Below are 72,089 nucleotides of genomic sequence, written 5' to 3' on the forward strand. Positions count from 1 at the left end.
TCTTCCAGTGGTGGGGGGGGGGGGGGGGGGTGGGGGGTGGCGGTGAGTGATATTGGTTTCAGGGGTATGGCCAACAGTGGAATTATTGGCATGTAAGTGACTCTGATTCCTCTGTTCTTGGGTTCCTGACTTTATATTTTGGCTGAACACAATAAGTTGGTCTTTTCTGGCCTCACTTTTGTCCTTGGTTTAACAAGCTGGTTTGTTTCACTGCTGGGGAACTCCCTGGCTTAACAGCTGAAGCCAGTTCAGCTCTAAGGAGACCCCACTTACCTCTTCCCCCAGGAGGATAGTCTCTGGTTAGTCATTTGACATCGGACCAGCGTGGGTTTGAGCCCTAGGTGGATGGCAGTCATCAGGAACTCCCTGCAAGCTTCCTGGTAGGCAACATAGCTCAGCATGAAATGCATTAGAGCATTGACACCATCTCTGATCTTATAACAATTATAACAACAAATTATACTTGTATAGCACCCTTCATGTCAGAAAGACATCCCAGGGCCCTGGACAATCAGGGGTTTTGGACCTGAGCTGGGAGTTGGGATCAGGAGGGATAGAAGTAGGAGGGTAGCTGAAGGCACAGTTGAAGAGGAAGGTCTTTGGACGGGACATAAAGGAGGCAAGAGGGGGGGGTGAGGCTCTCTTTATTTATATATTTCAAAACATCTCGAAGCACTTCCAATTAGTTGTCAGGTGTTATGAGTGATGTTTGCTGAAAAACGTACTTTTTACACAAAGCAAAGTCTTACAAACAGCCACAAGGTGAATGATTCATTCATCAAGAGCAGTGGCGGTCAACCTGTGTCCCGCTGGTGGGGTGACAATATTTTGTAAACCAAATCTGGGGACACACATGGGAAATTTGAACTCACCACAATTCCTGATGATGGCAGTACTGGAGAGCCTTGTTGGATTAATGGCTGTCTTTCTCTGATGAGTTTATCTGTTTTAGAATTCTATTGTTCTTTTGATGAACTCAAGACAAGGCAAATTTAGCCGGGGACACAATACCTCACTTGGGGACTGCCCCCAGAAATCAATGACATATGGTCACCCTACAAGAAGCGACCCTCCCCCCAAAAAAACTTTTGCACAAGTCTAGGTGAGTCCGTATTCGACGGTAGTGTTTTCAGTTTTTCTTGATTGAATATTTCTTGATTTTTTTGTCATAATCATGAAATATTCAATTATATAAATGTATTTTGTTGGCTGACCATAAAGGTTGGCCACCACTGATCTATGATTGTTGGCTTCTCTTGTGGTCTTGAACCCATTATCATCTGACACAAAGGCAAGAGAACTGCTGGCTGAAGCAGAATGTAGCAAACAAGTTGGGGAATTGCATACTAAAATGCAACAGCATATGCCAGCTGTTTTCTTTATGTTGCAATGCATGACACTGTTAAGATTGAACATGGGTTGTACTACAATTCAGCAGTGCTCCAGGTGTCAGCGTGGCTCAGTTGGTAAGCACTCTCACCTCTGAGTCAGAATTTTATGGGTTCAAGTTCCACGTTAGGACTTTGAAATTGGGCTGCCTCTCTGGTAAGTCTGTTGGCTTTTGTGTTTGTTGAAATTTAAATGAGGATCAGATTAGTTAGTGTAGAGGAACGGACAAAGCTCATGTTAAAACAAATCTTACATTTGATATATTCCCTTTCACATTGGGAGGGCATCTGAAAACATTTCAAAGGATTTCCTGTAAAGTGTAGTGACTCTGGATTTTGCAGGTGAATATGTTGCATACAATACAGGCTGTGGAGGTTCCTCGAAACCACATATTCTGGTTATCACCATAGCAGTGCACAAAGTTTCTCTAACTGCTTGGGTTCAAGATTAACTTCTCTGAAAATTCAAAGTAGCTGGAGATACTACATCACATATGGGTGGCTGAAATGTTTCTGGAAGGTATGTTCCAGGACGGCAGGTGAGTGCGTAAGGATTTCTTTTGATAATCTAATTGTCTGATACATGCAGAAACCTACCACCATGTTGAGTATCCAAATGAGACTCACAAAGCTTTCCATTATAGCACTTACACATGGAAATTCCCATGTTTGGAATGGAATGCGCACTCTCTCCTCAGAGTGACGCACCCTGTTAACCTAAATCAGGAGAACATTAGGCACAGGTTGGCAAGAACGACTACAACAACATCAAGATTATATTGTATAGCGCTTTTCACGTCGGGAGGACGTCCCAAGGTGCTGGACAGAGTACAGCATTTCAAACCCAAGCTGGCGTTGGGGGGGGTAAGGGAGGGGAGGGAAAGGGGGGTGGCCGATGGCATGGTCGAAGAAGAGGGTCTTGAAGCGGGACTTGAAGGAGGCTAAGGAGGGGGCAAGGCGAAGTGTCTGAGGGATGGAATTCCAGAGGTTGGGGGCATAATGGCTGAAGGCTCTCCGCCAATAGTGGGGCGCATGGGTCGAGGGACGTGGAGTAGGCCAGAGCCGGCTGAGTGGAGGGAATGGGCGGGTGAGCAACCATGGAGGTTGATGTTGCCAGAGCCTGAGGTGCTGAAGCGCTGGGGTGAGCCAATCAGTGGGGCCTCAGTCTTATTCACATTCAACTGTAGGAAATTTGCCCTCATCCAGGACTTGATATCCGACAGGCAGTCTGTCAGGACAGCAGTGGTCCTGGAGTTGAGGGTGGAGGCAGAAAGATAGAGTTGGGTGTCATCCGCACACATGTGGAAGTTGACCCCATGTCTGCGGATGATGTCACCAAGGGGGAGCATGTAATTAAAGAGGAGAGGGCCAAGGACAGAGCCCTGGGGGATGCCAGATGTGACAGTGCAGGGGCTGGAGGAGAAACCATTAGAGGCAACAAAGTGGAGACGGTGAGAGAGATAGGAATCGAACCAGGCAAGGGCAGGTCCGTGAAGATTGAGTAAAGCGGAGAGGCGCTGTATGCGGATGGAATGGTTGACAGTGTCGAAGGCGGCAGAGAGGTCAAGGAGGATAAGGAGGCAGAGGGAACCCTGATCACAGATGTTCAGAATGTCATTAGTGACTTTGACCAGGCTGTTTCCGTGCTGTGGGCAGCATGGAAGCCGGATTGGAGGGGTTCAAAGAGGGAATGGCGAGAGAGAAAGGAGCGGAGCTGGGACGTGACAACTCATTCCAGGACCTTGGAGAGGAATGGGAGGTTAGAGATGGGGCAGTAGCTGGAGAGGAAGGATGGATCCAGGGAAGGTTTTTTCAGGATGGGGATGATGACGCCTGTTTTTAGGGGGGTGGGAACTGAACCGGTGGACAGGGAGAGGTTGATGATATCGGACAGTGGGGTGGGGGGCAGAAGGTGGTTGGGAGATGAGGAGAGAGGTGGGGATGGGATCAAGGGAGCAAGTGGTGGGTTTGAGTTTGCAGACAGTCATGGTAAGGGAGGAGGGAGAGATAGGGTCGAAGGAGTATAGTGGGGGATGAGTGGGGGGTGGGTCATGAGGGAGAGGTGATGGGGTGGCTGTGGTCGGGGCTGAGGTGGCTGAACGTATCCCCTCAATTTTAGATTCGAGGAAGTCCAGCATCTCCTCGCAGTTGGAGTTTGAGGAGAGGATGGGCGAGGTATGGGAAGGTGGACGGAGGAGACGGTTAGTGGTGGAAAAGAGAAGCCGGGGGTTATCCTTTGCCTCCAAGATAACCTTGGAGTAGAAGGAGGATTTGGCGGAGGCAAGAGCGCAGCGATAGGTTTTGGTGTGGTGAAGTCAAACCTGCTGATGGACTGTTAGTTTGGATTTGGTCCAGGCGCGTTCGGTAGCTCGCACTTGTGCCATGAGGGAACGGAGATGGCTGGTGTACCAGGGGGATTTACAGGAGTATGAGGCAGTTCGAGAGGTGAGGGGGGCAAGGGAGTCCAGAATGGAGGAGAGGAAGTTGTGGAGAAAGGAGAGTGAGGAGGGGAGATCGGTCAGTGAGGGCCAGAGGCGTAGGAGTTCAGATGACTCCAGGGCTGTGGAGAGGGAGAATTTTTTTTTCTATGGACGGTATGTAATGGTGGAGGTTTGGGAAGGGGGACTGAGGTGTTGAGGGAGATGAAGTGGTGGTCCGAGATGGCTTTATCGACGATGGTGATGTCCGAGACGGTGAGGCCCCGGGTGATCACCAGGTCAAGGGGGTGGCTACGGACGTGGGTGGGGGAGTGAATGAGGAAGGAGAGGTTGAGGGAAGAGAGGAGGGAGGAGAAGTCGGCAGAGGTAGAGCAGGAGGGGGTGAAGTGGAGGTTGAAGTCGCCTAAGATAAGGAGGCATTCAAAGCAGGAGAGGGAAGATAGGTGGGTGGAGATGTCGAAGAGAAGGTGGGGGAAGGCTTAGGGGGACGGTAAACAAGGAGGATTTTGACGGAAAGCCCTGAGGGGTGGTAGAGGATAAGGTGTTCAAAGGAGGGGAAGGTTCCGGAGGAGTAAGGGGAAAGGCTGAGGGGGGACCGAGAGATGAAAGCCACAACACCGCCATAACGATTAGGCCGTGGGGTTTGGGGAAAGGTGTAACCTGGAGGTGTGTTCTCAACTAGTGGGAAGGTGTCGCCTGGGATGACCCAGGTTTCAGTGAGGGCGAGGATGTCGATATTCGTGAGTTGAGTGGGAAGAATCCCTATCCCCAATGCTGTTTCCAAGAGATCGTTAGCACATAAAGGGCCAAATTGCCTCGTTCTGGCTTGTAAATTTAAACATACATTACCCTCTGGAATTCCATCCTGAAGCCCCTCTGCCTCTCTCCCTCCCTTGCCTCCAAAAAGGCCCATCTCAAGATTTTCCTCTTCGACTATGCCTTTGGTCATCTTCCCACCCCTTTGATCTCCACCCCTATTGATTCAACTCCCAGTTTGGGTGCACACAGCCTTGTCCAGCATACTGTATGCTGACACATCCTCCAGACGTGAAAGGCGCTATATAAATGCAATTTGTTGTTATTGTTTTTGTAAATTTCTGTGGTTCTTCTTTGAAATATTGGTGCTATTTTACATTGGTCTGCATGGCTGACAGCTATTGGTGTGCAAACAATGGTTAATGAAGCAACCCATAACAGGATCGAAACCCATCCCATTATATAATGTCTTTATCTAAACTCATATCTTAATTTGCTCTAACTTATGGATAAATGCAGTAATAATTACTGGCTTTCTTAATAATTTTGCATTTGATATAGCGTCTTATCACATCGAAATGTCTCAAAATGCTTCAAAGATTTTTTGTTAAGTGTATTGACTGTATTTGTAGGTGAATGCGTCAGCCAATTTTCACACAGCAATGTCTCACATACAGGCGTAAACTGAATGAACAATTACTTCTTTACTTCTCTGGTCAGGACATTCTTCTCTTTTTGGAAAGCTTTTCAACACGTATTTATCAGTTGAGGGTTTTCGCGGTGTGTACAGGGTATGATTAGTGTATAAGAGTACAAGTAGGTGTACAAGGTATGATTTTCAACTGACCCTTTCATGAGGTAATGTTACTTAGACATTCTATGAGTTGCCTAGTTATCTATGTAAATATTTCCCACCCTCTCTCACCCCTTTGGAGAACCCATTCTTTATGCTATACACTGAGTATTGGTGAGTATTATTATTATTATCACCTATAACATTGAGACATCTGAAACCCTCCAAATAAAATCAATCATTAATTTCATAGCTGCTTGTTAAATTTTGCTGTGTGTAATTGGGTTATCGTGTTTTCCTACAAATAGCATCACCCTATTTCATAGTAAATTTTGTGTAGCACTTTTTAAGATTTTCCCCTTATGTGAAAAGTCCTATATACCAAATGTAAGTATTATCATTTTATGTTATGACAACTTCTGTCAAAGCAACTTTATAAATTGATTGAGGATTTCACAAAAGCGGCTTCAAAAATCAAAGCTGAAATTTCCAAAATTCTTCACATATATTTTAAGGCAATAGTTCAGCCTGTGATTCCCCTGATTCGGGTTGCAGGATTTCCATGATATTCTGATGCTTTGCAAAGCTTACTGCTAACCTCTGTACTCAACATCTGTGGTGAGGAAGTTAAAACAACACCGTCTGTGATCTTTCGTACTATTTTGACGCAAAAGGAAGAGGAAGTGACAACAGCAGGGAGGAAAAGGGGTCTATTTCCAGGCACGAGGCCAGCAAATAATAAACTGCTGCACTCCTGGGACAGATGAGGAAAGGGTTAGCGATCCTTGTCAGTTTTACTCACTTGGTAGCACTCTCGCCTCTCGAATAGTAAATTGTGGTCAAACCCCATGATGAACTTTGAGTTCACCATCTTGGCCGACTATTCTACTATAGTAATCCTTACATTTGATACAGCGCCTTCTCACCAGGACAATGTCTGAAAGTGATTCACAGGGCTTTACTGCAACGTATAATGATATTTTATAGGTAACACGGCAGCCAATTTGCACACATCAATGTCCCACAAACAGAAGTGAATGACCCAGTCCTCTCACTTGCTAGGTAAGTGCTCCAACCAATATGCTACAGGACTCCACAACACTATTTAACAATTACATGTGAAGTGCTTTCAGATGTCTCAATGTTATAGATGATAATAATAATAATGCTTGCATTTAATATATCAAATGCATACCATTTGATATGTCAAATGCAAGGATTAATTTAATTTTGCAGTTATTATACTAAAATTGCTTTTTAAAATCATAAAACACCGGTTTGTTGCTTATAACTGTGTGGTAAAATAATTTGACTTAAAATTTGTGTTCCTAATCAAATCTCTAATTTTCAGTGGTTGTTAGAGCACTCGCCTCGCAAACGAGAGGACCTAGGTTCGATTCCCGGCAGGGCGAAACATTGGGCAAGTTTTCTTATTCCACACGCCTCTGTTTACATAGCAGTAAGTAGGAATCCAGTTGTTAGTCGATTGGCGGATCGCTTTTCCTGGGGTAATAATTCCTTCAAAATACATAAAAATAATTTGGTCACTCAATCCACGACTGTTTGTGGGACACTGCTGTGGGCAATTGGCTGCCGCATTTCACTCACAAAATTATAGTCAATTCACTTTACAATATATTCTGTGAAGCGCTTTAAGACATCTTGAAAACGTGATAAGGCGCTGTATCAAATGTAAAGATTATTATTATTATTCAGTATCTCATCCAATTCTTTATTTGTGAGCTTACCCAGGCCAGAGTTGCCAGACTCTTGAACCATGGAGGATATTATGGCCAACTCCTCGTAGTAACTAGGACACAACCAGCATTTCAATTTCTTTTCTCCTTTTTCTCAATTAATCTCTGTAATGTACTGATGCACCTATATATTACCTCCATTTCTAAATGCATATCACTTACAGTTCAGCTGAAGTTCAACATAACCAATTTAACTTCAATGCAACTGTGAATTTTGAAGCTTTTGTTAATGTAACTAAGCAGTCCTGTATTGCAGGAAATGTGTGTTGCAATAAAGAACAATGACATAGAGTTGTTTAATAATTCACTTGTCATCAACAATAACAAGCACTTGTATAGCACCTTTCGTATAGGATGAATGACTCAAAGCCCTCACAATGATAATGGCAATCACTGAGCAGGAGTCCAGATGCAAAAATAAAATACACCAATTTAGATGAGATAACAGTAGTAGCTGGTGCCTGATAAAAGACAGGTAATATTATTTCTCCTGGTAAAAAGAAACATCTGCATTCAGTACTGATCCCAATCCCCGTAAAAATAATTGAAGAGTCGTATTCATCTGAAATAATATAATGTATTATGTTTGCATCTCACACACAACACAAGTGAAATCCTAATCCCTGCAGACATGGAAATTTATTTTTGAGGTTTCCATGGAACTCTGAGTCTGGTTTGGATACTCTAAAGCAAGTTGATGGGCTTCCACATGTGTCAGATACCCGGATTATTAAAAATCTTTTTTTTTTGCTTAATATTTAATTTGTTAAGGAGAAGTGAAATCTACACAGTTCCACTCAAAATATTACTGTTGTAACTGATTGTATGGCAAATAATATTCCCTCCACTCACAACATTTCTTTATGACCTGTCAGTGATTTGGTCAGTGAGTCAATGGCTGGAGGTTGATACATTTTTGGTAAGTCAGGGTATTGAGGGATATGGGGAGAAAGCCGGAAATTGGAATTGAAAGGATTAGTTGAGGTGCAGATCAGCCATGATCTAATTAAATGACAGAACAGGCTCGAAGGGCTGAAGGGCCTCCTCCTGTTCCTGTGTTCCGAGAGGGTTTATCAATTTAAGATAGCTAGCAAATGAGCAAATGGGAATATTAGAATGTTTTCACGCAGAGTAGTTATGGAATGCCCTGCAAGAAGCGGTGGCTGAGTTCAGACTCCAGCAGTACCCCAAAACACACTCTGGGCTCCCCCACAAGCCTTAGCTCTTGTTAATCTGCGCCTAATATACTTTCCAGAATTAGGTAAGCAGGAAGCATCCTTCCAGGGAGAGAGTGCACATTCCATTCCAACAATCTATCTCTGGGATTTCCATGTGTAGGTGGGATGCATAGAAATCTCAGCTTGGTTTGGATACTTTTAAACATAGTGATGGGTTTCCGCATGTGTCAGACATCCGGCTGACAAAAAAAGACAGAATGCAGATTAGTTTTCAAACAGGAACTGGACAAAAAATATCTAAAAAGGAATAAATTACATTGGTTTGAGGAAAAGACATGTAAATGGGAAAAGGTAAAGGATGCCAACACAGACACTTCTGTGCTGTAAATGTTTCATAGTTCTATCCTGACAAGAAGGAAAATTTAAGTTTATTTTTGACTCATTTATATCCCTTTTTCCTGGCACAGAATGCAACATACCAAGCATACGGGAAGCCACATAAACAGATGAACGTAGGTTGCCCAGAATTACATTTTGTTCTCTTCATGTCCATGAGATGGAGCACGGTGCAGTCCTGAGGATGCCTTGAGGTTCTGAACCACTTGATGGCAGCAAAGCTCAAACTTAAGTGTCAACCCGGCAGAGATGGCAGCACTTAGCACCGAGTCAAAAAGTTGTTGCTTCAAACTGTACCTTTGAATTCTGGGTTAGATTTAGAATTCACAGCCCAGGCTGACAGTTTAGTGCTGCGTTGCACGACTAAGGAGGTGCCATCCTTCCGATGAGGCTTGAACACTGAGGTCCCTGATGCTTGTTCAGGTGGATGTTAAAGATCCCACGCACTATTCAAAAAAGGATTAACTCCTGGTATCCTGGCCAACAATCCCGCAAATAAAATTGGTTGTTACTTCATGGCTGTTTGTAAGACGTTGCTGTTCACAAATAGGCTGCCACTTTCCCCCAGCAAATACAGTCACTGAACTTCACTGTAAAAATCATGTGAAGTGCATTGAGATATCCTCCTGACATAAAAGGCATTAAGTCGAATGAAAGACCATTAAATAATGGACCTGGAAGGAAAATGCAGCCCCTTTTGCGGGAGTTTAATTCGGGTTGGCGATCTATTTTCATTTTTAATTTCTGTTTTGAAATTGCATTCGTATATTCTCATTAACCCTCATTACTAAAGAAATTTGTTTTGCTGCGGCAGAAAATAGTTTCCATCCTCGTCATTATCTGTAGTGAATGTTTTCAATCCCTGGAGGTGATTAGGGTCGACATTAAGCCTAAAACATTTTTTTTAACTTTTAACTTATTTATGAGAAGCAGTAAATTTGAAGGGATCCTGGTTGCTTCTGCAGCTTTACAAGTGAAAAGTAAAGATCAGATCAGAAGGAAGAACCATAGAAATTTATAGCACAGAAAATGGGCATTTGGCCCATTATGTCACCGAGATCCCATCTGCTTATTTTGGTTGACATTAAAGATCTCATGGCATTACTTATACGAGTTGCTGTAGGCATTAGGTATTGCTAAAAAGATCTTTAACGGGTGTCTTATACTAGATTTCTGGGAGGATATGTTAAATGAAGACATCATGGAGGATTATTATATCACCTTTATCCATCTCTATTTTTTTTCTGGGCTGTTGAGATCTTCATCCAAACCTTCATTATTCTAATGTCCAGCTCCTCCCTACACAAGCTACAGACCATCCAGAACTCATTTCTTTTACAGTGTAATATGCCCTCGCACCATATTGACATCCCTCCACAAAATTAGTTTCATCTAATCCTTCATGCATCCTAGTCTTTTAATCTTCCCCCGAGTGTAGTCTCATCTGATCTCACCTAGCAGCAAGTAGGAATCCATTTTTTTGAGTCGATTGGCAGATCCCTTTTCCGGGGGTAATATTCCCTTCAAATTTTTTAAAAATATATATATTTGGTCACTCAATCCATGGGTGTTTGTGGGACACTGCTGTACGCAATTCAGCCTGACTCACTCTGTAGCACTCTCGCCTCAGGTTATGGATTCAACCAGCATTGGGTCTTTAAACTCATAGCAAGCGGTGGGGTGGGGGGGGGAGCGCGGAGGTTGCTGCATTGTTGGAGGTGTTGTACTTCAAATGAGACAACTGAGATCCCATCTTCCCGTTAAGGTGGACATCAAAGAACCCACGGCACTATTCAAAAAGAGATGGAAATTTCTCCCAGTATCCTGGCCCAAACCACTCCAAATAAAATTGATTACTCACCTTGTAAGACATTGTTGTGTGCAAACTGGTTGCCGCATTTGCCTACGAAATAGTCATTACAACAATTTGTATTCATATGGCATCCTTCACGTAGGTCTTGGATCATTTAATAGTGGCGGAGCCCAATTCTGAGCCAGGGGAAGGTGATCATAGTCACGGTCGAAGAGGAGGGTCTTCAGTCATGATCTGAAAACAGGGTAGGAGGCAAGGCACAGGAATTGAGGTAGAAAAGTTTCTGGGGGTAGTGGCTAAAAGCACAGCCACCGATGGTGGGGCAGAGGAGACGAGGGACAAGCAGGAGGCCACAGCCTGCCAGCAGATAGTGGGTTGAGGAGTAAGCAGGTTGGAAAGGTAGGGGATGCCAGGGCAGGAAGGGATTTGAAGGCGAGTGCGAGAATCTTGAAGTCAATCCTTTCTGTGATTATGGAGTCAGTGGAGCCTGGCAGGGACTGGTGTGATGGGTATATGGGGTTTAGTGTAGGTGAGTATATGGGCAGCAGAGTATTGAATTAATTGGATTTTGTGGATAGTGGAGCTGAGGAGACCGGCGAGGAGGACATTGAAATAATCGAGGTGGGAGGTGACGAAAGCATGGATAAGGGTTGGCTGCATCAATTAGGAGGTACAATGCTTTACAGTACACATTACAATACACCACTTACAGTGAATCCTGTGCAGTGCTTTGAGATATCCTCCCAACCAAATGGTGCTATATTGAATGCAGAGTTAATACAGTATTTCAAGCTCGGGGAAATTCCTCGATTAATAATGAAACCTAGTATTCTCATGTTTACAAAAGGGATGTTCTTGAGAAGCTAATAAGCATAACCGTGACTCACCTAAGTAAGTTTATCAGTTCTTGAAGATCAGAATATATTTGGAGAAAGAAAATATTCCAATAAACAGGCTTAAGTTTGAAGAGTTGATTATCCGAGCAACAGAATTTTGTTTTATGCTATAGGCATGCAAACATTCGACAGTAATTACTTTTGAGATATTACAACTTGATAACGCACTAAAATTCAAGTTCTTTCCTAATTGACCAAGGAAATAATAGATACTTTTCAGGAAGTAGAAATAGGGCTGCACAAGCTTTTTCTTCTGAATAGAGACATGACACATCTTGAAATACTGAGCTGCATTTTATTATGATGAATACCTTACACAGACTCAATATTAAGCTACTGTTAAAAAGGGTTCACCTCTCAGCAGTCACCAACTGGTGTTGGAGGGAAAATATGTCACTGTAATCGCCTGGGAGAATGTGCTCGAGGATCACATCAAGCTGGAAAGAAAATTGCAGAAAGCCAATACATGTTTAACAGAAGAATTTGATAGAATAGGGAGGGAGGACACAACACGACCCAGAAGTCCTCTACAGTCTAGGCTTAAATATATTTGAGTAACCCAGGGTGTTTGGGGAGTGGTCGAGTATGCTTGAGGGTGCAAATTTTAACTTCAAACTTAACAGTGATGTTAGGAAGCGTTCCTTCCCTATTTAACCCACAAAGTGCCACTTCAGAAACCCTTCTTCTGGATGGAACAATTGCTAATGTGTTTACTTGTTCGCTTCTACTTCCTGGTTCTGACATGATTTTTGCATCAGGCTGGCACCTCAGCTCAATCAATCTTAAGACTCTTATTTTGATATTTTAGCTGCAAAACTGGCCTGAGAAGCTAGTTTTTAGCCAATGGAGTTGCTTAACTCTTTAAAAACTTCTCCCATGTTATGAAATGCCTAGCGTGATCTGAAGAAAATACAAGTAAAAGCTAAGAATAAAATACAACAAGGCAGAAGAGAGAAGAGAGGAAAAGATAAGGGAATAAGTTTAAAAGGTTTAGTTCTATTTTTGTTTTATATATTTGTTTTGAATTCAATGTGTCATCTGAAAATAAAGATGGGAATTTCTATATACCTGCTGCCGTTTTAGGGATTAGAGTTAAATTGCATTGGAAATATCAGTGATTACATACATTTATTTGCTAAACATTAAGAAAATAATGCGATGATGATGGATGGTTTACCTTCTCATCTGGTCATCTTAAATAATTGATCCAAAATAGTCAGTAGAGTTTGCAGGCATCTGGAACCAAAACAATAACCTAATAGGAGTCTCATAAATGAACTGCAATATTCTTTTATTTAGTTTACAGAAGGAATCTATCAGTACAGGTTGCAGAAAGAAAATGTTTAGTGATATTTACAATCAATTGCAAAACTCAGCTCTATACAAATTTGATCCTGATCAATATGAACAATTTTTCTTCATAAGAACTACAGCATGGCATTTAAAAGCAATAAACACAGGTTAAAGAAAAACAATTAGATTATATCATGTCCTACTATTTGAAAAACTGACACAACATTAAGTTCAATCTGGGCAGCAGATGTTTTTTTTATTAGATATAGAACACAATGTCAACCTGTGACTGTTTTAAATTGCTAATGTTACTTACATGGATTATTATTCTATTATACTACAAGCCAATCTATACTCAATAAGTTCTATACTCATGAACTGTATAAGATTCTTATTAAATATATTCTACACATATCTGTAGTTCAGCTGGGAAGAAATCCCTGGCTGAAAAATATAAAAACTTTAATTTTTTTTACAGATTCGGATGAAAGTAGCTCATGCTTCAGTGCGGTGCAAAATTCTGGGTTTTAATTAGCATATTATTTGTAAGTTATACAAAAGGAAAGGGAATGCTATCTTTCATGCCAAATTCGGTCCTTCGAATAATTTAGCCTCCCTATCTTCTGTATAATCGCAAGCACTAAATACAGAAATACAAATTATTACAAGTACTAAAAGTTAAGTCATGAAAGAAAATGCAGAATAATGTACTGTGCTTGATGATGACTCCCCCTTTCCCCCCCTTACTTAGATTTTAAATTTATAATGTTAGAAATATGTTGGACAGTCAACAGCAAGATTATAAGTTAAGATAACAAAAACATTAATGAATACAGACTGGATGATTAATGGAGCATTTTCGCACAAATATGGTAAATGGTTTGCAGCAGGAAGAAAGGCTGAGAAGCTATACTAAAGCTTCCCCTTCCCACATTAAGGCTACAAAATGCACTCAATGCACTGTTTTATGCTGCAAAATAAGCTGATGCAGGTAATGCCATGTTACCAGAGTGCATAAAGAAACAGACAATATTATTAAACAACTACAAACCGTCATCAAAAAATACAGGCACATCAACTTTGTACTTGATTTTTTTTAAAACAGAAGACATACTAGCATTTCAATGACTAATGCAAATAGCAAAATATACTGGACATAACAAAATAATTTCAAAATCAACTAGTTTGTCTGTTTTATTAAAATCGGCTTCAACTTCTCTGCTTAAAAGACAATGTCAGCACTTCAATCAGCAATGCTAGCTTCCTCTTGGAGAGTGGCTGGGTTTAAAAAACCTAATTTTTAAAAAAGCACTGATACGCACCTTCAATTATACTTTAACTCTAAAAAGCAAGGTGATAAAAGAATGATTTCAGTGGCATAAAGTCTTTAATTTGTCTGTCTTTAGGTAATAGAATTAAATACAGAAACTGCAGAAAGAATACATACCATAGAAAATAATGGGAAAGAAAATCACAATTAAAGTAAACAGTACAATGGAGAATAGCTTTAAAACAAACAGTAATGCTCCAGTTTTTATTTTGATTGATAATCATTTTTTTTAAAAGGATCCTTGAAGCAACGTTACTTCTCTTCTATACCAGCAGCATGAAAGACAAGGACTATATTACATCACGGTTAGCAGAAATAAGTGGAAGTATTTACAGAATCACACAACAATTACTTTCTCCAGTCTTTTCACGGTTCCTTTGACCTACAGACATTAAACAAAAACTTAGGTGAGAAACACTGAGATGTGAAAATGACTCATCTTTCCTTCAAAATATTCTCCAATGACTTTCAACTTCACATCAGTCACATAGAGGATGGGAGTGGGATAAAGCAGGGTAAAGCAGCTGCTGCTTGGAGACACTAAGGAGCAGGTCAGATTTCCTGCATTTCTCCCCTTTGAAAGGTAATGTGCGCAGGTTTTAGTTGGCACCCACCTGCACCCTCCCACCCAAAAACAGCACCAATTAATATTAAAAATAAACTCATTTTGTGGGAAACAGAATCTGAATCGGTAGCACATCACTGACAGAGAAATGCAGCAGTACTCCAATATACAGTCAACCACCACACAGCTTTTTCCATTGCTTTAACATTCATAACCAAATAATGTCCGGTTAACTTTCCCATTAACATTTGATGCTTTTGATTGACTGATCAGCTAACTCACACATTCCACTTCTAAAGGAATCCATGTACTGTAGTTACTTAGATGAAAAAGCACAACATGCAACTTTACAATGCTCAATTCTAACCTGCTGTGATGATATGCAGCAAGTTTGTAAACGATTATAACTACCAAACTGCTTCTATAGAACCTTGGTTAGACCCCACTTAGAATACTGTGTGCAGTTCTGGTCCCCACACTATAGAAGGGATGTAGAGGCACTGGAGAGGGTGCAACAGAGATTCACGAGGATGATCCCAGAACTGAGAGGTTATACCCATCAGGAAAGGCTGAACATACTTGGACTCTTTTCTCTTGAAAAGAGGGCAAGAAGTGACCTGATAGAGGTCTTTAAAATGATGAAAGGTATTGTAGGGTAGACATAGGGAAGATGTTTCCACTTGTGGGGGAAACCAAAACCAGGGGCCATCAATATAAAATAGTCACAAATAGATCAAATAGGGAAGGAGGCTCATGTGGAGCACAAACACCGACATAGACCAGTTAGGTTGAATGTCCTGTTTCTGTGCTGTATATTCTAATGCATTCTAATGTACTTAAACTGAAAATATGCTTTTGATTCCATATCAAAATTTAGATCATTCTACTCACCAATTATTAATTTATGACAAATATATTAAATGTTTGCATACTGGTGCACTGCAAACTCACTTTCAGTTGGAAGAAGGAAAACAAGAATTGTATTAGTTACTTACCTTGGGAGTTTGGTTCTGGCAATGTCTCTCTTGCAACCAAATGCATCACAGTAGTTTTACCAAGAGGAAGCTTTAGCGCTGAAAGAAAGTGTGATTAAATGTTAAATTACATATCTTCAAGCTACTATTACAATCAAAAAATATTTAATTCTGACACTTATGAAAGAAAGCAAATTCAAAGCCATAAAAAGTACAAGCTCAAATTTCTATTAACATTTGATTATTTCATATAATGTTTTCGAAATGTCTCACAACCTCACATACGCAACTGACGTCAAGTGCAGTGACTATTTGTAGGCAAACGCAATAGTCAATTTGCACAAAGCAATGCCCTAAATGTCCCTCAAAAAGCCATGAAGTGAATGAGCAATAATCTGGAGGAATGGTGGCTAGGATACCAGGAAACACTCTTCTTTTATTGAATTGTGTCATGGGATCCACCTGAATGGGCAGGCAGGATCTAGGTTTAATGTCTCATCCGAAGGACGATAATTTTGGCAATGCATCTCTTCCCCAACACTGCAATGGAGTGGCTGCCATTGCCTACAATGTGTGAGCTCAATGTCCCAATGTGGGGCTCAAACCTGCAACCTTTTGATCCAGAGGCTAGAATGCCACCAACTGAGCCAAGCTGACACCAAACTGACATGTAATGAGCCAAAGTGGAGGGTGATCCAAACCTAGAGAATTTTAGTGGTTGTTATTCTATGCTCCCTACAGTCGGTTTCCCAAAATACAATGTTAGGAGATACGAAAAACAATTTGCATTCCACTGAATTCCCCATCGACACAGGGAACAAAAATAGGCTTATGCAAGAAAATAGATAAAGAAAGTTCAAAATGCAAAGATGCTTTTTTTAAAAAAAGGAAGGATGTGATCAAAACAAAAGTTAATAACAAAAGATAGTACACCATGCTTCTCATCATGTTTATTCTCAACTGAGATCAGAATTTTGCTGCGTTTGCAAGGTGGTGCCAATTTTCTACTTGGTTGCTCTTTTTGAAAGCAGTCAATATCAGAAGGAAGTCTCCAAGTGGGGAATCGCAGATGTTAATCTACCTCTTCATTGTGCAATTGGCATCATGCCACTGGTTTCTAATCAGGCACATAAAAAAATACACAAACCACATAAGAGTTTTCAGTAAGATTCAACTTTACTGCAAAGAATTGTCCTGGCCAACAATCCCCCAAATAGACATTGGGCATTCGTTTCATGGCTGTTTATGGGACATTGATGCGCACAATTGTGCTACCGTGTTTGCCTACAAATAACAACAACAACTTGGATTTATATAGCCCACTCCACGCCGGACAGTGTCTCAGAGCACTTTACAGTAACAGAGCCCGGGACCAAGCCAGGGGGAGGGGGAGGAAGGTGACCAAAGGCGCGGTCGAAAAGAAAGGTCTTCAGCAGAGGCCTGAAAATGGGAAGGGAGGGAGTGAGAGAAGGGAGTGAGAAAGGCAGTTCCAGAGCTTCGGGGCATAATGGCTGAAGGCACGGCCGCCGAGGTTGAAGCGGAGGATTCGGGGGACGAGGAGGAGGCCAGACCCGGAGGAATGGAAGGCAACGGGTACTGTTTTGAGGAGAGAGGAGTTCAAAGAGGTAGGGAGGTGCAGAGGAGTGCAGGAACTTGAATACAAGAGTGAGGATCTTGAAATTGATCTTCTCTGGGATAGGCAGCCAATGCAGTCTGGCAAGGACTGGGGTGATCGGGGAGCGGAGTTTTGTGCGTGTGAGAATGCGGGCGGCAGTTTTGAATGATTTGGATTTTATGGATGGGAGACGGCGAGGAGGGCAATGGAGTAGTCCAGCCGAGAGGTGACAAAGGCATGGACCAGGGTTTCAGCGGCTTTTGGGGAGAGGTATTGGCGGAGACAGGCGATGCATCGGAGGTGGTAGAAGGCGGTGCTGGTGAGGGACTGGTTGTGGGGGAGGAAGGATAATTGGGGGTCGAACCTGATGCCTAGGTTATGTACGGATTCGGAGAGTTTTAGGGGGAGGTCGGGTAGGTGGAGGAGGTGAGAGCCGTGAGATTTTAAACGTTGACGAGAACCAAAGAGTATGGCTTCCGTCTTGTCAACGTTCAGCTGAAGGAAGTTTGTGCCCATCCAACCCCTGAGATCTGACAGGCAGGCTGACAGAACATCAGGGAACTGGGGGGGTCGCAAAGAGAGGTGGCAAAATAAAGTTGGGTGTCGTCCCATACATGTGGAAATGTACATGGTGGTTTCAATACAGTCACTCGGTTTCACAGTAAATCCTGCAAAGCAAATGTGAATGCAAGGAATTACAAAATCCAAACAAGAAGTTGGCTTTAAGGGTTTAGACATAAACTCCCAAGTAGAGGAAAAAATGAAAGCAAAACAAACATTGTAAATAAAAATCGTCTATGTACTATTTTCTCCCTCCCCTTACAGAGAGCGCGAGAATGAGAGAGAGAGAGACACACACACACTATAAAGGTCTCCAACTAGCAATACAAATCAGAACGGTGGCTGCATACTTTTGAATGTTAGATAACTGAACAGAGAGGAGGAAGAAACAGCATGAGAACAAAAATCATACAAATTAAGTAAGAGCACCAAAACAGAAACAACAAATAGTCAAAAGATTTCAGTCAAAACTATCCAAAAATATTCACAAAGAAATCCCATGGAATACCACAGAAACAAATATTATGCACAGATGAGGCCATTCGTGTCTGTGCATTTTTCTCTCTTTAAATTCATCCAATTTAAAAAAAACATTAATATCCTCCATGAATTTCAGTCGCATCCATGTTCAATATGCTGAAGAACTTCCACTGATGTTTGGATCATGCCGATGTGGATTTCAATAAAGACTAAATAATATACAATGGAAGTAAGCAACTTTTTTTACATTTTAAAAATAAAAATAGGCAAAAAATATAAAAACACAGAATTGGAAAACTGTTGAACAACAACAAAAACGGCAGTCACAAGAAAGGACAAAAGTAAATATTGATGCAAGAAAGCAAACAGATTATAAAATTCACAGGGGTAAAATTCAGAGTTCACAATCTCTTCGAGTAATGATTACTGGAGCCCAAGTTGGAAACCCAGCTTCTGATTTTTTTTTTGCTCTGATCAGTTAGATTTTCACTACCTCCAGTTAATTTGATAATAACTGAATCTTGCCAAATGTCATAAAGTACTTAATGAAAATAAATTAACAAATTAGTTACCTCCTAGTGTCACGTTTCCATGGAGAAATCGCCCTTGGTAGATAAGTCTAAGAATACTTGGACTGCTGACCAACTCATCCTCCCAATCTGAAACAAGACAAAATTTTGCTTTTACAAAAGGCATACACATGCACTCGAATGCGCAAAAAAAACCATCTAGTTAATTTTCCCAGCACGAAAGTGAATATATTACATAAATAATGCACAGCCATAGTGCAATAACAATCCTTTGTTGAAGAAAAAGATTCCTGTAGTGAGTGTAGTGCAGTCCCATTATAAAAAACAAGGTGATTGGGATCTAGAAAATCAAGGTGCAATAGCTGCTTTCACTGTACATCTGTCCTGCCGACTGGTTCCAGCACGAAAAAAGGGGCCGATTCCAGGCAATTGCACCCTGCTTAATAGTGACATCAAACTTCAGTGTAGACTTGTTATATTGCACTTCCTTATATAACACTGTTGCAGTGCAGGTCCCATTCACTGCACATGCATGCAGCTCTATTCCTGTTTAGATTCCCCAAAAAATTAGATCACTCAATCCACGACTGTTTGTGGGACACTGCTGTGTGCAATTGGCTGCCGCTTTTCGCCAACAAAATATATAGTCAATTCACTTTACAGTATACCCTGTGAAGCGCTTTGAGGTGTAATAAGGAGCTATATCAAATACAAGTATTACCATTATTGCTGCCATGCTCTTGAGCTAAAGTCATAAAAATCACTTAATCAGTGATGACATGATCATTAGTGTTCTTTTAAGTACGGGAACTGGCTGGAGGAAGGGATCAAGCTGGCCAGTTGCACACCTGTAGATGGGGTCTAATACTTGTAACAAGGAAGAAAGGTGGTGTCAGATTTTTTGATGGTCTGCAGCTTGTGTCCTGTAGCTCAGTGGTTAGAGCACTCACTTTGCAAGTGAGAGACCTGAGTTCAGTTCCAGGCACAGGGCGAAACCTTGGGCAAGTTTTCTTACTCCACACACCTAATAATAATCCCTCCAAAAAACAAACGTAAATTGGTCATTTTCAATCCACGACTGTTTGTGGGACATTGCTATGTGCAATTGGCTGCCGGGTTCGCCCACAAATATACAGTCAATTCACTTAACAGTATATTCTGTGAAGCGCTTTGGGACGTCTAGAAGACGTGAAAAGCGCTATATCAAATGCAAGGATTATTATTATTTTGTGTTGGGAGAAGCCAACAGTGAGCACGACTGTGGACTAATCAAGTCTGGGTATGATGAAGGATGGACGAGGGTCTTGGAGCCCAGTTCTGGCACAAATGCGAGAATTTTATTCCTAGAATCCCTCCACCTTATCCACTTCTTGCCTTTAAAATCCACCTGCAGACTTTTTCCCTTTGCTTTCCCTTTTTGCCCGTTCAAGATCAGACTTTGCCAAAACTTAGAATGCAGCTATTGCATTTTGCATAGCAACTGGTATCAAACCAGCAAACTTTGAAAACAAGCTGAGCACAACATGTTCCTACCTTCTCAGTAGTGTCATTAGAAAGCCAGACGCAAACACAAGAATTTGAGAACTACATGGATATGTCTGCCAATATTATGGCATCATAATAAGTTTGAGAAGTCTCTTTTCATGGCTTCCCAATAGCGAGAATGAATCAGATTGCACCTAAAGGTGGAAAGATTTCATTTTTTTTTTAAAACAAGAAATCAAATTTGTTAAAACATTTTTTAAAACCTGATTTTTGCACCTTTGAGTTTACTAGAGAATAAACTGAATTAAATAACAGTGCGAAACAAAAATAAAATCATAGAACCGTAGAATTGGACAGCACAGGAGGAGGCCACTTGGCCCATCGTGTCTGTGCCGGCTCTTTGAAAAGAGTTATCCAAATCAATCCCACTCCCCCGCACTCTCCATATAGCCCTGCAAACTTGCAAACCTGTCCTCCCCAAATAATTATCTACTTCTCTCTTAAAAGCTGTTATCGAATTGGCTTCCACCGAAATACAGCTTACTTATTTGGGAAAAGTTTAATGATCAGAGAAGATGAGATTAAAATCTATTCCTAAATTAAGCCTATGGAGAGGGTGGTCTGTTTCTTAGTACAAGAGAGCCAGCCAAAACAGATGTATTTTGCCAAGCACATCTAGAGTCCGACCTCTGCTGTGCCTCTTCACCCGACAGTATGGCAAAACTGCAATGCATGAAATCCAAAATATGAACCCATGACCTGTCAACCCATGTCTTTGAACTGGAGCACCAAAACAGTAATGAATAATGTATTGATGCAGGTCTCACTACATATTGTTAATAGATGCCAAAAGATCACATTTCAGCTGCATTGCACATAAAAATTACAAGAAAAGTTCAGAGCTAAAATGGGGGTGGTGGGTGAAGACTGTAATTCATTTGGTTATGTAAGAGAAATAAATGTTCTACATTTCTGGTTTTGTATTTCCCACAACATGTACATTACAATCACAATTCTGGAATCATTTTATAGATACAATCATGCCCATAATGTAACAGCACTTTGGTGTTTTCAAAGCCCTCCACTGTCTTCCTCCTCTTTACCTCTGCAACCCACTAACACATTACCAACTCTCCTGTTCCTTCCACTCGGCTGGCACTGACCTGCTCCATGCCCCCCACCATGCTCACTTCACCATTGGCAGTCGGACCTTCAGCCTTTTTGCCCCCATCCTCTGGAATTCCTTCCCTTGCCCTCTCCTTCGCCTCCTTCAAGGCCTGTCTCAAGAGTCCTGTAGTCCTGTAGCTCAGTGGTTAGAGCACTCGCTTTGCAAGCAAGAGACCCGGGTTCAATTCCAGGCACAGGGCGAAACCTTGGGCAAGTTTCCTTACTCCACACAGAGCCTAATAATAATCCCTCCAAAACCAAAAACAATAATAAATTGGTCATTTTCAATCTAAGATTGTTTGTGGGACATTGCTGTGCGCAATTGGCTGCCGCGTTCGCCCACAAATATACAGTCAATTCACTTTACAGTGTCTTCTGTGAAGCGCTTTGGGACGTCCTCCCGACGTGAAAAGCGCTATATCAAATGCAAGGATTATTATTATTATTATTAATAAGACCTTCCTCTTTAACCGTGCCTTCAGTCATTTTCCCACCCCATCCCCCTTGGACCCATCCTTCTTGATTCCAACCCCCAGCTCGGGTGCAAACCCGTAATTGTCCAGCACCTTGATAAGTCATCCCGATGTGAAAGATGCTATATACATACAATTTATTGTTGTTTTTAAAGTTCAAATCAAAATTTGTTGAAATGACAAATTGCAAATCTCTAACACTTGAAAACACATGCTAAACATGAAAGACAAAAACTATGGATACTGCAGAGGTGACAGGAATAAAAATATCCGTCAGTTCTGCAAGAAAAAAATATTGGTCAGGCTGGATTTGTTAAGACCAAAATATAATCTGACAGCAGAGCCAAAGAAAAATGTGGTGAAAGAAATAAATAGAATCTGAAGACGGTCGAACAATCAGTCTTTTCCCTGACTCCACTGTCAAAAGCAATATTAGGTGTTTTTTTTTAAAAACAACTTCCCTATCAAGACCCCTTTCTTGTAACTGCTGTGACAGACAGTGCTGATATTTTCCATTTGCACCATTTCAGCAAGACGTTCGCAATTTCTTCAGTCTGGACGCTTTGCAGACATTTGATTTCAGATAATTATATTGTCTCAAACTGTGAATGTCCTTGTGTTTATTGAGATAGTTTGGCTAAGACAAAGAAATCTATTACAAATGTACTTCCAGTTCAGGAATTCCCCTTACAATTGTAAATGCCACATTCCTTTTCTGGGCTATCCAAAGTGTTTATCCCAGTGGGTCTTGTGAATGAAGTCCATTGGTTTTGAAAACACTGCCAAATGTGGAAGACTAAAAATGTAAGTTGTTTCCACTTGGGGGGGCGGGGGAATAAAGTAGTGGTGTCTCTTTGGAGCTGAGCTGGCTTCAGGTGACATGCTTGGTAATAAAATGTCAGAAGAGAGTCAATCCTCTGTGGAAGTCTTGGTTGTCTGCAGTATTCCAGGGCACTGCTGATGACACCACAGCAGGCCGGGTTAATCAGCAAGACATTGAGGGGCAGACCAGTGATAAGTAATTCTTCCCACTCAGCTCCTGTTAACCTTGAAAATCAAAGCCCTAAAGAGTAGGGTGGACCTAGCTAGGTACAGTGGAAAAGCTCACCAGAAAGCTATGGCAAGCTACGTAGTTTTAGTTGCTTAAACTCTAGGTAGGACTCCAAACACTCTGGGTCCCCAAGCCTTGACTACTTGCAAATCTGCACATATTACTCTTTCCAGCATTAGGTATGCAGGGTGCATCCCTTCAGCGAGAGTGCCCATTCATAGATAAATTTCTATGTGTACATGGCATACATATTTGGAACTCTCAGTCTGTGATGAATACTCTCGAAAGCACGATGATGGGTTTCTCCATGTGATAGAGACACCCAGCTGATCAAAGATAAAATGGTGCTGAACATTTATTTTGACCGTTTCCACTGTAGGCTCACATCAGGTTGATCCCTGAAGTTGTTTTTTTATATGAATTTCTCAATATTACTTTTCAATCGATATTTAAACTTCTTTACAATTATAGTACAATTGACAACCTTTTTTAGTAAATACACTGGATATGAAAAATATAGCAGTTTAAGAAAAAAATGTGTCTTGTTGAAGCAGATTAATTCCATCTAAAACAGTGTGTTGATTTCTGTTTAGGTGGTTAAAAGCAAAATGATTCCCCTCCAACATTATCATAGTTAGTGGGAAGAGAATTTTCAGTATGCGAATTGTAGCATATTAAATATTTCTGAAACAATTATGTAGCAGCAATTTTTAGATGTATATTTGGATTTCAGTAAACGTATTCAAAATTAGTTCAATCATTTGTGTGATGAGCATAAAACTCAGCACTTATCAAAACTCTTATTTAAATGATTCAACTTAAGATTAATCTGACCCACGGGCAAAGAATGAAATCTTGATGCTGCCTGCTAAGGGTTTGATGTATTTTTATTAGCATCGTGATGTGGTTAACAGTCTTTTGAACCTTCCACATTAATTTGCCTTCCAACGTTTGATTACCAGCTAGCTCGTAAAACATCACCCTTTGCATTCTCCGAATTTCAAATCTGCTATTTTGATTAGGCTACCTCTTCTACTGAATTGGGAGAAATATATAAAAGTACAAAAAAATTGCATTCTTTGAAACAAATGTGCTGCAACAATCTGCCATATTAATAATTCTGCAGTTTAATAAGATGACAAATTTTGTTTAAGCTCAACGGCAGCAACATACATTTATATAGCGCCCCTCACACAGGGTGACAGTAGCCAGGGATAAAGAGGAAGGTCTTCGGGCGCGATCTAAAGATGAGGAAGGAAGGGGCGGGGCGTAGAGATAGAGGAAGTGTTCCAGAATTTCGGGGCATAATGGCTTAAAGCTTGGTCACCGATGGTGGAACGGAGGGCACGAGATACATAAAGGAGTCTGAGAATTGAGGATCAGCTCGATTCTCTCTGATGGGACAAAATCCACAGTGCAGTTAAAAAGATATCTACAGGAACATTTTAGACACCTTACAAGAAAAAGGGCAGCATCGACTTAACATGGATCAGTGCAAGGTCAAAAAGTCCAAAGTATTACTCACCCATTGGCCAGTTTTCATACACGTGCTTGGCAATATCTGCTGCTGAATCATTGGGTGAGAACAGAAATTCTTTCGTCTTTCCACTCACCAAGATAAGCCGCAAGTTAATCTGTTTAAAATAAAAAAAGGCAGCACATAAACAGAAATTATTCAAATGGACCATTCGGCATCTAGTCAAGTGTTTGAAATAAATGCTCAAAACCATTAGGTAGCAAGGGATTAACCACTGGACCACGGATAATACCGATGTTGGTATAAGCTATTGATTTGGTTGATCAATTATTTCAAAATTAAAATATAAATGCTTTCTGTATATTTTGGTTTATTTGAACTGCAGGTTTTCAACCTGCCATTTATCCATTTACCCTGCTTCAAATTTGCTCCCATTCAATAAGTGTGGATCCACATAGCAAGTGGTAGCAGCTACATTTTTGTGGATATACACTGGACCATTTTTTTACAGTTCTAAACTAGAGGCATTGAAGGCCAATGATAGCAGCCCAGTGCTACCATAGCTGAGATGAGCTAAATAGCATAGGCCAAATGTCAGAGAAACGTATTGGTCTATGTGGATCTAGTCTACATGGATCCGTTCTACACAGTGCAAGCAAACTTAATCTAAAAAGCCATGGAATGCACCAAAATTTCATCAAGATTTTGGAAAATTGAAGACTATAATGGATTTAATCAATACATAATGCACTCTGTATTAGTGCTTTAGATGCATACTTATTAGTTGTAAATTCTACAAGTGTGCAATAATAATCCTTGCATTTGATATAGCGCTTTATAACGGAGTTGAGACATCTCAAAGCACTGCACAGAATGTATTGCAAAGTGGATTGACTGTATGTTGGGGGTGAAACACACAAGTTACTAGCATTTCCAAAGTATGTTACCAAATTTTTTTTTACTAGTAAATCCTATTTAGTTTAAATTTCGAATCTTAAAAGCATCAGTTGAGAGTTCAGAGATTTACAGCAATGTTAATAATGTTAATTATTTCAGGTGATATTGAACAGCAAGGATAGAGAGCTGAATTGCATTAACGAGGATAAAAGCTTAACTTTGAATCTTTTTCAACAAACCCTTAGAATCTTGTGTGACCATTAGTTTTAATCAATTTTCTCATCAACCTCAAACCTACACCCATTTAGGTATGGGGCTCAGATGCTGCTGGATCTAGTTAAATAAACATTTTCCATTGATGTTGTATTGAAGACTAAAGGTTACAAAATTATTATTAGTCAAATGAATGAAAAATTGTCCAAACATAAGCCTTCACTGGCAGCAGGAACAGGGAGCTATATATTTAAAGGTGGTTCTGAGATCAGTATAAGTTAAAGAGAATATTAAAAACATCACTTTTTGAAATGAAGACTGCACTTATTGCATAATGTTAAATAGAAAAAAACAGTACCAGTCTAAGCAATGAATAACTTTGTTAGCTATTAAATTATGTTTTTTTGGTCAAAACAGTCCAAAAAAGATTTTCTGTAACAAAGGTGAAAATTATACATTACTATAAACACCCTTAAAAAAAAGTAAATCCTCGTGCAAGACAAAAGCAGACAATACAGGCAATACTTGGTTGTAAAATGTATTTCATGCTTCTTCCCCACCCCAAGAAACATCTTCAATCCATGACTGTTTGTGGGACATTGCTGTGGCAATTGGCTGCAATGTTTTACCCACAAAATAGTCAATTCACTTTACATTATATTCTGTGAAGCACTTTACGAAATCTTAAAGTGATAAGATGCTTTATCAAATGCAAGGATTATTATATTCTTATTTTTAAAAAAAGCCTATCTTTAAAAAAGTTACTAAAATGCAGAACTGGATGGTGCAGTGAGATATAATGCAGCCTTTTCATATTTGGGGTTATAATCCGTGCCAATACAGTTGCCAACCGCAGCAAAAAGTGGTGCTTGTAAAAAAGCCATGAGGGTCACTCTGAGGTTGGACTGAAGGTACATTGCTGCAGTATGCAGGGGCTATCACCTATCCTTACATTACATCAGCATTATATGCACAAAGTGGAAATCTGTTTCTAATCCTAGAATGGCAACGACAACAAAAAAAATCTTAGACCTTTTGTGACGTAGCAATATTACATGCTGCTTTCACAAGAAATCTACTTCAAGCCAAGAATTTGAGTAGAATTTACTTAATTTTCCACAACAAAGGAGCCGCAACTTTGTTCAAGTTCTATAAATAGTGTTGAAAATTCAGCAAGTTTCTGCAAAGACGGACAAAGTATCACTTTTTTTAAGCCAAGAAGCTATCAAATGAGTTCTCTGTTGGTTTTTACTTTAGGGCTGTGATTCTTTGATTACAGTATATATTGGTTCATTTATTTGCAGGTGCAAGATTTGGTGACCGAATTTGAATGGACAATATTGTGTAACAATAATAATCCTTGCATTTGATATTGCACCATATCACATCAAGTATGTCTCAAAAAGCTTTATAGACTTTTCTGTAAAATATAGGGACTCTAATACAGCAGCCAATTTGCCTAGCCTGAAACAGAACAAGTAATTCTGGTTTCCATCATCTTCTATCATATATATATATATATATATGTAATACAGACCAACAGAGAACTAATTTGATAGCTTCTTTATATATATATCTTCCTCTATCTATTCTATAGTAATAAAATGATAATGTCTGTCAGCTTCAAGAAGGATCTCAATAACCGATTGACATAGAGACATGATTTATACCTCATCAGAAAGGTGTTGCATCTAGGAGTAACATGGGCATATTTGTTTTCGGGTATCTCCTATCGTTCATCAGTTATTGTCAGTTTTTTGCTGCAGTCACACCTTGTAGCCGCCGAGTCAAAGTGGTGCTGTGGCATTGTGTGTCACAGAGCACCTATGTACGCACGCAATTACTCCTGGTGACCGCACCGGCTGACCGTGGCGCTGTGGCATCGTGCGTCACAGAGCATGCACGTAGCCAAGTGGCGGGAACAAAATAAAGAACGCAGACAAAGCTAAGTCGCGGCCACAACAACAAAGTTACATTTTTAAAGTGCCAAATCCTCCCAAAAGGAGTCCTCCCAGACGAGTATAAATAAAGATGAAATGCATGTCTGTGTGTCAATTCACATTCCATAACGGATCCTTTGGTTGTAAGCGAAGCTGCAAAGGGTACAGAGGAATTATAACGGGCAACAAGCAGCCTGAACAATGGGGGGGTTGGGGGTAAAGATATAGGAAACAGAGCCATGGGTACTAGGTGTGGAAACGGTCCACGGGCTGGATACCATCATTCTGATTTAAAAAACTCTTAACGAAAATGGACAAATTCAAATTGAATTATAGTAGTGAGTTAATGTCTACATGTCCTGTCTCAGAGAATGAGATCAGACTTGAAATGTACAGAACTATTTCCTGCATCCTCTTAAACCTTTGAATACTGCATCCTGAACGTCTGCTGACTCAGTTGTTAAAAGGAATCTACAGTAAAGGAAATCTATAAACAAGCAGACTCTACTAATGCACTGACATCAATGATATCATTGAGTAATATAACTCAGGACACGAAGTGCCGAGGGAATTTCATTGTTTAGCATAATTGTGCCGACATAACCCATTCAAGCAAGTGTGTTAGAAGCGGAACAATGTAAGATTATTTGGAGTGGAAGGTCGATAAATCAGCCGTATTTCATGACTAAGAGTAACATGACTACATTAAACAGAGATTCATTTTCTTCAAAATCCTACTTGGAATATTAGAAAATATTTTAAGATCACCATGCAGAGCATCGAGTACTCTTGCCAACTATTTCTAACACTAATTTTTCAAAGCTTTCTATGAATACAGGAATAATTCCAAATGGTACAAAAAGACACCTTTCTGGATACTGCCAATAGCAAAGAACATTTTTTCCACACGGCAGCTGCAGACGGTCAATTTTCTCTTGCTTCCATTTATGGTTAGAATCTCTTGCTGACTGATTCCGTGCTCCCATTTATTTTCTCAGATGTTGGAAGGCTCAAACAAACTGATGCATTTCCATATGCTGAAAATACTCCTATTGTTTTGCCTGCTTATTAAAAAGCACAAACTCACTCCACTGCTACCCAGTGGAATTCTGCAGTTTTTGCTCTCCATTAATGTGTGACTTCAGCCAAAGCCCTGTACAGTGGACACGACTCACAATCAGCCATTTGCTTTATTCTGAAACCTTCAAGGTAATGCATAAAGTATAAATTCTACTATTCTGAAATACATCAGAATTGCAAGTGCAGGACGTTGTATGCTTCACAAAATATTTTATATTCGATAAGATTTCTATTTGGATCATTGGGGTCAATGCTCAACACTGGCCATCCCAATTCAGGCAAAACTGCCAGACTGAAATAAGGTAGTTTGGACAGTGAACAAGTTGCCAGAAGGCAACAGCAAGAGCAATAAGATTGTTGTGTTCCACTAGATTCTATGAAAAGAAAAATGGGATATTTATGCAGTGTACACTGGACACTATATTGCCAGAGGTATGTCATTCAGATTAGAAGTTGAACTGAGGTCCCATCTGCCTGTTCAGATGAACGTTAAAGATCCCATTGCACTATACGAAAAACAAAAGGAATTTCTCCCAGCATTATGGTCAACAATCCCCCAAATAAAACTGTTCATTCACCTTGTGGCCATTTGTGGAGCATTGTTGGGAGTCCTGTAGCTCAGTGGTTAGAGCATTCGCTTTGTAAGCGAGAGACCTGAGATCAATTCCAGACAGGGCGAAACCTTGGACAAGTTTCCTTAGTCCACACGCCTAATAATAATCCCTCCAAAAAACAAAACAATAATAAATTGGTCATTTTCAATCCACGACTGTTTGTGGGACACTGCTGTGCGCAATTGACTGCCACGTTCACCCACAAATATACAGTCAATTCACTTAATAGTATATTTTGTGAAGCGCTTTGAGACGTCTAGAAGACATGAAAAGCGCTATATCAAATGCAAGGATTATTATTATTGTGCATAAGTAGACTGCTGTGTTCACCAACAAATACACCACACTTCATAGTAAATCCTGTGAAACACTTTGAGTTGTTTCAATGATGTAATGCAAGACTAAATCAAATGCAAGGATTGTTATTCTGGATATTCAGTTAACATACAGAACAAAAAATATTTCTTCCTGTTAAAGTAACTAAGAACATTAGTGCAAATATGCAAAAAATTGGTTTAATGATATTTACCTTGTCTTGCATGTTTTTCAGTTCATATACATACATATTGAATATCCAATTACATTCTCAGTCCCAAAACATGCTCTTTACTGTCAGGGCACTTAAATAGATTAAATTATCTCAATCACATCTATACTTCCAAGGAGAAAAGGCACATTACCTAAAGACACCTATTAATATTTTTACAGGAAATTAATCATTGGGTGAGTCATGGTTTTTACTTGCATTTATATGCAAATAGGTTACCTTCCAAATTATCTAAATATTTTCTCAACCATAAACCACTTCTTTCTGTACTGTAGAGACAAGACACTCATTTGGAAATTGCAGATTTATATCAGCCTTTGTTTCTGGACAATGCCAATGTGTTTATAGCTGAATATTCCAATATTGAAACAATTCACATATTAACTAACATGCACAAATTTCCAATTAAAAAAATGTTAACTCTACAATGTTCTCTGCTTCTGTTGAATGAACCTAAATTTTGATTACCTTTTTTCTGCTACCACACATTTAGATTAGCTAGCGGCTTTCATGAAGTTTCCACTTCACGTATTTGGGAATGTAGCTAGTATTGAACAGTTACAGATGGTCACTCTTTAAAATGTGCCAAAAAACAATGAAAGGCTAGAAATTTGAGTTCTATATCAATTGTTTAGTTATTAAATTGATACATCCAGGATATTATATCACTGAAGAAGTATTGTGTTCATCTTTATTGCGGCTTGAATGGTCTGTTAGACCAAAATGGGTACATTTAATGCCTGAACACATGACCAGTCAAATAGTCCAGTGATGCAATGTACAATCACCAGGTCTCACTGCCTGCATAAGCTTTTCACAAGTCAGCTCCAAAACGCATATGTGTACAAGCACAGTTTTTTTTTAGCGACAATATAATGTGAATTTTTTGTACAGAGATATTCAGGACCATTCATTTTTAATTTACTCCTGTTGTTCAGTGTGTTGCAGCCTGAGTAACAGATAGGGCATAATATTAAAAATAGTGTGTGTGGGCTAGTTTTCAACCCACACCTTCTGTAATGTGCCATGCATTGCAAACAGTGAGATCGATTGACTGCAACACCTAGTAAATTGATGTTTATAGGATTTTACTTTGTTAAAAATTGTATTTCCAACCCAGAGATTCAAATATCATCAGAATAAATGTTTTATTGTTTGTTTTACTAACTTATTACAGAACTAATTAATGTGGATATTGTAATACATAATATTGCAATAATAATATTATTACATAGTATCACACCATATTGGCTGCTTGGCAACAAGTCAATTTAGTTCAAGTATACTGTATAATGAATAGGCACATCCTTAGTTTCCACTCCAAAAGTACCATCAGGACATAGTATCTTGTGGAAATTGCCAGTCGAAACTGCCAATGAGTTTCATGTAATGAGTTTCTTTTAATGAGGTTTTATTAATAATATAATAATCCTTGCATTTGATGTAACGCTTTACTACGTTGTTAGAATGTCTCAAAGCGCTTCACAGGATATATTGTAAAGTGGATTGACTGTATTTTGGGCAGTGCCTCACAAGCAGTCGTGGATGGATTGACCAATTTTTTTCAAAAGGAGTTATTACCCCCGGAAAGCGATCCGCCAATCGACTAATAACTGGGTTCCTACATACTGCTTGGTAAACAGAGGCATGTGGACTAAGCAAATTTGTCTAAGTTTTCGCCCCACCCAGGAATCAAACCCTGGTCCTCTCACTAGAGATGCGAGTGCGCAACCACTATACTACAGGACTCCAGCCTAATTTTAGTTTGCTAACAGACCTATGGGAGGTACCAACAGAAAGATTGAGGCCACATTACCACCCCCCACCCCCACCTTGTGTGTGTGTATATATATGTATAAATATATATATGTAAAAAAATTACTTGTATATATACACAAGTTTGATCAATGCATTTGGGGATAGAACTGTACTGCACCAGGATTTTAAAAACCAACAACAACTTGCATTTATATACTGCCCTTCATGCCCCATAGTGTACCGGAAGGCTAAAAATAAAGGTTGCTCATATGTCAGCACCAACTCATTCAGAATGTCTGTCAGACATCAAGTTCTGGATGAGAGGTAACTTTCTACAGTTGAACGTCAACGAGGCTCTCCTGATTAGTTCTCTTCAGGTCTTCCACACCTCAGGCACTGACGGCATCACCATCCATGGTTGCACACTCCACCTCACTAAGCCAGTCCGGAACCTTGGGGTCTTGTTTGACCCTCAACTATCCTTTCTACCCCACATCCGTGCCATGACTCGCTCTGCCTTCCTCCACCTCCGCAATATTGCCCGGCTCCGCCACTGTCTCACACCGCAGGCTGCCGAGACCCTCAGACACGCATTCAAAACATCCAGGCTCGACTACACAAACTCCCTGCTTGTCAGCCTCCCCAACTCCTCCCTCCATGGGCTGCAGATTATCCAGAACTCTACAGCCGGTGTCCTCTCCTACACCAGGCTCCGCGGGCCTATCCTCACCTGACTCCACTGGCTTCCGATCAAACAGTTCCAAGAACCTGGTCCTCACTTTCAAAGCCCTCCACTGTGGCCTCCTAACTGCCTGCCATTGGCGGGCGGGCCTTCAGCCACTCTGCCCCCACCTTCCGGATCTCCTCTGCCTCGCCTCCTCCCTTGCCTCCCTCAAGACCCTCCTCTTCGACCATGCATTCGATCACCCTCCTTCCCCCCTGCCCTCCACCCTCCCTGATCCCGACCCACAGCTCGGGTCCGAAACACTGATTGCCCAGCGCCTTGGGTCGTCTTCCCAGCGTGAAAAGCACAATACAAATGTAATTTTGTTGTTGTTGAGTCCATCTCGAGACCTACCTCTTTGACTGTCCTTTCGGTCATTTATCCCCTACGCATGCCTCGGCTCCCATCCCCAGCTCGGGTAGATAGCTAGTATTGTAAATGCCTTGGGACGTCCTCTCGACGTAAGCATTTCGAACATGACAAGTTTTGCAAGCTCGTCAAATTAATTACAATAAAGCTGAAGAACCATAGGTCAGTTAATAATGGCCAGTCTAATTAAGAATGGCAATTTCATACCCTTACAGGTGCCTGCAGTTGTATTTTTGGTATTATTCTATACAATACAATTTTTATATATATATAAAATCAAAGTGCTTCACATAGCTGGCTATTCATCTTAATAGGGTTTGTTTGACAAGACATTATTATTGAGGCATTGCAGGAATTGTAACATCCCATCGTACTAAGAATTAATAATAATAATAATCCTTGCATTTGATATAGCGCTTTTCATGTCGGAAGGACGCCCCAAAGCGCTTCACAGAACACACTGTAAAGTGAATTGACTGTATATTTGTGGGCGAACGTGGCAGCCAATTGTGCACAGCAATGTCCCACAAACAGTCATAGATTGAAAATGACCAATTTGTTATTGTTTTTGGAGGGATTATTATTAGGTGTGTGGAGTAAGGAAACTTGCCCAAGGTTTCGCCCTGCCTGGAATTGAACTCAGGTCTCTCACTTGCAAAGTGAGTGCTCTAACCTACAGGACTCCACAAATTGGTGAATAACATGAGCTGAGAAACAGCCACAAAATGGATTACTACAACCACCTGAACTGAAATAGTATCTCACATAGGAAGAATATTTAGAAGCACTATACATAGACATTAGGTAGCACTGAACAAAGAAACAAGATATTAAGGATGTTAAATATATATTTTGAAGGCAGGGAGAAGAATCAAGGCAAAACGATTTTGAGTGAGAATAATACAGAACATTTATTGCTCATTAACTTGGGTGACAAAAGCAAATTGGGTGTGGTATTAAGCTAAAGTGACCAGGTCTAATTTCTGGTCTGTGCTCAGTGTAATACTGTTGGCTGCTAGAATTTGGCCACTGTCATTGCCATGAAAAATGAAGGGGAGAGGAAATAAACTAATCTACTAGAATCCACATGATCACTATCTCATGAGGCCCCACTCTCTCACAAGGCCCCACTCTCTCCCTATTCCCCCCCCCCCCTTTGTTGGAATGTGTGGTTATTACAGGATGAATACAAGATCATTGTCAAATTTGATGACCTCAGTCAAACAGCTTACCAACGTTCATCTAATAGGCTCGTACACAACAAATGGGCACTCAGTGAGGCATTGGAGAGCTGCCAACCCTCATAGAACTGTATACTAACACAAGTCACTGGTTTAGGACAAAGGCAATGAAAACACTCTTGCCTTTTTGGTTATTAAATTATTCCAAAGATGGTTTTCATATGACACTTTTTAACTAAAGTACTAGCTAATCGGTATTTTTAAAATGAACGCAGATACTATAATGAAATCGCTCTTGTGCTGACAGCGTATTCTAAAACCAATCTAGTCAATTAAGCCCATTTTTCAGTGCCAAGCTCAAAGGTACAATGTTTGTAAAGGTCATCCATTTCAGTCAGTAATGCTGAGCGATACAGAATTTCACCAGCAGTCTGAAGAGTGACAATTATTAATACACCTTTGCTAATCCCCTGCCACCACCCCCAACCCCCATGCACACACACACACTAAGGTACCAATCTATTGAAAGCTGCTCATTAAAAAAAATCCTCATCCAAACCGTTCTCGCCAGGAGGTGAAATTAATTATTGCTTAGATTTGCAAAGATGAGAAGAGTGGCCCAGCCTGACCAACTCCAGAAAGTTTGATAACTTGACTAAAATAATACAAAAAATAGCTGCAAGTGAATACACTTTATCATTACAAGGCTCAACAAACTGAATAGCCTTCTACCATTCATGGCCACTCATGTCCTATGTTCCTATATTCAAAGATGTGTTATGAATTGAACAGAATATAATTTGGCAGAATATTTCTACAATCAAAATGGAGGGCAGACTGTTTCAAATTAAAAATGAATAAGGCAAATTTGTTGCTATCATAAATTTTATCAGACATCTCAACTTCTACCATAGACAAGATACCGCTAGAATATTCTTGCCGAGGATACACAGCAAGCCTCACTTTCTTAGGTGGATAAAGCCACTTGTCAATATTCAGAAACAGCACCTTCATTAATCATGACAGATAGTTGAGTTACAATGTGAATTACCACTAATGAAGTAGCAGCATTGTTGTCTACCTACATAGTTAATAATAATCCTTGCATTTGATATAGCGTTTTTCACGTCGGGAGGACGTCCCAAAGCGCTTCACAGAACACACTGTAAAGTGAATTGACTGTATATTTGTAGGCGAACGCGGCAGCCAATTGCGCACAGCAATGTCCCACAAACAGTCGTAGATTGAAAATGACCAATTTATTATTGTTTTTGGAGGGATTATTATTAGGTGTGTGGAGTAAGTAAACTTGCCCAAGGTTTCGCCCTGTGCCTGGAATTGAACTCAGGTCTCTCACTTGCAAAGCGAGTGCTCTAACCACTGAGCTACAGGACTCCACAAATATTTCTTCATGAAACTTTACACAAGTACTATATTAGGAGTGGCTACTTCCCTCCTAAACAGTGCAGATGTGCAAAATGTGCAAGAAACCAGAAATATGAATGACGCGATTACAACGAGATTCAGATGAAGATGGTCATTTATCCATTTAATGTCATCCTTCCACAGAATGTCCACCCTACCTTCTATCACAGCTTCAAGCTGCTCTTTTAAATGAATCCGATAACCTGGCCTCAACAAGCCATCCTTACAATCCATTCTACTTGTTAATTACCCTCTATGTAAAATAAATACTTCCTGGTATCTGTCCAAAAATTACTCTTCACATCCCTGAAGTTGTGCCCTCTTGTCCTTCTGCCTTACTATGTCTGAAAGTATTCTCGTTTCACTTTCTAGAGCACATGTAAAATTGTATAATAATTCTTGCATTTGATCTAACGCCTTATCACACCATTTAGACATCTCAAAGGACTTCACAGAATATGTCATAAAGTGGATTCATTGTGCATTTTTTGGGCGGCAGCCAATTGGGCACAACAGTGTCCTACAAAAAGTTGTGGATTTTAGCAACAACATGGGGGGGGATTATTACCCCCGGAAAGCAATCTGCCAATCGACTAACAACTGGGTTCCTACTTACTGCTACGTAAACAGTCAAGTTTGCTTACTCCACACGGTTCTTCGCCCCACCCGGAAATCGAACCCAGGTCCTCTCGCTTGTGAGGTGAGTACTCTAACCACTACATTATGGGACATATGGGTCCACAATATCTATTACCACTATTAGAGGAGGACCTTTCCAGTCACCTCTGAGATTGTCTCTTTTCACATTTATCAAGTTGTTGCTCATCAATGATGTCTCCATTTCTGTAACTTGCATCACAAATCAAGCAAGATATGTACAAAGATACTGCCTGGGTACACATGTAATTGTTTGTATATCAAGTATTACACAATAATCAGACAGGTGAAGTAGAGAGGATGTACTGGGACCCCAAGGAGAGAATTTTTTTTATGATGCCTTAGGATTGAATTAAACTTCACATTTGTTTAACACAATAACGATTCTGAACAAGTGACTTGATATTCCACAACGCTTACCAACTACAACAGTATAATATAGAAAAGCTTGATTCACAAGATTGAGAACACCATTTCCCATAATATCAGGCATATCTAGATAAAATAAATTCTCTGTTGTGATATGTAGAGAAAAAAAATTGGGAGAGAATTTTCTCAATTCTACAACATTAGTATAATACCTACAGGACCCAAACCAGACAAGAGGATTGAAGTACAACAGACTTGTATGATAGAACTTGAGAGCCTGCAAAATACAGTAAAGCTCTGGTGAGAGGCTATGGATGCAGTGGAATGAAAATCATTGCTATGTTTTTAAATCTAAATAATATTTTGGTCAGTTGGATGTCTGACACCTGCTTAACCTATTACCATGCTTAAGGGTATCCAAACCAAGCATTATTACTTCATAGCTTTATACACTATGTATCCCACGTATACATGGAAATTCCCATGTATTGGAATGGACACTGTCCCTGGAGGGATTGCCCCTGGTCACCTAATTCCAATGAGTTTTAGGTGCAGGGTGGAAAGAGCCCAGATTTGGGGATGTTAAGAGTTTGCGTTGGAAAGCACTCCTGATGCTTGTCCTGTTAGGACCACCCTACCCAAGGGGCTTTAGCTTGCAGTGTTAACAAAAGTTACGTGGGACAAATCCCTGCCACCAGTCACTTGGTCTGCCCCTCGAAGTCTTTACCGATGATAATAATTCTTGCATTTGATATAGCACCTTATCACATCTTCGGGACACCTCAAAGCACTTCATAGAATATACGGCAAAGTGAATTGACTGTATATTTTGATATACAGGTTGTCTGGGCTATTATCAGCAGTGCCCAGAACTGATGCAGACTCACTCAACTAGCCAGCACCTTGGGACATCCTCCTGACATGAGACAGTTGACTCACTTCCGACATCAGGATATCAAGACCAGGTTCATTCTTGAACCATTTTTTGCCATTGCTACAAAATAAATTGGCTTTGAAGTACTAATACCCTGCTTACAGAGCTCCAATCTTGTTTTTGAAATTTCTGTCATCTCACTTCCGACCTAAATTTCATTAATCGATTCAGAAAAAGAGATTGAGAACCGACAGAACATATTGACTAATTTTGCTGGTCAAAAGTTACTCTACCCAAGCAGCCTGCTCCTCAGTTCAAAATTTACTCTTTAACTCAATGGATCAGTCTAAATTCAAGTTTTTATACACACCAACTACCATTAAAACTCAATGATGCCTTAGTTACCGCCTCGCTGGTCTGCCTAGCTCCATCATCCATAAACTTAAACTTATCCAAAATTTCACCACCCACATTCTCACCGCACTAAACTACACATCAGGTTCCACTGGCTTCCCAGTGGATTATAAGACATCTTTGCAACTACAGCCCAAGTTTTTAAAGAGCCGAATGGAGAAGCTACTTCAACTCATCTAAGATAACCATGAATTGCTCCACTAATACTTAGACTACAACATTCAAGCTGATGAAGCAGAATATATTTACATAGCAATATTCAGACCTGTGGTTGTCTAACAGCATTTCAAACTAAAAGATCATTGGCAGATGAGAAAATGCATCCCACTTTATAACACTCACTCAATCAATCAATCACTCTTCACCTTTGTATAAGTTTGCACACCAATCAATGTATCATATATTGAATACACAATGAATGCAGTATATGACAATGTATCATAACTAAAAAGCAACGATGTACAGTATAAAATGCCATCTGGTTATTCCATTTTCAACTAGGTCAACATAAGTCGTCTTAATACAAACATAGGAGGCAGACATTTTTATGATTAAAGTCAGTCAAAAGGAAGAATGGGAGAAAACAATTCCCTTTGCTTGTATTCCCTGTGATTCAGCTCAGGATTAATATTTGAAAAGCATGATGGTGAAGATTGCTACCATTTGGTGGAAAATATAGAAATGCTGGCAATCCACAGCATATCTATATTTTTTAAATGTCAGATTTTACAGATTTACCATAAATGCCTGGATTTTTTTTCCCTATACAAATTCGGAAAAAATATTCTCTCAAAAAAAAGTTTTTCTCTTACTTTCATTTTGGCTTTCTGGATGCACGGGCATTACAGTCCTGCTAAATGAAGTGCCAACTGTGCACTCGCAGACCGTTAAACCCTTCAACAGCACACAGGTAACCTCATCATTGCGCTTACATCCACAACTTATTTCAGGATGTGTTCTTCACAGAAGTGCCAAAATCATTCACATTTTTACCATTCTGAGAGCCAAGGGTTTGTTTGAAGATGTGCTATACATAGAAAAACGCTGTGATGCTCTCAACTACTTTTAAATGGACAAATTTTTTAAAAAGTGGCAAATTTTTAAATAAATGATCTTTAAAACTCCGTGACCCCGTCTCCCCCACTCTCGCCCGACTCCATTGGCTCCCTATCCTTCAGAGGATTCAGTTCAAGACCCTGGTCCTCACATACAAAGCCCTCCATGGCCTCGCCCCACCCTACCTCTGCGACCTCCTAACCCCCTACCAACCTACCCGTTCCCTCCACTCAGCCGGCTCTGGCCTGCTCCACGTCCCCCGACCCACCCGCCCCACCATTGGTGGGAGAGCCTTCAGACACTCTGCACCCAACCTCTGGAATTTCATCCCCCAATCACTCCGCCTCGCCCCCTCCTTAGTCTCTCTCAAGTCCTGCCTCAAGACCCTCCTCTTCGACCATGCCATCGGCCACCCCCCCCACCAACCCCAGCTCGAGTCTGAAATGCCGTACTCTGTATTTCAGTGCCTTGGGACATCCTCCCGACATGAAAGGTGCTATACAAATGTATTCTTGTTGAACCAAACTTACCCGCTTTGTTTTGGATAATTATTCTCCTATCTTTTCTGCCTTTTTGACCCAAGATAGACTGAAAAATAGGGATAATAATAATCCTCTCATTTGACATAGAGCCTTTCATGTCGGGAGGATGTCTCAAAGCACTTCATAGGTTATACTGTAAATGAGGCAATTATTTTGTGGGCAAACATTGCAACTAATTTGTGCACAAACCCAACAATGTCCTACAAACAGCCATGAAGTGAATGACCAATTTTATTTACTTGTCCAACATACTGGGAGAAATTACATTGTCTTTTCAAATTGTGCCAATGGATCCAACTGAACAGATTGAACCTTGGTTTAACGTCTCATAATAATGCAGCTGTATATTGGGAGTGCCAGTGGGCCACAGGTTGCCACCACTGCTCTAGATTAGCATTTTGTGGTCATTGGTTTAAAAAGTGCAATGGTGAATTTCCCTTAAATTTCATGGCCAACCTTTAATTTTTCTCAAGAGAATTGTAACCCAGTCATTGGTTGTTTTTTTTTGAATAGTCAACTCTTGACATTAAATCAAATCCAAGTCACAGTGAACAAGGCTCGTGAACAAGAGCGAGAAGAAAATTTGTGCATGAAAAATCATTCCACTTTTTATGTTGGTTGAGGTTTAGCTTCTATAGGAGTAATTAAAAGCCTAAACACAGACTCCACAAAGCATCAGAAAATAAATTATTGCGAGCTTTTTTGTTTTACACAGCTTGAATGAAATTTCAATTAAAAGTTGTCCAAAAAATTATGGTTCTCCTCATGGTAAACATCTTGTGAAGTCTCAGAGCCATGTAACACACTGTATAAATGTCTCAGTACTTTGTAGGATTCCCACTTATCTATATAAGACAGACTAAGTGCTTACTAATGTAGTACCATGCTTTAGGGGGTATGGCCTCTTCCAGCAATCCTTTCTAGAGTTCTCAGAGAATATTAGTACCTTAATTAACTAGATTAAAAATGTATTCCACTTTTGAATTATGGATCCTGTCTGCCACAATGACGCCAAAGTGAAAGCTTGATGGTTCAGCACCACTTTTCATCTGCCCACAGGTTTTTCTTTGTAAACTTTTCTTTGCATTTCAGGAAGTACAGCTAAAATAATTGGAGCGAAGGTCAGGAGGTAGGTCTGAATATTAAGACTATTTTGTTCCTGCCACCATTATGTACATTTCATCACTGGCAATCAGGAAAATAAACATTCTTATTTTTATAGAGGAATGTGAAAGTGGGATTGGAGGAGAACACACAAATTCTGTTTATACGGGCCTCATACGAGAAGTACAGAATTAGAACACAGCTCCTACATGTGCAGCATGTTAAAAAAGGATCAAGGTCATTCAACACAAGCAGTTTATAAACTAAGGCATTTAGATAGAGTTACAGCCTGAACTACTACACTAGCAGCAGCTGTTTTAATAAAATCCATGATGCTATTTTGTTTGTATGTTGGCACAGTTTGCACAATTGTGGTGAACAGGTTCTAACTTTATCAACTGATGAGATCCCCTCAAGGGTCACAGATTTCAAGTTCACATTTTACATCCTCCCATCAAAGACAGGTGGAGTAAGGATTTGATGTAGGAATGTAAACAACATTACAAAATAATTATAAATAATCTTTGCATTTTCAACAGATTTTTATCTAGAAATAACCTAACCAGCTCACTAACTTTAATCACTTAAATTTGTTTTTTTTTAAAAAAGCAATATAAAAACTGCTCAATTTACATAATGAAGCAACTGAAATGAAAAATCATGATCTCCATGACTGAGCAAACTGCTACATTACTCGGCCACATTGCCACCAAAAAGTTAAAAGGAATTGACATTTAAAAAGTAACATAGCAACAGTTTCATCCTGGAATAGACCACTGTCCATCCAACCCAGTGTTTCTAAGGCTTTTTGATATCATCTTAGTTTCTTCTAAAAATGTCAGATTGGTAATAAATGAGCCTGTCACAGTTCTCAATCTAAAGAGATCTCTGCCATAGACCAACCTCAAGGCTATAGAGGCCTGGTGACTTTGTGTGTGTGGAGGGGGGGTGGGGTGGGGAAAGAAAAAAAAAGAAAAAATTACCTAGCTTCCCTATCCCACTTTCTAAACGACTCCTTAGTTACCTCCTCGCTGGTCTCCCTAGCTCCATCATCCAAACATGAAATTAATAATAATACTTGCATTTGATATATATATATATCACGTCTTTCAGACATCTCAACGCACTTCACAGAATATACTGTAAAGTGAATTGACTGTACATTTTGAGGGTGAAACGCACAATTGAAGAACAGGAGAGAAGATATTAATACTAATAATCATCCTTGCATTTGATAAGAGTATCAATATCACATCACTGAGATGTTTCAAAGCCTTCACAGTTTATACTGCAAAGTGAATTAATAAATAAATGTTCATTTATGCAATATATAATCCCATACATCTATACAAGCAAGACATATTCTAGGATTTTTTTTAAAAGGCAAAGAAAAAGATACAGTAGTGTGGCAGAGTAGTTTTTAAAAGAACTTAAGACAGCAGAGGCATGTCTTCTTAAAGGTATGTCTGAAAGCTTAGCCACTGATTGTGGAATAAGGAATAAAACAAAGTTGCTAAAGAGCTGGAATATAGGGCTGGCCAACGTCCCAGAGGTATACTGGGGCCAAAACACAAAGTGATATAGGAAACCTAAATTAAGTCCACTGAGTAACTCGGAGCCAATAGAGTGGCGAGAATGAATGTGTATAGCTTTGGGCAGGAGAGAACTTGAACTACATTCAGAAGTGTGGAGCTAGATAAAAACACCAAGGAAAGCATTAAAAGAAACTCTTTACAGTATACAAATATATTGCACAATCAAGAAAATGTGTGCTATATGTTGAAACTTCAGCACAAATATTAACTTTCTTGTGAGATTTGTTGGGCAATACTACCAATTAATAATTGAGAAATAACAATCAGCATGTGCCTAAAGACCTACATTCTCATTCTTTAATCACAATGGAAGTCCCTACACTAATTCAAATCGAGCTGCTTCTTTTATATCCTATCCCCTTGGACATAAAGCCAAGGTCTCTATTTGCACTCTTGGTGGCTTTGTTCACCTGTGCTGCTACTTATAGAGTCCTGTGAATCTGGATCCCTAGATTCCTTTGCTTCCTTACTCCTCTCAGGTTCCACCATTCAGTGTGTAGTTGGCTTCTTTATTCCTCTTACCAGTGAATCACTTCACATTTCCCTATATTAAATATCGTGCTATCTATCTGCCCAATTTGCAAGCCTATTTATGCCTTCCTGCAGCTTTTACAATTTTCTTCATTATGCCCCAGTTTGGTCATCTGTGAATTGAACCAAACCTCCCATGTCTTATTCATAATCATTTATGTACTCAGTGAACAGTAGTCTATCTAATACAGATTGCTGCACAACTGTCTGGCAAGCTTCACGCGGCTTCCAGCTAGGACCACCGATGGCTTTGGCTTGCAAGGTTAACGGGAACTAAGTGAGAAGAATCCCCGCTCTCAGGTATTGGTCTACCACTGCCCCTCAAATTCCTGCTGCTCAGTAATCAGCAATGCTCTGGAATATTGCAGGCCCCCTTGCTCAGGAACTGGTCTATCAAGACCACCACTAAGGGTTGACTTGATTCAATTCTGTTGTCAAGCAAGTCACCTTGGAGCCAACTCATCTCCAAGGAAAACCTGCTTACCCCCCTCCTCAACCCATTCAATGCTGTCTATTAATGCATGCCAATGATATGGAACTTGATATAAAACGATTAAAAACAATAATCTTTTAACAGACAAAATGCTGTATCTATGAATTTGCTGAAGTTGAAAGCATGATTTGGTCATAATTTCTGGAAAGTTAACCTTTCTAAAGGACTGATTTCTCTGCAGTATTGGAGGTGTTATTCACCAATTGTTCTCTTCATGCTAAGAATGATCTTTCCTACTGCTGGCTGTGTAGCTATAACAGGAATCTCAAGACAATTTACCATTACCCATATTTTGTGAGAATCAGTTTTATTATATTGAACGTCTTTTATTCTGAATATTTACAATGATGCCCCAACTGATTCCACTCCTGTAAATTTTGAAAAGTTATCGTTAAAACAAGTTGTCACACTTGAGTAGTATTCTTTGATTACAATAATGATTTCAGTGCTCATTTATAAAGCAAAGTTGCTGTAACTCACGTATTTCTAGGTATGTGATTTTGTTACCCAGCTTGTTTTACACTTGACCAGCTGCAAGTTTGATCCTCATTCCTACCCAGTCCCTCTTCAAATTTACTGTCAATTAACGACATAGAAATGCTTCCTACAGTAGCATACTCACTTTCAGATCTGTTCAGCAATGTCGATTCTTTAAGAGCCTGCTGCGAGATGACCTTTCAGTCTTTTCAGAATAGCCTGAGTTTGTCCAGATCATAAGCATACCATATAAAAACACTCCAAGAAAAGATATTCCACCACTAACGTGAAAGCACGTGGCCTGCTAACATGCACCTTGGTGCAATAATTAAGACCTGGTGCCATATGGGAGCAAAGTTTCTAGGAAATATACTATAGTATATTTAAAAGCCATGTTGGGCATCAATGGACAGAACCAATTACTGCAATATTGGTTTTACTACTCAAATTCCTTGAATCCAATCCTGGGCACCAGATACAAATGTAGAGGGGAAAATAGATTCCCAATTTCAAGGCCAATGACATAATCACCCAGGTTTCTCTTCACACCTATGAACATTAAACATGAACACTAGATAAGGAGAAGTTATTTACAATACAAAATTACATTTGTGTATCGCCAGTCATGTTAGGAGGACGTCCCAAGGCGCTGGACAGTCAGGGATTTAAACCAGACCGGGTGGGGGTTTGGGATCAGGGAAGGTGGAGGACAGGATGGATGGCCAAAGGTGGGGTCAAAGAGGAGGGTCTTGAGACGTGCCTTGAAAGAGGCAAGGGAGGGAGCGAGGCGGAGGGACTGTGGGATGGAGTTCCAAAGAGTGGAGGCAGAAAGGCTGAAGGCCCAACCATCAATGGTGGGTTGGGCTGGGCAAGGGACACGGAGCAGGTCACAGCCTGCTGAGCAGAGGGAGTGGACACGTTTAGCAGGAACGTTAGCAGGTCAGAGGTAGGAGGGAGCAAGTCAAGAGGGGCTTGAAGAAGAGACTAAGGATTTTGAACTCTATTCTCTGGGGGATGGGAGCCAGCGGAGCTAGGCGAGGGTGGGGTCACAAAGCCTGATGTGGGTGAAGACATGAGCTGCAGATTCTGGATGATCTGCAGCCTTTGTCACACTTCTGCATAATGGCTTTACATCCTTTCTTAATTAAAACTGACCACTTTTTACGTGCACTTAGTGCCTCATTATTCTTGTAACTTAAACAAAATGTAAATGCCGCTACAGATTCAATGCATAAGGCCCATCCCAATGTGTAAGGCACATCCCAAAATATTTGGGCAGTAATGGAAGGATATTGCAAATGTTATGTTTATTCAGAATTTCTCTTCAACAAAGCCATGGAAACATGTAATATCTAAGTGATCAAACTGTATGTCTCTACTCTAGTTCTCTACCAGGCAAACAATCATTCATAATTAGTGGNAAAAAACAGGGAAAACAATAACTTCACCAATTGTAAACTTCTTTTGTCGACCGTTTATCTAGTTTTCTAAATGAGCAGTGAGATCTCAGAGTAATCCAAAATAATTTAGTGGCAAATTTCAAGCATTGAAAACAAATAATCATACAGCATAATTAATTAAAGATATACAGTATATAATGCAAGTAATTAGTTCTTCAGTATAGCACACATGGTTTAAGCTTCAAATGGATAACTGAAATTTATTTAATAGAAAACAATAAACATGAAATTCTCCACCAAAACAATCCCTCAATGAAGCACTAAAAATAGGTAATTCACTTTGTGATGGTTTAAGGGACACTGCTTTGTGCAAATTAACTGGCTGTGTTTACCTAAAGTCTACACTTTACAATAAAATTGCGTGAAGTGCTTTCAAGGGATTTTGGAAGATAATTCTAGAGAAATGGAACATAGTGGCTAGCCTATGTGCAAAGTCCAGGATCAAACAGTGAGATGGATTTGTCAATTTAAGAAAGTTATCTTTATGCAATGAATTTTAATAATAATTCTTGCATTTGATATAGCGCTTTTCACATCTTCTAGACGTCTCAAAGCGCTTCACAGAATATGCTGTAAAGTGAACTGACTATATATTTGTGGGCAAAACGTGGCAGCCAATTGCGCACAGCAGTGTGCCACAAACAGTCGTGGATTGAAATGACCAATTTATTATTGTTTTGTTTTGGAGGGATTATTATTAGGTGTGTCGAGTAGGGAAACTTGCCCAAGGTTTCGCCCTGCCTGAAATTGAACCCAGGTGTCTCGCTTGGAAGATGAGTGCTCTAACCACTGAGCTACAGGACTCCACTTAAAAATCTTGAAGATTTAAAAAAAAAAAATTGGCACTCAACCCAAGATTGTTTGTGGGTCACTGCTGTGCACAATTGGCTGCCGCGTCTCACCCATAAAGTATACAGTCAATTCACTTTACAATATATTCTGTGAAGCGCTTTGAGACTGCTGGCTGGAGTAGACCTGGCAACTGACATTGTTCAGAATTCCCTGATGCAATATGCTATGGTGGGGTGGGATTGAATGATCACCTTGGCCTGGGAGCCCATTCAGACTCCGTGGACTAAATGGCCTCCTTCTGTGTTATAAATTTCTATAATTCTAAGATTAGGGAAAAAAGATTGTTCTAAATTGCAGTAGTGTGGAGGTGGGGGGGGAGAATCTATTTTGGATCTTCAGAATTAATACTATAGTAGATTTCCTCAGAATGATATTCTCAATACAATTTAAAACTACCCTGCCCATGAGTTAGGTTTAAGAAATTCAAAACATTAAATAATTATCTAACATTTGTATTTTGAATATTACAACATGTCTAAAGTCTTACAGCTACACACTGTTTACAAGAATACAATTTATACCTGCCAGTGGAAACCCAGCTCTGAGATACTACCTCAAGTGTAGGGCCCTATGTTGTTGTTATTGATATGCACTGTACAATGTCTCCCCAGACACACACACATTCTGTTTATTTCATCCCAAGGAATTTAGGTGTAAATTGACAAGAGCCAAGCTCTGAAGATCCCAGAGTGTGTTTGTAGTTTGACCAGATAAAACCATTGGGTAAAGCACGAGTAAGCTTCCCCCTCATTCACTTTGGACAACTCTACACACTAGGACTTTGGCTTGCAGGAACCCAGTAGAAAGAACTCCACCTCCAGTTACTGGTGTGCTCCTCCAGGTCCTGGCAAGACAGGGCTGGCTGGTCCATCATCGTGTACCCTGGAGTACTGCAGTCCTGCCTGGCTCAGGTAGTAGACTGTCAAAACCACCACAGAGGATCAACTAGATTCCAATGCCATGCACATCAACTGCTGTTGGGATGTTGATTCCTCTATATTTTCTTCTCCAATTGGACCCTTCCACACCATCATATTTCCTAATAACCTGTCCTCAAATGTGGGGTCAACATGCTGTACCCAGAGAAATATCAGTGTCACATTTGCCCAACCAAAATATTGGTCTCCCTGACCGTTGACATGCAGCAATCTTGATTAACACCTCCTGTGATTGACATTTCCTTAGAATTCAACCTAGAAATCAACTGGAGTGGGGAAACGAAGCACTGCCATTTGCTATTTCAATATGCATAAAAAATAATTTGCTCTTCAACCTATGTATTCATTTTCCTGAATATAGTTCAAGGCAAACCAAAAAACTGCTGCCACAAATAATTGTAGCCACTAGAAAAAATGAACCAGTGTTACAGGGGAAAAATATGATCTCATCCACATATATTCATCAATATTCTACAAAATATAATATCCAGCTTTGCCCTCAATCGACTCCACTAAACAGATCCTTCCAGGATTTTACTCTGTCCAAATGTGGCAATATATAGGTCTTGAAAATAATGGTCGATACACCAACGATTAATACATATAAAAGCCCGAGCGGGGGGGTGTTTGGGGGGGGGGGGGGGGGAGAAAAACCACTGTAAAAAAAATTGTAATCTGGTCACCAAGCAAAGCATCTTCTGTGTGCTTGCTTTTGCAAAAGTTATTTCAAGATGTATGCTTTTACAATATTTGTAATTTAATGTCCTCTTTATAACCTGGTCTCAAATCTTCTCAAGTTGTTCATAAAAGTTACATATACTTAGAAGCTTAGGTCAAGTACTGCCTGTAAGCCACATTAAATATAGTGGCTGGTATGTATACAAATACACATAAAACAGTAAGCTACCATTTCCTGTTGTCTATAATATCTAAGCTACACAGTAGCTTAGATATTATAGACAACATCAGTGTTTCCTTCAATTCTATACAACAACAACTTGCGTTTATATATCGCCCCTCATGCAGGGTAGCGTCAGGAGGGGGAGGAATGCCGAGCCAGGGGGAGGGGGGATATGAGAAATTACTGAATAGCCCATACAATTGCCAGTGAAATGATGTGGTCTTATTAGTATTGAAAATAAGCCATTTAAAATCAAAACCAAATCCTTTTATTTAGCATCACAACCGTTCCATTCCATACATACCTTTGTTGCAAAGGGATTCTGCAGCTTCACAGACATTTAGCTTCAGGGTTGTTCTAACCATAGAAATCTATGCCTGATTTGCTGCACAATGACATCATTGCTGAAAGCAGCAAGATCCTTTTTTGCAAAGTGTGTAGAGACTTCATTTCAAATCATACAATGCTCATAAAAAGATCACATTTCCAATTCAAAAAGATTACAAATTCTAAATGAAGTTTTCTCTTAGGGGGAGTAGGGTAGAGAAAGAGAAAAAGCACAGCATTTTAAGTGTCAAAAAAATTGGAAATCCCAGTCAATTTTCAATAATTATTTTCAATTATTATATTTGGTACACAGATAGGTTACAAATGGTCACTCAGTTCATGCTGCCTGACCTGCTGAGTTTTCTCAGCGACTTCTGTTTTTATAACAAATTACATTTGTATAGCATCTTTCACGTCGGGAGGATGTCCCAAGGCGCTTGTCAGGACCTGAGCATAGGATTGGTATCAAGAGGGTTGGAGGGCAGGAGGGTGACCGAAGGCACGGTCGAGGTTTCACCCCAAACCCATCACATTCGGCACCTGTCCCGCCACTGTAAAGTGTTCCAAGATATTATTCTGTGTGAAGGGCGCTAAATAAATGCAACTGTTCGTTGCTTGTATTTGACATAAGGATCAGAATAAAGAAGCACATTATTCTTCTCTTTTCTACAATATTGTCCATTTCAGTATGCAGATGGTTACACTTGCAAATTGAGTCATATTACAGTGCAATAAACTTTTTAAGGACATTCTAAATTAATCTTCAGATTCCCATCAAGGGACTTTCTGCAGAGCATTAAACATGTAAATGCAGAATTCATGAACTGTTTAAATAATTTAACCAAACACATCAAGATACAAATTTTAAAAAACTAAGTTGCAACTTTTAAAATTCTAAATTCAATGACATTCATTATATCCTTAGTATTAACAGATTCTGGATCAACACTTTGTGGCTACTGTACAAAATCAGATTTTTTTTTAAAAAATCAGATTTTCCAGATGTGCTAGCCTAAAAAAAACTAGCTGTTTTTCCTACTTCCCCCAAAGTGAATTTGCAAACGGCTCAACTAAACATATTATAGCAACTGCTTTCCCCAACTGCGTAGCTTAAACCTTTCAAAAGCTAAGGGAAAGAAAATCAACACATCTCTAGAACAGGGATTTTCAAACTGGGGGTTGCGCTCGGGTGGGATGGGCAGGGGAAGCCAATTGAGAAGAGGCTAGGCCTCAGAGAGAGAACAAAAATCAAAACAAAATACTGGCTATCTCGTTCTCACGGATTGAAATATCAGTCACTAACCAGCCGAGGAGCAAGGGGAAGACAAATCCCGCAACTCCCAGGTGAGCTCGCGAACATGGTATGTTCTAGAAAGACAGTGGTGCTCATGGGATATTAAACTCCCGGGGGGAAGGGGGCACACAAAAGTTTGAAAACTGCTGCTCCAGAACAATTACTACATACATGGTCTTCAAAGTATTTGCACATATTTGTGTCTCTAAAGAGGTAAAAATTAAATTTGGAACCACAGGTCTTCAAAATGCTGAAAAATTTGAAAGCAGGCAAAAATACTAAATATAGCTCAAAATATAACTACAGTACGTTAAACACCAGCTTCACAGAGCACATTTCTCTAATCAGCTCCATAAATGGCAGTTGGTTGCTATTTTATACTTATCAATCTCAAAGAACATTTCTGATATGCCATTCTCTGCTTAACTGATCAAATATATAAAGCTAGCAACCCAGCATACTTATTTTAAACCCCTCTTACTTTATTACAGGCAGAGTTAATTGAACTGGGAGATGAAAACTGCTTCTGATTTTTTAATTGGAGTAATGTATTCCAAGCCAACATGAAATTGAACACAAATATTTTGTCAGTTTCAAACAAAATTAAAGCAGCTCCTTACAAACATTGTTCCACTACAATACCTGCTCAAAACATTTGCAATCTGGGTTGTTCTGGGAATCAGATACAGTGCACCATTTTTAGTTATTACAATAAATATGTTATGGTAGACTATACAGGCAATAAAAGTTGACCAGCCTAGATAATTGTCAAGGCGGGAGACAGAATACTGTCACACCCAATATTTTATTGCTACTACATTGTACTTTTACTGAAAGAAAGAATCCAGAAAATGAATTTGTTTTGTTAATTTTGATAAAGTGGAAACTATATTGTATAAGCATGGATTGCTGAACTGTTTGACATGTTTTCAGTGCCAGAAACTAAGCAACAGACCAACAAGCAACACACACAAAATCATGGGCAATGGAGGCTGGAAAGGATCCATCAGTTTCAATTGAAACCATGAAGCCTGGGGGGCAGCATCAGTTAATGCCAAGAGCAAGTCAACCAAGACATGAGGCAAGACATTGTTAAGCTAGAAGAGGAAAGAAAACACAATATCTAAGGTAAGAGCGGCTCACAAAAAAAAACTGCTGAGTGCTTCTAAGTCTTTTACAAAATAAATAAGATTCCGATGTCGAGGCTCCTGAATAGCTTTTGTCTTGCTAAAAATAACTATTTTTTATATAAAACTGCACAAATCAGTATAGGAGATACAGCATACTGTACCATGATTGCTGCCTTAACAAAACAAGAAAAACATCAAGAATGCAGCTCACTGCTCATTCTCAAAACAGGGATGGTAAAAGTCCCAATTCTAAACAATGATAAAGTACTTAATGGAACAGTATCCTTGATGTTTTGTGTTCCATGAGAAACCAATTTCCTCATCTGAAGCAGAAATCTGTAATACGAGAATGTTCTCATTTACATAACCATTTCACCATGGACTCTGCTCTCACAATGGTAAGCCAAGTTTACTTCCTCAATTGCTATCAGGCCTATTTTTAAAGGTAAAACAAATCTTGCTATTGGTACTGTAACTTTATTATATTCAAGGTAAAAATATTGAAACAAAATCCTGAAAAATACTTAACCCCTTTATCCATGCTTCTAATTTCAAATAGCTAAAGCAGAGATTATATAGATAAAGATTTAAGATTAATTCAAATCTAGGTTGAGAGAAAAAAACTTAAGATCAATTTGAAGTTCAAAAAGAAAATGTTTATTTATGTATTTTAACATACATCATACACACAACAATCATTAAAAGTAGAGGTAACGCCATTTTGATTTATATGTTGCTGAACTTAAAATGTAATCCATTACCCTATTTAAAAATTTCATGCTGGTTATACAACTTGTCAAGATAGATACTTGGAAATTGGTTATAATAACTTCACTGTTAATCATGCTGAAGCATCACTTACTTAAAATTATAATAATATTAAAAAATTAATTACCACAGAATTCCAACTTCAAGCTATCAAAAAAACAGAATAAGTTCAATTTAAAAACTACTTACTGGTAAAATTGAATTTTCCGTCAAGTCTGGTTAGCAACCACGTTATTTCATTACACTGTCACTTAATAAATTCGCTCAAATTAATTAAATGTCATAAAACCAGCAGAAAGTTATAATACTGCACCAATGTCCTGAAAATAAATCAAGGAGAACATCAGGGCAGATAAGCAGTGGGGACCATCAAGGTCAGAAACCCTGGGATTGGAAACTACTCCTATTTAATGAATCATTACAGTAAAATCCACATAAGTCACATCAGTTGGGACCGTAACAATTCATATGACTTGCGAGTAATTTTCCATGATTCCATGCAGCCTGTAAGTGCGGGAGTAATGGAGGGTAGGGGAGCGTGGATACGAGTTTGGAGGTGATTAATGAGTTGTGCAAAGAAATTTAAGTGGTTTTGATAAGAAACTGAATGGGGCTCAGGTGAATGTACGATTTAGCAATTTATAAAGGTAAGACTTATGCAAGTTTTACTGTACTATTATATTTCCCTCTTCTCTTGCTTTCCCAACCCCACCCCCCAAATTGGAGAATGCAGCAATCTAAAATTGCAACAATGCTTCCAGCTGTAGGCTTTCTGGAGCCTGACCACAGTTGAAGTGAAGGATGGAATGCAAATAAAACATATGCAAGTTAAGAACGGATACTAGCGCAAAATTTGTGCTTGCAACATTTTTAAAAGATATTGGTAATGTAGTACACATTAAATCATCAAGTTAAATTAGCCTGAACCTTCCAATTTGGACTAAGGACTGATAAGATGCTGGTCATTTTCTACCCAAATTGTTAGTACATCAAATTGAGCAAACCTGACAGGACTGACAGTTAATCGAGAAAACATTTTCTTGATGGAATCTTGCAGATTACCCCTGACCACCTACACATTTGGAAACCTGCATGTGGGATAAAATAATAAATGAAAATGCTTTAGCTTTAGAATTAATGGATTTCAGTTGCACAACTTAGGGCTTCCCTATGCAATCGCCAGACCACAGGATTATGACACTAAACCTTTAACTTTCTGATTTGGAAATAAAACTGGTGACTCAAGATGTAACTGATCAAACTAATTATTACCCCATAGAATGGACAAGATAGGCCCACTTTCCACACAGTGAATGAGCAAGGAAAATGTTGCAAGTATTTGCACTTCTTGGGCCCTGTTACAGGGCAACATAAGAGCCTAGCAGCTCACACAAAAACTCATGAGCTCTTCCCCGTTTGGCGTCCGATCAGAAAGGTGGAGATGCTCAACTACTAATGCATGAACAAGGTAGATATCATTAGGGTATAAGAGTGAATTTAAGCAACTGTGAATCAAACCTCTGAGTGAAATGCCAAAAGGATGAACTTGATCATTTTCAACCATACCACTAGATGGGGCTCAAAAGCAGTGGAGTAAAAACACAAAAAATCGATAGCATGTCAAAAGCAGTAGAAACTTATATTCTGCAGATTTTTAAAAAAACTAATATAACAGACTGAAGGTTCATACACTTTTATTGGGAGTGGGGGCATGGGTGGAATGGAGCAGAGATAGCTTGAATTTCAGTAATCTGTTTAAGTAGATATTTAAAATAGTTGAAAATACTGAAATCACAAGGCTATAATGGAATTATGAGGCAACAGGATCTGTTCCTTATATTTGAAGCTGGTGCAGATTGAAGGCAAGGTGCTTTTCCAAGTGAGGAAAAGAACCAGCTGTTCTTGTTGGTGGTTAGATCAGAGCAAAAATATATTGAAGTGCAAAATATTGGGAATCGTATTATTCTTGTAATTATAGAGCTTGCCCTTATTGCTAAATGGGATAAGGCACCAAAATACTATTTAGACCAGGATGTCTTAGATTTGAATCCCAATTTGTGCTGAGATACTTGACCTCAATAGAGACACATTTGGTCTCAGCACACAATGGGAGGACAAAAAAAAGTTCTCATCACTGATCACGGTGCAACATGTTCCTGCATGAATTGGATTACTTCACCATTATTTCCTCCATGGTCAAAAGACTTGCTGATATTCATCATCCAGATAGATCCATTAAAAACAGCCCATAAATAAAATATCACTGGGCAACTCGTACCTGTGAAATGTACCCCAACAGGAATCAGAAAGGAGGAGAGAAATGTGGCTTTTTTTTAAAAAGTTCGTCTTTAAATCAATCATAATATGACACAAGATTATGCTGAGAAATAGAATGTAATTCATGAAGCTAAATCAAAAGTTCCATTCAAAATTCCATGTTTACTCAAGTCTTTTCAAAGTCGTGCTTAAAAACCTACAAGAAAAAGACTGCATTTAACTCGGTAGCTAAACTAAACCATGTCAAAAATTAAAATGAGGCGCCTTTGTTTCAAGAGATTAGCCGGTACACAGAAGCATTATAACCCAGTAAAATAGTATATTGTTTTACAGAAAAGCATTAGTCATCACAAGACGGGACCATATATTTCATTTACCAGTGGAACAATCTAGTCTAAAAATAAAGGAAAACACCGTTATATAAAATGGTGCCAATGGAAAATAAGCAAGTGTAAAAAATAAGCAATAGAAGAACATGTAATAAAAAACTGTCAAGATTCTCCATCATGATTTATAACATTTTCTGAAGAACTTATTTAGGTTTCATAATTTTATGCTTCCCTTCCCACTCAGTTTCTAGGCTATTCCCAAACCAAAGAACAATCAGACCACCTATCCAAGATGTTTATCGCTCTTTATCTAGATATTATGAGTTACATGAAATTGAATCAAGATAATGCTGTTAGATTTTGTTATCCTAGGAAGCACCTAACCTCAATTATTGATGGCATAGCCCAAAATCAGGAACACCAATGCCTCACAATACCATACAGATTATAACCCTGGAATGCTTTCCAGCCATCGGTTAGGATTATAGTCTGGGGAAAGAGTACTTTAATGTCAAATTGTACCCAGCCTGCCATTAGAAATTGATATTCTTGCAAGTGTATATAGTTTAATGAGAAATCCAATTATAAGTATTAACAATTGCTGCAATTAACAATCTAACAATCTACTTGTGTTCCAGAGCATCTCCATTTTGTTTAATGGGGATAGATATTGTACTTCTAGGAGCCAGAAGCTTCAAGTCTAGGCCCAATCTGATTCTGCTTATCCCAGGGAAGTCCACTACTATGAAATATGCAGTAGCTCCCAGAAAGCCATATAATGACACATTTATGAATGCACCTAAGAGTTCCTTAAATAACCCAGAGATTGATATTTGGATTGGCTTGGATTCAGAGGCAACAAGTTTGGTTTTCTATTAAAAACAATCATAGAAGCATTTACACTATAGGGTAAATTTCTTAGTACCAATGGCAACTAACTGTTGCAGGCACAAACTCAAATGTGGCTCTTATTATTGGTTTGACGGACAGACCCTTCCTGAAGATTGGGGCAAAGCTCAAAAAATTCAGTGATGTGAATGCTACATCACTGGACACCTATACTCATAGCATAGTGGGAGGATTCCCTTTACCTTGCTGCTTCTGAAAGCACAAAGGAAAACTACTTAACCTTGCATTAGAATAACCAATGATAAAGTGCCTACTATATTTTCAAAACCATATTCAAACTACATTGAATAGTAGCTCAATGCCCACATTTAAAAGAATTCTCACTGTGTCTGCAAGATAAAATTGTACTTCATTAGGATGCTGCTTAATATGGAATCCTAGTTTTCAAATTATATCAATTGTACTGTATTCACTTCAAAAATGTAAACTATTAATTACCCTTTCAGTCATCACCCCCCAGAAATTTTCATCTACAATGAGTGGTTAAAGAACAAATTCATTGTAAAAGTAAAAGTGACAGTCTTATCTGATTAATTTTCAAGGTGCTACATATTTATTCTTGTCTGTGCAAGACTCTACTTTCTGGTATCCTGCTGAGTTCAAATTTACCCCTAAGTTTTCTGCAACCTTGGTAACGGATTTGGAGTTTGCATAATTTAATTTCTTCTGAAAATAGAAACAAATAAAAAAAAGCCACTTTCTGGTTCTTTTACTAAACATTGTTTCATTATATTATACAAACTAGAAAAGGTTTGCAATTATTTTTAATTGAAGAAAAAGTAGTATGAAATACTAAGATCAAGACATGGGAATGCATACAGTAATACAATTTACCTCATCCCAAAACCATTGTCAAAAAGAAAATACTAGCAAGGTTTTACTTTTGTACTTCTGAAATATAACTTGTTAAAGGCTATTGTTGCTATTGCTGTCATGAAAGACTTTTCATGTTCTGTGTAACTATGTATGCAATATGTATTCCTGTTAGTGTACTGCTAAGGATTAATAATAAATTGGTGAGTGTAGTTTAAATTGGATACCTAAGAAAAGCTCTAGAGCAAATCTCAACTGCTAATTAAAGCATCATCAAATTGCAATATGCTAATTAATATCCATTATCAGCAAAAAAATTACAATACAGAATACACAAAATTACCAATTCTGAATAAATTAGATGATATCAAACAAGTATGTCCTAGGAATCCACACCTGCTTAAATGTGTGCAATACTGCGTTATGGGATGCCGCCTAATGTGGAGGGCGCTATATAAATGCAAGTTGTTGCTGTAGTTTAAAATACAAGATACGTTTATAAGAAAAGGTCTGAGTTGAGAAAAGGCTGTTTGGCTCACCAAAGCTCTTATTTCTCTCTTCATTAACTCCTGCATCATTATATTGAATTGTATTTTGAATAATTTCAATGTTTAACGTACAGGATTAATTTCTGGAAATTTGTTCTATAAAAACAGATTTACTCTAATTTTAAACCTCAAAACATGTTTTAGCAGCAAAACATTCCTCATAATATGTTGCTTAATTGGATAATACACTATTCCAAACTATCCAAACCAATTTGATTTTGAGGGGGGAAAATGAGAAGACGACGATCTTTTTAGAAAAGGAGCTGTATACCAGCTATAATACTTGCCACCAGATTTTTTTTTGAAAAATGCGTATAATGCAGCTTTCTAAATCCTTTTAGGTGCAAATAATGCTTCTAACATTATCTTTACTTTTAATGTCTGAATCCATGTACCATCAGAGATGGCTTCAAAATAGTCTTGCAGTAATTGATGTTTTTCAGACAACTCTCAGCAATGAATCCATTTTCCGTCAATGGCTGACAGTTAAGAGAAACACACACTGACCAAAATACTGTTCAAGCAAAACGCAAGCATTTTCTGAAATCTTCAGCGTTTAATCTATGGCCTATTATTGTTATGAAAAGAAGGCAATGAGAGGGCAGTTTCATTTAGTGTACGCAATTCACATTTATTGGTCACTCAGAAACGTGGTTGGGAAAAAGGGGAAGAGACGGTGAATAACCAACAACAACACCATCGGTGAATAAAAAACCGTGAGATACAGTGACATAACTGCAAGCAAACCGGTTTTGCTGCATTTTACTTCCGACACTGCCTTCACCAAACATACAAAGTTGGAGCCACCCTGATCCCCCAAAGACTAAAAATGCACGACTTCCTCAACCGATGGAAGGGATGAGGGGCAAAACACACATACAACCCCCCACTGGCTATCATTCGATAACATTTGAAACTACATTACCTAAAGTCACATCGAACTAATCTTCCGTCTCCCTCGTTAATGGGAATAACTGGATTCGTATCCCATGTCGGATTGTGATACTTAAATGGAATGTACCCTCAGGAATGAAAGACCCGCTTTTAATAAATATAAATCTTTAACATATTTTAATCGGCTCTCTACGTTGCCAACACCAAAAAAAGTTTCTGATGAATTTGATGATCGTATCCGAAGACAGATTTTTTTTTGGGAAAAAAAAGTTCTCTTTGGGGATTTAATCGCCACCATTACATTCATCTCTCGGGGCTCCCAAATCCTAACAGACATCGGAGATCTTCGTTAGTATCGGGGCAGCCACCGGGGGTTGCAAGGTGTAATATTGCTTCCAGCATCGAGGATGGAAAGATGCAATCAATAGTGCAGAGAGGACAGACACTGAAGGATAATACAGAACGTGTAGGATTGATTGCCTCTTACCATGTCTGCCGGTATACTGCTGGACATCTTTTAAACTGGATCCGTCTATCGATCAGCCAGACAAGTCCTTCGCCTCTCAGCTTATTCCCCAACTCCTTCAAGACAGCAGAGTGCAATTGAATCCAGAGAGAGGAGAGGAGAGGGGGGACGGGGGGGGATGTGAAAATAATAGAAAAAACTGCACGGAAGATTTTTTTCCCCCTCTTCTCCTCAAAATAAAACACACAGAACCCGGGGGGGGGGGGGGGGGGGTATCAGGGCTCTCACGGCGCAGACCAAAGAGAATGTCACGTCTTCCGAGAGGGGGGGCGGGGGAGGCAAACGAAGGCGAGAGCTGCGGCAATGAGAGGCCGAGACCCCCGGCGTCAAGTTCAGAGAAACTGCGCGCAGACCGGACGCCGAGTAAACTTGCTGCTGCCGCCGTGAGCCGAGAGGAGGCGGCGGCGGCGGCGAAAAAAAAATGAAGACGGCTCCGAGCCACTCTCTAAAGGTCCGCAGAATCAGAAGTCCGTGCGTTTCCTTTCATAATCCGGGAAGTCGGCTTTTCAGGTTCTCATTCTGCTCTTCTTCAGGCCGACCGCTCGCCCTGTCATTTTCCCCCCTCTCCCTCAAACAAATATGGCGAAGGGGAGAGAGCTGGTCCGAGGGCGACAGGGCGCTGCGTCGCTTCCGGTCCGGGTAAGCGCTGCGGCATTGTGGGAGCTGTAGTTGTGACGCGCAGCCGCCTTCTGTTTGGGGCAACTTCAAAGCCGCATCGGGCAGACTCCAACTCCCAGCGGCCACGCGAGAGACTTGCCGCATTAGCTCTGTGGTCCCTACGTCAGCCACACGTTGGCCAGTATTAGGGGGCATGTGAATGGAGCTTTAAAGGGGAAGACCTAATCATATAAAAAAAATCAACAACTGAAGCTTTTGCAATTGAGCCTATCCTGGTGCCAACTCCTTCCCTTTCCTCTCTAATTCCAATTCCGTGTTTCCTCCCCATACCCTCTCACATTGTCCCCTCCCTTCAAATGCTTATCCCAATCCCTTTTAAACAGTGTTACCATGTCAGCTTCACTAGCTGCTGGGGCAAAGCGTTTCCACCTTCTGACAGCCTTCTCTGTGAAAAAGTTTCTCTTAATGCTCAACGGTGTCAAACCTGATCTGCAGATTCTGATTTGCCAACCAGTGCAATTTTCCATTGTATTTCCTCACAATTTTCAGAATTTTGAAGACCTCGATGAGATCTCTTCTTAACCTATCTCGGTTCCAGTGTAAACAGAAAACATTTTTTTGCAACTATTCTCCTAACTGTTTTTTGGTCAGATGGGTGTCTTGACACATGCGGAAACCCATCACGCTTAAGAGTATCCAAATGAGACTGAGAGTTCCACATATGTATGTCATCTACACAAGGAAATTTCCCTGTATCTGGTATGAAATGGAATCCACAGTCTCCTTGGAGGAATGCATCCTACTTACCTAATTTTGGAGAGTATTTGGCACAGGTTGGCAAGAGCCAAGGCTTAAGAACCCCAGAATGTGTGTTCCACGGCTGTTGGGAGTTTAACCAGCTAATAGATTGCCATTGAGAGCACTGTCTGGCAAGCTTCCCTTTGCTTGCTAAGTTAGGATCACTGTACCAGTTAAGGCTTTGGCTGGAATGATGAATAGGAATTGAGTGGAAAGAATCCCTGTCCCCAGTGTTTGCCCCTCCAAGTTCTGACAATGAGGCAGACTACCTTGTCTATCATCAGAAATGCCCTGTGGTACTGCAGACATACCTGGCTCAGGAACCTGTTGAATGAGTGTGCCACAGAGAATTACAATACAATGCAAAATTACATTTGTATAGCACCTTTCAAGTCAGGAGGACATCCCAAGATGCTGGACAGTCAGGGATTTGGACCCGAGCTGGGGGTCGGGATCAGGGATTGTGGAGGGCAGGGAGGGTAGGAGGGTGACCGAAGGCATGGTCGAAGAGGATAGTTTCGAGATGTGCTTTGAAGGAGGCAAGGGAGGAAGTGAGGCAAAGTGAATGTGGGATGGAGTTCCACAGGGTGGGACCAGAAAAACTGAAGGCTCGACCGCCAATGGTGGAGCGGAGCGGGCGGGGGATGTCATGCAGGCCACAGCCTGCTGAGTGGAGGGAGGAGATGGGTTGATATGGGGTGAGCAGGTTGCAGAGGTAGGAAGGAGCAAGGTTGTAGAGGGCATTGAAGGCCAGGACGACGATTTTGAACTCTGTCCTCTGGGGGATGGGGAGCCAGTGGACCCGGGCGAGGTGGAGGTGATAAGGTCATGGAACCTGGTGTGGGAGAGGACATAAGCTGCAGAGTTCCAGATGATCTGCAGCTTATGGAGGGAAGAGTTGAGAAGGCTGACACACAGGAAGTTGGCGTAGTTGTGCCTAGATGTGATTGATGCATGGATGAGGGTTTCGGTGGCCTGAGTGGGGAGGCAGTGGCGGAGCCAGGTGATGTTGCGGAGGTGGGGAAAGGCCGAGTGGGTCATGACACGGATTTAGGGTAGAAAGAACAGTTGAGGGTCAAACAAGACGCCAAGGATCCGGACTGGCTCGATTCACACATTCTGTTGCCAAGCGTGGAGCCAACTCAGCTGCAGAGAGACATCCCTAAACTAACCCCGCCATCCCCACCGCCAGGAGAATAGTCACTACGCTAGCGAGAAACCTGGGTTCAATTCCCGGCAGGGTGAAAGCTTGGGCAAGTTTCCTTAATCCACACGCCTGATAATAATGCCTCAAGAAAAAAAAACAATAATAATTTGGTCACTGCAATCCATGACTGTTTGTGGGTCACTGCTGTGTGCAATTGGCTGCTGTGTTTCGCACACAAAATATACAGTCAATTCACTTTACAGTATATTCTGCGAAACACTTTGAGACGTCGAGAAGACATGAAAAGCGCAATATCAAATGCAAGGATTATTATTATTATTACACTAACAATACAGTCACTACACATTACATTATATTCTGTGAAGCGCTTTGAGATGTCTCAATGACATGATAAGATGCTATATCAAATGCAAGGATTATTATTATTTTGCTGACTACTCACCTGCAACTCTCACTCTCCACTTGGATATTCGGAAATATTGTTACAAGTTTACTTTCTCTATTCAATTGAACATGTTTTATGCCCATTGGAGATGTTTTTTCAAGGCCGAAAAAGCAGTTTGTTCAGTTATAAGCCAACCGATGGTTGCTTTCTAAAGTCTTTTCGAATGCAAACATTTTGTCATTGCCATGGTCTTGAGGCCTATCTTTTTGACCATGCTTTTAGTCAACTTCCTTCTCCCCCTCCACCCCCACCCACCCCCACTTTCTCCCCCTCAGCTTCTCTCCCTAGTTTAGGCTCCTGATCAGTGTGCGAAGGGCTTTAAGATGTCCATCTGACATGAAAAGTGATGTACAAATTATTGTTGTAATTATATACGATTTATAACAAAAGTGATAGAAAGGGGAATAATGGGAATCTTTAATAAAGCCATCATAACTTGTAAGTAAGCAACAAATTACATACTCTACCACTGATGTAATATTGAGACTTGTTTGGTAAGGTGTAGCAACAACCTAATTTGTGCTTTTAGATTTAGACTCTCGATCGTTCGCTTCTAGATTCAGTATTGTTCAAAGCTATGCAGACCAACTAACCTAATGAGGGTGGCTTGCTCTGTACCAACTCCACCTTATATATCAATGGAGAAATGTGGCCATGCTGTCAGCTCTCTACAAGATTAGGAATGGAACAATCAAAGAGTTGCCAGTGCTTAAGCCATGTTTGTGCCAGGGACACAACAGCTGCTGCAGCTGCAACTCAACATTCTGGATCAATTCAAAATGCTGACACAGTATGCCAGCCATGACATGAAGCTTCATTCACCACCTCTCCCTGTTGAATCCCTTTTTTAGGGATTCAACCTCTGGAAATCTGTCCCATGCCAACAAACGGTTGTGTACAATATTTGCCGAACTAGATTCCCGGGCTATAGGAAATTTGTTGGCATCTCAATAGCATTCCTCCAAATATGTCTGTGCTGCTTGCAAAGACCAAAGCCAACTTCATGAGATATCTGCTTGTTACAAATGCACCTATTGTTATGCCACCTGGTATCAAAAATAAATCTGTAATCTGGACTTTGCAAAACTGCCTATATTATTCCAGCAGTTTGGTGGACCTTATTTGTTATTCACCATTTGAAATTAACTAGCAATCAAATGTCTTTCATTCACTGGCAACGATTTGGACAATGGCAAATGATTGCAGGTCTTGGCAATCTCTGAGTTAATGTTCATATTCAGATGCCAAAGTTATATTATGCACTGGAGAGGAAATGGACTGACGCATTGTAAAAGTTTAAAAGAGGGCATTTCCTCTTGGTAATGGAGTATTTTCCCACCCAATGGTGATGAATGACAATAAAGTTGTATAAAAAAATTCTGACTCATTTGATATGTATTTTTATTGAAAAATAAATTTTAAAATTAAATGGCGGTGGATTGTTCCTGCAAGACTGTTTCTGTGATGGTGGTCTGAACACAATGGAAACCCTCTATAAGCATTACAGTTATTCTATATCACACCACAAAGACCTAGGATTTTGTTTTCTCCTCTTCTAGCAAAGAGCTTAGTCTCACACTAGGTGAAACTAAATGGGACAGTTTGATGAATATTTAATGCCCAGTATATTCTGCACTCTTCATGATTCACAGTGAAAATCGCAGTGAACTACCATGAAAAAAGGCTATATAAATTGGGGTTGAGCAAATTATACTGGAGCCCAGTTACAGAAACCACCTTGAGAAGGTGGTTTTGGAGTCACATTGATTCACATTGCTGCAATATTAAAGTGGTGCAAATTGATTTAGGTTCCACTCAGCCCTTAAAAGTTCTCCAGTAGTTACACACAAAGCTTTTCAATAACGTGCATAACTAAACTTTAGAAGCACCCTCTTCAACTCTGGTTGAGAGTGATTGGGAGCGGGAAGTATAAATCTTTTTCTGAATTGCTTTGCTTCTGAAAGTGATGTCAAAAACATTTTTGGGTCATTTCCAGATTGGAGACAGAATGGATTCACCACCTGCATTTGGACTGCACTGATGCAAATCGATTTTCTGGAGAAGCCACCTCTTCAAGCTGCCTCCAGTGTGATCTGTGAACCTATAACAAGATTTACAGTCAGTTTTTAGCTTGCATTCAGCACATTTTCATCTTGAATCACCACTAAAAAAGTAGCATGAATAGATACGTGAGAGGACCTTATGCATTTTGTATGATACAGTACTGCTTGTCACTGATTGGTGACAAAAGTATACCACATTTTGCAGAATGGAAAGACTAAAAATGTGACAGATTATTTTGACTGACTATCATTCCTCTAGTCAATTAAATATGTTTTGGGGGCCATGTGGCTAATTGGGAATCCAGATGTGCTAAATTGCATCTTTGATTAATATATAATATTGAATGATAGTGGGCATGTGTTCTCAATGCTCACATTCGCACAACATGTACATGTGCATTTTAACCTTTGTGTGTTTGTTGGTAAAATGGTAATACAATGGTAACATGAAAAGTAGCGTGTGGAAGGGTTTTTTGATTGTTGTGTGTGCTTTACTTCCTTGGTTACTGCTTGTGGGTTGTCTGCTAAAATGGTGTGTTACATGGGTGAAAATGCTGGATCTGGAGCATCTTGCGAAAGAAAAATAAAGAGAAGACATCTGCTCTCCATCCAGAACCCGGTTGGGTGCTGTTTGTCCTTTCCCATGACACTATAACTTATGAAGTCAAAGTACCACTGGCAACTGCTGGACATAAACCCAGAAGCTGTAAGAAGATGCGCTGTGTCTAATGAATTCATGTCAGAAATCCAAACTTTGCCAAAAAGAAAGACTGCAAAGTTTTGTGATAGTTGTTTGTTATGTAAATATACATACGAAGTACATTTACCTGTATTGTGTGAGTGTATGTAAGGCATTTTCTAGTGAGGTTAGTATATGCGTCTAAAGAGGTGTCACTGCACCTGTGGCTATTTAATGATTTCTATTGGATAACACTCGCCTAAGCTGACACTCCAATGCAGTGCTGTGAGTGTGTTGCATTGAAGGAGGTGCCGTTTTTTTGATGAGACGTTAAACCAAGGTCCTATCTGCCTGTTCAGGTGGACATTAAAGATCCCATGGTACTATTCGAAAAGAGAAGGGAGTTTCTCCCAGTGTTCTGGCCAACAATCTCCAAAATAAAATTGATCACCCATACCATAGCTGTTTGTGAGACATCGTTGTGCACAAATTGGCTGCTGCATTTGCCTACAAAGTACACAGTCACTACACTTAACGGTACTTTACTGTACACTCAACCTGGATTTGAATTAAGCTTAAATTTTTATCTACATCTCTAATTTAACTATTTGAAATTGGAAACATGGATAAGGGGTTATTTTAACTTTATTTGTTTCAACATTTTCATCTTAAATATAATGAATTTACAATATCAATCGCATGATCTGTTTTATTTGAAAAGTAGGCCTGATAGTAAATGAGGAAGTAAACTTGGCTTACCATTGTGAGGGCAGAGATCATGATGGTTCCGTCTAGATAAATGAGAACATTCTCGCATTATAGATTTCTGCTTCAGATGAGGAAATTCATTTTTCATGCAACACAAAACATCAAGGATATCATTCCTTTAAGTACTTTCCCCTCCTTTGAGCACCTTACCCTTTATCACCCCTCCAACCTTTCCCTCAAAATCCCCCGCCCCCAAGCCCTCCTCCACCTTCATCCCTGACATCTCCACCCTTTTATCTTCCCTCTCCCTTTGCTCTGAACACCTCCTCATCCTTGGCAATTTCAACCTTCACTTTACCTCCTCCTGCTCTACCTCTGCTGACATTTCCTCCATCAATCTCTCCCTCCACATCCATTCCGCCATCCACATCCTTTGTCAACCCCTTGACCTGATGATCACTCGAGGTCTCACCATCTCGGACCTCACCATCATCGACAACGCATTCTCGGACCATCACTTCATCTCCCTTAACTCCTCAATCCCTCTCCCCACCACCACCCAACCCACCTGCATCTCATACAGCCCCTGGAAAAAAATCTCCTCCCCCTCCCTCTCGGCTGCCTTGGAGTCATCAGAACTCCTTCCCCTCTGGGCGTCCTCCCATAATGACCTATCCTCCTTGGTCACCCTACTCCACAGCTCCCTCTCCTCCACTCTCAATTCCCTCGCTCCCCTCTCTTCCCGAACCGTCTCCTACTCACGCAAATCATCTTGGTACACCAGTCACCTCTGCTCCCTTAAATCCCAGGCGTATTCCGCTGAGCCCACCTGGCTTAAATCAAATGTAACTGTCCACCGGCAAATTTGGCTGGACCATGTCAAATCCTACCACTCTGCCTTCGTCCCTGCTCAATCATTGTTCTACTCCAAGACAACCTTGGAGGCTAAGGACAACCCCAGGCTCCTTTTCTCCATCACGAACCGGCTCCTCCGTCCATTCTCTCACGCCTCACCCATCCACACCTCAAATGCCAACTGCGAGGCAATGCTTGACTTCCTTGAATCCAAAGTCGAGGGAATCCACTCAGTTATCCCCGCCCCATCTCCTCCTCCTACCTCATCCCCTACCCAACCCTCCCTCCACATCTTTGAACCTGTCTCCCCCTCCTTTCTCATTACCACCATAACCCGTATGAAACCCACCACCTGCTCCCTCAACCCCATCCCTACCCCACTCCTTACCTCCCAGCTCCACTTCCTTGCCCCTCTACTCACTGACATCATTAACGTCTCACTGAACTCTGGTACTGTTCCCAACCCTTTAAAAGATGCTGTCATCACTCCTATCCTTAAAAAACCCTCCCTGGACCCTTCTCTACTCCTTAACTACCACCCCATCTCCAACCTCCCTTTCCTCTCCAAGGTCCTGGAAAGAATTGTTGCTTCTCAGCTTTGCTCCTTCTTCTCCTACCACTCGCTTCTCGAACCCCTCCAATCGGGCTTCCGTGCCGCCCATAGCACAGAAACCGCCCTGGTCAAAATGATAACTGACATTCTGTCCATCTACGACCAGGGCTCCCACTGCCTTCTCGTCCTCCTTGATCTCTCTGCTGCTTTCGACACTGTTGACCACTCTATCCTCATCCACCGCCTCGCCTCTCACTTCATCCTCCACGGCGCTGTCCTTGATTGGTTCAGATCGTACCTCTCACGCCGCCTGCACTTCATTTCCTCAAACAGCTTCTCCTCTGGCCCCCGGATCATCTTGTGCGGCATTCCTCAGAACCCTGTCTTTGATCCCCTCCTCTTCAATATCTATATGCTCCCTCTTGGTGACATCATCCGCAGACATGGGGTCAACTTCCACATGTATGCGGATGACACCCGACGCTACCGCTCTGCCTCCACCCTTGACTGCAGGACCACTGCTCTCCTGACAAAATATCTGTCAGACATCAAGTGCTGGATGAGAGCTAACGTTCTTCAGTTGAATGTCAACAAGACCGAGGCCCTCATGATTGGCTCCCATCAGCGTCTCCTCACCTCAGACACTGACACATCACCTTCCATGGTTGCACACTCCACCTTGCTAAGCCAGTCTGGAACCTTGGGTTCTTGTTTTACCCTCAACTATCCTTTCTATCCCCACATCTGCACCATGACCCACTCTGCCATTCCCCACCTCCACAACATCGCCCAGCTCCGACCCTGTCTCACACTGCAGGTCCCCAAAACCCTCATACACGCCTTCATTACATCGAGGCTCGACTATTCAAACTCACTGCCTCCACAGGTTGCAGATTATCCAGAACTCTACAGCCTGTGTCCTCTCCCGCACTAGGCTCCGCGACCCTATCATCCCCATCCTTGCCCAACTCCACTGGCTGCCCATCACACAGAGGATACAGTTCAAGATCCTGGTCCTCACCTTCAAAGCGCTCCATGGTCTTGCTCACCCCTACCTCTCCGACCTCCTAACCCCCTACCACCCTGTTCGCTTCTTCCTCCGCTCAGCAGGCTCTGGCCTGCTCAATGTCCCCCGCCTTGCTCGACCCACTATCGGCGGGCGGGCCTTCCACCACTCTGCACCCACCCTCTGGAACTTCATCCAGTCGTCCCTCCATCTGACCCCCTCCCTCATCACCTTCAAGACCCACCTCAAGACCCTCCTCTTTAACCTTATTTTCGATCTCCCTGCTTCTCCTCCTGCCCTCCACTCTCCCCCACCCCGACCGTCAGCTTGGGTTGTTACCTCTGTCTGTCCAGCCCCTTGGGACGTCCTCCAGACATGTAAGGCACTATACAAATGTAATTTTGTTGTTGTTGTTGGTGGTGTTGTCATTGTTTGGAATGGGGACCTTTTGAGAATTGTGAGTTGCAGTCTTCATCTTTTTCTTACTTTGTTAAGGCAGCAATAATCGTACTGTATTTTTTCTCTCCTATACTTATTTGTGTAGTTATAACAACAACATATAGCGCCTTTCACGTTCAAATATATAGAAAATAGGGTACGGTGTGTCAGCCTGGCACAGACTATCGCCTCTGAGTCAGAAGGTTGTGGGGTCAAGCCCCATATTGACAACAACAAAATTACATTTGTATAGCGCCTTTCACGTCGGGAGGATGTCCCAACCCGTTGGACAATCAGTGTTTTGGACCCGAGATGGGGGTTGGGATTGGGGAGGGTGGAGGGCAGGGGGGGATGGAGGGGGACTGAAGGCATGGTCAAAGAGAAGGGTCTTAAGATGTGTCTTGAAGGAGGCAAGGGAGGGAGCAAAGGGGAGGGAATGCGGGATGGAGTTCCAAAGCTTGGGGGCAGAGTGGCTGAAAGTCCACCTATCAATGGTGGGGCGGGCGAGTCAGGGGACGTGAAGTACGCTGGAGCCCACTGAGCGGAGGGAGTAGTCAGGTTGGTAGGGGTTAGGAGGTCGCAGAGGTAGGGGGGAGCAAGGCCATGGAGAGTTTTGAAAGTGAGGACTAGGATCTTGAACTGTGTGATGGGAAGCTAGTGTCGTTGGGCGAGGATAGGGGTAATAGGGTTGCGGGGTCTGGTGCAGGAGAGGACACAGACTGCAGAGTTCTGGATGACCTGCAGGCTATGGAGGGAGGAATTGGGGAGGGGGAGGCTGACATGCAGGAAGTTTGCGTAGTCGAGCCTGGATGTTATGAATGTGTGTATGAGGGTCTCGGTAGCCTGCGGTGTGAGACAATGGTGGAGCAGAGCGATGTTGCAGATGTGGAGGAAGGCAAAGCGGGTCATGGCACAGATTTGGGGTAGAAAGGAGAGTTGAGGGTCAAACAAGCTGTCAAGATTCCGGACTGGCTCAGTGAGTTGGAGTGTGCATCCATGGAGGGAGATGCTGTCAGCACCCAAGGAATGGAGGTGCTGATGGGAGCCAAGAAGGAGGGCCTCAGTCTTCTTGGCATTCAACTGCAGGAAATTAGCTCTGGTCCAGGACTTGATGTCTGACAAGTCTGTGAGCACAGCAGTGGTCCTGGAATCAAGGGTGGAGGCAGAGGCAGAGTTGGGTGTCATCCGCATACATGTGGAAGTTGACCCCATGTCTGTGGATGATGTCACCAAGCAGGAGGAAGTAGATTTTGAAAAGGAGAGGGCCAAGGGATGCCGCACATGACAGTGCGGGGGCTGGGGGAGAAGCTGTTAGTAGCGTTAAAGTGGAGACAGCAGGAGAGCTAGGATTCAAACCATGGCAAGGGCAGGTCCGTGAAGATTGAGCTGAGAGGAGAGGCAGTGTAGGAGGAGAGAGTGGTCGACAGTGTCGAAGGCAGCAGAGCAGTTGAGGAGGACAAGGAGGCAGAAAGAGCTCAGGTTACAGATGTTCAGAATGTCGTCAGTGACTTTGACCAGGGCTGTGTCTGTCCTAAGGAGCTTAACAATCCTGGCTGGCTGGCACCGGAGCTAGGGTTTGGAGCCAAGGGGAGATGGGGTGGGGAAAGATAACTGACCGAAAATGTGTTCAAAGACAAATTTCTTGAGATGGACCTTGAAAGACGTGATGAAGGAAGCAATTGGAGGGACTCCAGGATGATTTTCAGAGAATGGAGGCAGATAGGCTGAAATCCCGACTGCTGAGGGTGGGGTGGGCAGGTACCCACTGAGCAAAGGGAATAATAATAATATAATAATAATAATAATCCTTGCATTTGATATAGCGCTTTTCACGTCGGGAGGACGTCCCAAAGCGCTTCACAGAATATACTATAAAGTGAGTTGACTGTATATTTTGTGGGCGAACGCGGCAGCCAATTGCGCACAGCAATGTCCCACAAACAGTCATAGATTGAAAATGACCAATTTAATTATTGTTTTTTTTTTTTTTTTTTGGAGGGATTATTATTAGGCTCTGTGTGGAGTAAGGAAACTTGCCCAAGGTTTCGCCCTCTGCCTGGAATTGAACTCAGGTCTCTTGCTTGCAAAGCGAGTGCTCTAACCACTGAGCTACAGGACTCCACAAATGGCTGGATTGATACGTTTGAGGGAGTTACAGAGATATGGTAGAGTGAGACAGCGGAGGGATTTAGGCAAAATTTTGAATTCACGTACTCAAGGCTGAAATTCCAATACAGTGCTGTAGGTGTGCTTCAATATTGGAGGTGTGGTCCTTCAAATAAGTCGCTAAACTGAGTTCCCGTTTGCCTGTTCAGATGGACGTAAAATATCCCATGACATTATTCAAAAAGAGAATATAGTTTCTCATCCCAAACAACAATGCCCCAAATAAAATCAATCATTTACTTCATGGCTGTTTGTGTGTTGTTGTGTGTAAATTGGCTGCTGTGTTTTCCTACAAAATATATAATTACTACACTTTACAGTAATTCCTGTGAAACACTTTGAGATGTCCTGCTGACATGAAAGGCGCTCTATCAAATGTATGGGTTATTATATTCAATAAAATCTTGTTCAGAAATAGCCTTTTCCTCAAATTCCAAACAAAAGACAATCAGGGCTTTGTGTTTGTATCTGGCTTCTTCATGTTTTTGAAGTCAACAGGACATCCTCTTCTAGTTGTTTGGGAAAAAGGTGGAGTTAGCTATTTGTGTTTTCCATTGTTTTTTTTCTGTTCCAAAGAGGATATTCAAGCTTTTGTTAGTTTTAACATACGACAAGACGGGTAACATTAGGAGTGTGTTTACAGATTATTTGCAAATACCACTTTTCCCTTTGAAAGTTTTCCCTTTTCTTCTCCTTGCTTTAAGGTTTATTCCCTTGACTGATAGTGTTCTCTTTTTTATCCAGATTAGGTGCAGTTTGTGCTTCTATCCAAACAGTTTCTGGATAGAAAAACTATCCCTCTAAACCCTTGCACACCCTCCTTCTAACGTACCATCTCACCCCCTCTGTCTTTAAATCTCACCTCAAAACCTACCTCTTCAATCTCAAACCTATGATCCCCTCCTCCCTTTTCCCCTCTCCTTTGCTCGGTGTCCAAACTCGTCATTGTATCATGCGTAAAGGAGGTTGTTGTTGTACTTTACACTGCTTCAAGTCTGGAGTGGAATCCTGTAGAGTATTGGTTAGAGCACTCACCTCACAAGCGAGAAGACCAGGGTTCAATTCCCGGGCTGGGCGAAACGTTAGGCAACTTTCCTTACTCCACACCCCTCTGTTTACCTAGCAGTAAGTAGAAACCCGCTTGTTAATCGATTGGCGGATCGCTTTCCGGGGATAATAACCCTTTAAAAAATGATAATAATTTGGTCACTCAATCCCTCAAAAAAAGTCAATCAATTCACGACTGTTGGTGGGACACTGCTGTGCACAATTGACTGCCACGTTTCGTCCACAAAATACACGGTCAATCCACTTTACAGTATATGAGACGTCTCAATGATGTGATAAGGCACTATATCAAATGCAAGGATTAATAATATTATATCACCTGAATTTATACTAAATCAGTATAACAATTATATTTCCTATCCTAACATCTCTAAGACTACTGGACACTGGAGCCCTGATGCTATTTGCCTCTATAATATCCATACAATTATTTCTGTCAAAATCTCATCAACATATATTTCTTCCATAATATTACCATCTAACCTTCTTAAGTGTATTCTCTTGTTTTCACTATTTATAATAATAATCTTTGCATTTGATATAGCACCTTATATCAGCAAAACATATCAAAGCACTGACTGTAAAGAGTAGTGGCTGAATATTTGTGGGCAAATGTGGCAGCTATGATCAATTTATCTGGGGCAGTTGTTGCGAGGATGTTGGGAGGAACACACTTTTCTTTGCAAGAAATGCCATGGGATTTTAAATGTTTACCTGAACAGGCAGATAGGACTTTGATGGACATAACCCTGCTCCATTTGAAGGATGGCATCTCTGACAGTGCAATGCTCTGCAGAGCTCAATTGTGGTGTCAGCTCTTGTGACTAATGTACTTAAAGTCCCAACATTGTGCTTGAACCCACAACCTTCTGATTCAGAGGTGAGAGTGCTATAAACTGAGCTAGGCTGACACCCTGGTTGATTAATTAAAGATACATGTAGTTCTTGCTTCACCTATAACACCATATTGATCTGTTCTTCTGTCAGGATATAACGCTGAGATAATTCCTCAAGTTGCTAATGTTATTGACTGCCTCACGGTACAGACGTGCAGAAAGTTGTCACAAGCAGAAAAAATCTGTTTCGTGCTGCTCTCAATATTCCTCTCCCTTTAAAACTTTAAAGTGGGAAAAAGTTTACACCATTCCAATGAATAGAGTTTGTTAAGGCCTTATTAAAAAGCATTAATGAGGCATTTTCTCAATCAGCCTCGATTGCAGTTGTTACTGTAGTAACACCAGGTCTGACCTGGCGTCAGTCAGCTTATCACAGCCAAAGCTGGGATTGGAGCCAGACTGGAAGCAAACATGTAAAATGCAAAACAAAAGCTTTTCAGCATATAGAGAAGCAACCCAGCATTATCCATTCTCTCTTCAGCCCAGGCTTTATTCACTTTAGCAGCATTTTGAACATAATTCATGTGTCACAAACTTCAAGCATAGTTCTCATTATTGTACTTTTTCCAATATAACTAACTGTGTGTGTTCAATCCCAGTGGCATAGTTTTCAAAGTGTGTGTGCATATTATTATGCAGGAATAGAGTAAGACTGGTTAAAAGATTGCCTTCAAGTTATATGCCTTTTCAATTTTACTCTAATGATCCCTCATCTTTTCAGAGATAATGTTTTTTTAAAAATGATAATTTGAAGACTGTTATATAACTTGAACTCAAGTATAATAATGTGTCAAGTAGAAATTTAGAAATTGACAGCACAGAAGAAGGCCAATCGTCCCATTGTTACAAAGTATAATTGTATGTGTCAGCCCCGCTCTCTGGCCTCTGACTCAGAAGGTTGTGGGCTCAAGACCCACGACGAGACTTAGCAACTCATATAGTCTAGGCTGACTCTCCAATGCCATGCTGGGTGTGTTGCATTGTTAGAGGTGCTATCCTTCAGATGAGATGTTAAACCAAGGGAAACCTGCCTCTTCAGATGGATATTAAAGATCTTATGGCACGAGTCAAAAAGAGAAGGGAGTTTCTCCCAGTGTCTTGGCCAACAATCCCTCAAATAAAATTGGTCACTCACTCCATGGCTGTTTCTGGGACATACCTCTTCAACTATTCCTACCATAACCTCCCACCATCCACCTCTCCACATCCTCCCTGTTTGGTATCAGGCGTCATCTCTATAAAGCACTTTGAGACATTACCCTATGTGAAAGGTGCTACAAAAAATGATTGTTGTTCACAAAATTGCATTTGTTCATAATAATACATAGGATAATTCTTTGCAATGTGTTTTGTAAGATTTTTTATAATGTCATCAATACAGCTAGT

General features: G+C 40.6%; 1 protein-coding gene across 1 annotated transcript; it reads right to left on the reverse strand.

Annotated features, from left to right (window-relative positions):
- Positions 1–14,079: 14,079 nt before the first annotated feature.
- Positions 14,080–57,319, reverse strand: ubl3a (ubiquitin-like 3a). The gene is given in 5 exon segments (NM_001292585.1): positions 14,080–14,420; positions 15,599–15,676; positions 18,806–18,892; positions 24,465–24,573; positions 57,204–57,319. Coding segments are annotated over 5 exon segments (354 nt in total). The 5' UTR covers positions 57,231–57,319; the 3' UTR covers positions 14,080–14,367.
- Positions 57,320–72,089: the final 14,770 nt, after the last annotated feature.

The sequence above is a fragment of the Callorhinchus milii genome, unplaced genomic scaffold, assembly GCF_018977255.1.
Source record: "Callorhinchus milii isolate IMCB2004 unplaced genomic scaffold, IMCB_Cmil_1.0 Scaffold4, whole genome shotgun sequence".
Taxonomy (NCBI): Eukaryota; Metazoa; Chordata; class Chondrichthyes; order Chimaeriformes; family Callorhinchidae; genus Callorhinchus; species Callorhinchus milii.